General features: G+C 38.7%; 1 protein-coding gene across 3 annotated transcripts; it reads right to left on the bottom strand.

The window, feature by feature from the left end:
* Positions 1 to 46721: 46721 nt before the first annotated feature.
* Positions 46722 to 68465, bottom strand: LOC137290460 (transcription factor atf-2-like). Of its 3 annotated transcripts, none has more exons than XM_067821404.1 (2): positions 67969 to 68465; positions 46722 to 53065 (listed from the first exon to the last, which is right to left on the bottom strand). In XM_067821404.1, the coding sequence occupies exon 2, from the start codon at positions 53020 to 53022 to the stop codon at positions 51400 to 51402; it is 1623 nt and encodes a 540-aa protein (XP_067677505.1). In that variant the 5' UTR covers positions 53023 to 53065; positions 67969 to 68465; the 3' UTR covers positions 46722 to 51399. The 3 variants fall into 3 exon arrangements, with proteins under 3 accessions (XP_067677505.1, XP_067677504.1, XP_067677506.1); XM_067821403.1 differs by lacking the exon at positions 67969 to 68465 and adding an exon at positions 67421 to 67536; XM_067821405.1 differs by lacking the exon at positions 67969 to 68465 and adding an exon at positions 67277 to 67370.
* Positions 68466 to 72089: the final 3624 nt, after the last annotated feature.

The raw sequence follows: 72089 nt of genomic DNA, 5'->3' as shown, positions 1-72089 counted from the left end.
TGCCTGAATGAGATATTGTGTGGATGAGTGAGTTAGGTTTTTAGCCGCTTTTAGCAATACTCCAGCAATAGCAAAACCCCAGAAATGGTCGTCACACATTGCATCCCAGTTGGGAATCGAACCCGGTTCTTCGGCTACCCCAACGTCCCGTGTAGATGAGAGATGATTGATGTGAGGGTGATGGATGTGAAGAGGGTGTGATAGTATGGCAGTGTGATTCGATATTTGTGTCTGTATAACACTGAGTGAGTTTAGTTTTACGCCGCACTCGGCAATAGTCCAGCTATATGCCGACAGACTGTCAGAAACCGACTCTGGATCAGACAATCCTGTAATCAGGGCATCTGCCCAAGCAAATGGAATGCAATGAGCAAGTCTGAGCACCCAGTACGGCAGTCGCCTCTTACGACAACAATGGGTTACAAAAGACAGTTCTACCCTGGATCTTCACGTGTGTTTAGTTTGGGAGTGCACAGATTCCGTTACTAAATATGTGATAGAAAGCGTTTTAGTACTATAGCTGTTCCACAGAAAAGGCAGGAATATGCATGAAATGAAACATTTCTTTTGTAGTCCTTCTCTTCAAAACAACCACCACTATTAAGAAAAAACCCTCTGTGAACACCTCGTGTCATCAATAGCTGAAGGTGATTCATATACTCATGACTACTTTCAGCACACAGATATTCCCTGCAACTATGGAGCAAATTATGTCGTTATTATCAGTTCCCGATATAAACAGCATGAGCATCCTGAATATATTTATGACTCCAATCAGAAACATAACAAGAATTCCTTTAAAGATTCGTTTAATGTACCATGATAGTGACAACAATGACAAAAATTCACTTATGTAGCGCCTAGTATCCATCTGACTAGTTGCGCACTGGACGCTGTAATCAGAATCTGATTATCATTACCCCGTATAACCTAAGCTCCCTCTTAGGCACTAGAAGGTTATTGTCACAGGGCTTTATCTCACCGGGTACCCATTTCCTGCTGGGTGAACAGAGGCAAATTTGAACAAACTCACTTGCCTAAGGTGAGACCACATGTTTCTCATGTGCTTCGTTGTGGGGCACGACTGAAGTCCTAGAAACTCTCAGGATTCGAACTGCCAAACACGGTCATCCATCCAAGGACTGTCCGAGCTCGACGGTGCTTAACTTCAACAGTTACTGATGGTGACCTGAGCTCTACGCACAGGACCACTCGCCACCACCATTGCAGTTGAAGATATCAAATTTTGGAAACTTCCGTCTCTGGGGATGAGGGCAGCAGATGGCATTCTTGCTGTGCTAGCTGGATGACCTGGTCAAATGTTTTGGACAAGGCGTATAACTTCGAGCCCAAGATTCGAATCCAAAAACGCTATTCGTAGATTGTATGGCCGCTTCACTCACATTCCAGACGTGGGTCTACGTTGGACCATGTTATGTTTGAGCAAAACGTGTCTTTGTGCATAACCAGACCGTGCCTTCTATTGACGCAGGGGTTTGTTGAGGGACGTTTGGGGTCATCTTCGTTAGTCACGTGAACCATGTCTCGACGTGGATTGAGACAATATGTGGTTCGAACAGAATAAAGAAATTCTATGTCCGCTTCATATACAATAGAAAACATGCGCTCCATCAGCTAATTGGTGAGTGACTTTAGTTTTACGCCGCACTCAGCATTATTCCAGCTCTGTAGCGGCGAGTCTGGATCTGACAATCCAGTGATCAACAGCATGAGCATCTATCTACCATGATATGTAGTCAACCAAGTCAATGAGTCTGACTACCCGATCCCGTTAGTCCCCACTTACGACAGGCATGGGTTACGGAAGATCAGTTGTGAGCCGGATCTTCGCGGGTCGAGTGAATAGCAGTCGCAGTGTGAGTAGTATGACCGGCGCGCGAGGCCGTGAAACAGTGGTGTTCCATAAAGCGACAGTGGTGCTACTGCTATACGGTAGTCGGGCGTTCTGTCTGAAATGTTAAATAAGCGAAACTAGCTGAGAGATTGAGAAAATCCGACTGGACTGTGATGTTACAGTAAAAAGTGAAATTCTAATGTTCTCACAGAGAGAAAGCAGATCCTCAAGGATTATGTTACAGAAATGGATCTGTAAAGCTGCCACTGTGAGGCAGTCTGGCAGTGAAATTGGTGTTACAGAGACAGATCCGTGATGTTTTTCTGGCCGTGGTCTTACTACTGGCCGTGGTCTTACTACTGGTCATGGTCTTACTACTGACCGTGGTCTTACTACTGGCCACGTGGGACAGTCTGACCAAGAATGATGTTGTAGAAGCGAGTCTGTGATGTTCTCACTGTGAGATAGTCCTTGCCGCAAGATTGGTGTTACAGAGTGCATGTGGTTTGTCACTAAAATATGTAAGGGGTAAAAGTACACTCGATTCAAAAACATTTACAAGACAATATTCCAGTCCATCAACTGCAACTGTCTACACATTGATCAACGCGTCAAAAGTTCAAGTATAGATACATAGTAAGTGAGTGAGGTTAGGTTTATGCCGCGTTTACCAATATTACAGCCATATGACGACGTGGGGCACTAGAAATAGTCTTCGTACAATGAACTCATGTAAGGAATCGAAATGGGGTCCTTCGCGTAACGAGCGAACGTTCTAAGCACTAAAATACATAATAGTGGCATTATCTGGGGAGTACTATAAGGGCAAACTATATGAATTAACAACTTCTTTATTTTGATAATAAGCCAAAGCTTGTCCTTACATCACTAAAATGCATATATGTGAACTCATATCTGTATTGGGAACACAGTTACATATGTACTAAACGCTACCAATTGATAGTAATGAAGCGTGAGGTGATATTAATGATCAGTAAATTATTTGGTTACTGAGCCATGATATACCAGAAAAGCGTTTCATTTCATATGCTTAAGCTGCACCAAAACGCCCCTGGTAATAATTTTAGTGAACAGTTCCTACCCTTCCATTGTATGAATTTAATATACTGGCAATTATTATATTATTTAACAGTTTCTGCCTGTAACGTATGTGGCAACAGCTGTTCCATCTGCTCTAATAGATAACACAAGTCATGGTGCGATGTTACGAAGCTTTTAATTGTACAAAATATAGAGGTGGGGTTATCAACTGGTTACACGTCGGTGTTGCGTATTCCCCGTACATGACTCATAACGTGACGTACGACGATGTGGCGGTTTGTATTCCTTTTGAGCACATTACCACTGAGAGACATATACACTATACGCTCCTCGTTCCTTAATGACGGAGATACCTATCGTAGCAATTGTTGTGATGCGTGAACGTCCACTTTATGGTCTGTCCGTCTCTCTCTCTCTCTCTCTCTCTCTCTCTCTCTCTCTCTCTCTCTCTCTCTCTCTCTCTCTCTCTCTCTCTCTCTCATTATATAAACTTTGGCCTACAATGAAACTCCAGCTATGTCATTGAGCCATCGTTCAATTTTACTGGTGTGCTGACACATTACTGAAATCCTGTTCAAGACAGATATGACCCTCAGTCACATAGATGTGTGTCTAGTTCAGCGGAAACATCAACTTCTGAACTGATGAAACGTCACGTAAAATACCAGGAAGAAATGACGAATACATAAATACGATCTCGACACAGATGCCTTGTAGACACCTCTAACTTGTCCACTACTAGATGAAACTGTTATTGGATTTAATCAGTTGCTAGTCGTTGATTTCAGACCGACCGTAATCTTTGAGAGCGATACTAGTTCGACAAATTGGCCAGAAAAAGGTTAAATTCTTTCGTCTCGTTAGTGCCAATCCTTATGTAGTTGGTTAGACGTCTGTTCTCCGCGGTCACCGAAAGCTTCAGGGTCTGCGTTGTCCTCTCCTTTAATTAAGTCTATTTTCGTTTCTGGATTCCTATAAAAGTTTGACGGGCAGGCAAATCCGAGTAATACGGATGAGAGGTGACGCAAAACCGACCCTAATATGTCTGAGAAGCTGATTGGTCCCTCTGGACATATTGTTAACGCTGCCGGAATCTGTGTCCGTAACTCTATGGCAGCCGATTTGGATAATATTGCTTTATGTTATGTCTTTGATTCTATGTCAGTCAGTTTTCATTTTCATTTGATTCCCTAAAACTCTCCTTCCACCTCTTTTCGCCGCTTTAGGCGTGGATTTACTGTTTCATATCTTTAACACGAACCGTTTTAAATACCACTGGATAGGGAGTTCCCGGTTCCTTGAATGCTTGAGGTTTCAATATGTTTAGACTTAGTGGAACAGTTCTTGATGTCTTGTTGAAAGAAATATCAGTTGTATTGGTAAATGTCATTAACTGGTTCATTTCAACACAAACTCACAGACGGTCGTTGATATTTTTAAGGAATTTAAAATATCAAAACCGCTCATTGGCAGTGAACACTCAGTCAGACTGATAAAATTAATATTGTATTCACACAGATAAAGAAACGTGGGAAGAGAAGGGACTGAGGGGTGTATAGATAGTATGTAAATAATCAATTCATTTACAGGAAGGATATCTGTCAGAGCGTAAAATCAGCAAAAAGTGTGTCAAAGCAGATACACTCGGGCATTATAAAAACAAACTCTGTCATATCAAAACTTGATTAAAAAGTCAGGAAATTATGATGAATTTCAAAAGTCCTTTAAACGCCTAATTTGGATAAATCTGCTTGAATTATAACCCTACAATAGATTGACTTTCATTTATCTTTAATGCTAGCTAGCATTTTCAGTCACAATGTGGTGAAAGATTAGTGTACAGATGTAATGCTGCAGAATGATAAAATCACAATTGTCCAGATGAATTTTTCAATATTTGAAAGGGTTTGGGTGTCTCTATTGCCATAAAATCTTGTATCACCTGGAGGAAACAGGTATGTATACTACGTGCAGCCACTGTAATTGGCACTATAACCAGAGCGAAATGGCTTAGTTTAATTATATCCAATTTGGCATTATAACCAGGGTGTTATATAGGAAGTGCAAACACATGGCGGTATATACCCAGGGTGTCATTATAACCAGGGGCAATATTGCCAGGGTCACTGTGTACGTTGATGTACATCAGGGTGCGGTATAAGTGTAACAACAAAATGAACGAGTTAAGTTTTCAACTTAGCAATATTCCATCAAAATCACGGCCAACGACACCAGAAATGGGCTTCACACATTGTACCCACGTGGGGAATCGAACCCGGGTCTTCTGCGTGACGGGCGAACGCTTTAACTAAAATGCTATTCCACCTCCCAAATGCCTAAATAAAAACCAAATGGTACCATTGTTATAGTGAGTACTAGTATGGCTCTACGCCACCTTTATCACTATTCCTGCAGCATGTCTATGAGAGAATTTTTACATTTTACATTTCATTTGTCAATTTTACACATGTGGGAATCGAACGCGGGCCTCCTTACGGAAACACGCCTTCAGTGTTGACTTGATAGGAACAAACCAGGGAAAACAACACGAACACCAGAAAAACAGATTTCCACCAAAAATGACATAACCAACGCAACGCAAAGCAACGTCCACGGAATACGCTTGCTCCTGTCTGTCAGGTATAAAAGTCGCGTGGGCACAAGACCAGCTGTCAGGTGAGAAGGAGGGAACACCGAGGATGCGTTGTAAACCCAGACCGGAAATGAAAAGATTAAATGTATATGTTATAGAATATCGCCCGGTCGCCCGCCATTTGCTCAGATGACGGCTGCTCCCACCTCCAGTGTCACTCAGTGATGATTAGTCAGACAACATAATAATTGTGAGATGCTGGAGGCTCATCAACTCATTGCGTACATTTACATTATGCAGACTGGCCCCCGGTCAATCCTGTTCCCGTTGTCAGATCCTGGAACAGCTAGAGCAGCGTTTGACCAGGAAATGTCACAAAGTGACACTCACACCTATGTCTGTTTGATAGTGACTAAAATGGAATGGTAAACTCAATGGGATATCATGGGATATAATACAAAGGTGGCATTAATAAATATCTCACAACTTGGGTCTGATTTCAGCCCAGGCACGTATGTAATTATTTACAACGTCTAATTTTCTTAATTTCTTTCCATCGGCAGTTTTTATTCAATTTTAATGTGGTTGAATCCAGTTCCACTTCGTCATTTGCTCACGTCCATTATTTATATATTAATATATGAAAGGGTTTTTGTTTCCTTCATTTTAAAGCCGATCATGTAATTTATTTATGTTTCTACGATTCCGGTAAGTACGTGGGCCCTTTTATGACATGATGCCTTGTGACGAGAGAAATCTTCAACCACCACCGCCGCCATCACCACAACCACCACTACTACTGCTACTACTACTACCACTACTAATACTAATACTAATACTACACTCAGCCACACTCAGCAGTATTCCAGTTTCATTGCGGCATTCTGTAGATGCTCGAGTCTGAACCTGACAACCCAGTGATCAACATCATGAACATAGACATACGTTCCTAGAATACGATGTCACCTCTTAGGTTTTGGTAGTGGTAGTGGTGGTGGTGGTGGCATCGGTACACAAATAAATATGCAGCAGAACATATATAAATGACTATGTTTTCAAGTTATGAATAACAACAGCGGTGCTTTGGTGCAAAATTGTTAAAACGAGATTTGTGTAAATATCAAGAAAACGTAGCCAGACAATGTTATAGACAGCACGAACCTTTGATGGTCTTCACATGTCTAAAGAATCAAAATGTCATACAAGCAGTTCTCAGTTTTCAACGTAATATGTTAACCTTTCACTGTACTGCTTCTTTGTTTGTTATATCTCTTGCTTTACAGTAATCTCATTGTTTTCTTCGTTTTTTGCATTAGTATGTGAATGTTCAAGCTGTAACACATCATCAAGACTTTATGAAAGTATGTACGTTAGTAAACAAATCGAACTCCAGAGTCTGCAATGAAAAGATACAAATGGTGAAAAGCAGCAATTCGATTCCCAAACAGCAATGATGGGAATGTGTGTAGTATTTTTTCACAGTTTAGAGAGACGGTTGACGAGCACGTTGCTGGGGAATGGAAGGTGCTGAAATTAACACTGTCATCGGGTTGTATAACCAGTCATGTGAGCGCAATATCTCACTCTCCCGTACTTCTTCTGACGATCATCTTCACCTATTGTGTAGACATTCTATGCTGGAAATTTGGTAATTAACTCATAAACTCACACATAAAATTATTATTCTCTGGATGTATGTATCTGACGTGTTGTCTTATATCTTCCCGCTATCAAATACTGAACATATTTTATCAACATTTAAAGGAGTTAGCAAATTATGTGGTACGTGTAAATATTTCTCATTGTGGTCATTTTAGCGTACTCAATAACCGAACACAACTGAATGTTAATGGTTAGGCATACTGTGGATTACATTTTGTACAAAGGTTTATGTTGATTCTTGCATCTTCTATATTGGTAAAGTTGTTCGTTTGATGTTCGGAGTCTCGTAGGAAATAATATGGGCGATCCATTTCTTCTCAAGGGCGGTTGCAGATTCAATGTGCGCTGCGACAACTTGTTACATGTAAAGACAGAGCCCAGCTGACACATTTGTGCACGTTCACGTTCTCTTGGATGAAAACTATAACCGTAGTATTTGCGGTGAATTTTTGTTTATAAAAGTATCGTTTGTATCGAACTGACACGAAAGGAGATGGCGGGAAGGGGAAAATGCCATGAAAAATTTATATATTGTGACGGTATTTCCAAGGACATGACACGATACGGTGGGCCGGGTGCCATAGCAGTGATGAAATAATGAACACTCAGCGTATTCCTGTTTCTAACTGCTCATGGTCTTTCATACAGTAAATGCTTATGGTTCCTACGAGAATAACACATAATATCATATTCAAGGTACCCATGTTGGATAGATTATGTTTGGAACTGTCTGTCACGACAGCTGCTGTGGAATGCAGATGCATATGGTAATGTCGCATTTTGAGACTGTATAATGATGATAGTAATAAACATGGTATTCTTTATGGTGATTCACTAGACAAATTCTGGTTTCTAGGTAGCATTGTGCTGATGTTAACCCTTATCAATAATCTCCTATTTGAAAATTAACCTCATCAAAACTGCTTAAAAGCTTCCTATTAGTTTTATCTGTGACCCTGAGCCGCTGTAATCATACACAATTTTACATAATCAATATTTAGGAGCACATTAATGATTATGTGAATTTTCAAAAGGAACAAATGAATTTGATATTAGAAAATACCTTATTTATGCAATTGATGTCTTACTATATTTTTCTTTAGATCAACGGAACAGATGACTATTTGCCCTAACTAGTTTTTTTTTCACTGGTTTATTTTTCTTGCGAAAGTGCATAAAGTCAAAGCCGCGAGCAAAAATTTATGCCATTATCACAAGAGACAAAGGGACATCATGAGGTTAGATTTCAATTTCATTCCGACACAAACAATATGTTGATCGAAAGGGGTGGCTGTAGTAACTCCTGCACTGTTAAGATGGTTTTCATGGTGAGTCGTAAACTTCAGTGTAGCATTAACCCTACTCACATTGTAAGAAATATATGTCGCAAACAATGTCTTCGGAAAGTAAGCATATACAGGATCTAAAGGTGCATAGGGGTGTGAAAACCCTCAACAAAATACACACTTGGCGAATTCATTCTGAACCTACAAAGAACAAAAGCATTAAATGAGCTCTCGATTCACCGTCCCAAACCACACCATCACAACATCTTCACACACATGTTAAAATGGAAATATTCTTACAAAACAATGCGTTTTGTTTTGCATTTCACTTTGTATGATACAGAAAACAGAACCTAGTTATGAAAGCGATTTTGATGGCGACAGATTTTTAACTTTTTTCAGTTATTCACCTCAAATTTAATATATCATGCGCAAATGACCTTCATGATGTTTTTTATTAATATTTCATTCCTGAAGCCTTGGGGATTTTTTCATATATAACCTTTCTTGTGTCCGACGTAGTCCTCTGTTTCTCCTCGCACAATGTACAAACCTTTCTATTGTCTTGACTCAAGCACTACCCAAGATATATGAATGCATGTAAACACAACTAATATTTAAATTTTCCTCACGTAAGTACATGTACATATATACAGAGTATTATGTGGAAGAGAAGTAAGTGTGCATGTATATTTTTCTTACTCTCTGTTGTTCGCCTTCTTCATAAATAATCTTGAATTCTACTTAGTAAACAGTGGGTGTCGATGTAATGATCGAACCAATTCTGTTATATGGATGGGAAGTCTTGGGGGTTCGCAAACATCCACGTAATTGAAAGAAAGCATTTAAAATTTATGAAACTTGGTGCAGGTCTTCGAAATTGAACTCCAGATTAGATGATGTACGGAGCCTTTGGTCGATACCAGATGTATATTAAATCAAAAGATCCTCAAAGACCGATTTCTACAGACATGGCATACCTCCATGACACAGAGCTCCAAATCTTCTTAGTATCGTAACTTAAAAACAACAGAGAATTAGAAAGATATCACTTTGTGCCAAGACATATCTGTTTCCCGATTTTAAGATTCAGAGGTTGGTCGTTGGGAAAATGCTCCTTGAGAGTATCGTCTGTGTAATTTGTGTAATTCGCAAGAAAAAACTCTCATGCAGTGGGAGATGAATTGCATTATCTGTTCAAATGCGATGCTTTATAGACAAACATATTTACCGTCTTACATGAATTCAATTACCATTTACAAAGTCGTCAAACTGTTTTCGTATAAAACACACGCGTAATCCTAACTCTAGCTCTGAATATTAATGTCCACAAAGATACATTAACTTTTAGTTCTTTTTGGCTTCTATCTGACATGTTAATGTATATGAATAGTGTAATATTGTATACTAATATACCACCGTTGGTAGTGTTTTGAGTAATAAAATGTATTCCATGTATCTAGCAATTGCTTGAGGTACCCACAGACATGGAAGGAAAGCCTAGCACCTCGCCACTGGACGCTGTGAGTTTCTGTGCCAGTGTATCTGGGAGGATGTGGATTTGTGGGTCTATGAATCTGTGAGATTGTGTATCTATGTATCTGTGAATCTGTGAGTTTCTAGGTCTGCGTATATGGGATAATGTGGGTTTGTGGATCTGCGAGTCTATGAGATGGTGTATCTATGTATCCGTGTATCTGTGAGTTTTTTGGTCTGTGTATCTGTGAGGATGTGGGTTTGTGGATCTATGAGATTATGTATCTAAAGTATGTATCTGTGGGTTTGTGGGTCTGCGTATCTGAGAGGATGTGAGTTTGCGGAAGTGCGAGTCTCTGTGGGTCAGGTGCCGGATCTGCACTCCACTTAATGTGAAGGTGTCGGTTTGTGACATTCTAAAGGGATATATTATGTGTCTGTGAGACTGTCATGCTGATCGAGCCTGTGTCATCTCTCGTTGTACACCACTTATTTGTCTGGCCTCGACTTAGCTATTTAAAGCTACACAACTGCTAAATGTTGCTCAGTGTTACTTGATGGTGACTGCATGTGTTTTGTCACTAAAATATGTAAGGGGTAAAAGTACACTCAATTGAAAAACATTTACAAGACAATCCATCACCTATCTACAAATGCCATTGATCAACGCGTCAAAAGTTCAAGTATAGATACACAGTGAGTGAGTGAGGTTAGGTTTATGCCGCGTTTACCAATATTACGGCCATATGACGACGTGGGGCACTAGAAATAGGCTTCGCACAATGAACTCATGTAAGGAATCGAAATAGGGTCCTTCGCCTAACGAGCGAACGTTCTAAGCACTAAAATACATAATAGTGGCATTATCTGGGGAGTACTATAAGGGCAAACTATATGAATTAAAAACTTCTTTATTTTGATAATAAGTCAAAGCTTGTCATGGTGCGATGTTACGAAGCTTTTAATTGTACAAACTAAAGAGGTGGGGTTATCAACTGGTCACACGTCGGTGTTGCGTATTCCCCGTACATGACTCATAACGTGACGTACGACGATGTGGCGGTTTGTATTCCTTTTGAGCACATTACCACTGAGAGAGATATACACTATACGCCAAAAGAAACATTACCCTCGTTCCTTAATGACGGAGATACCTATCGTAGCAATCGTTGTGATGCTTGAACGTCCACTTTATGGTCTGTCCGACTCTACTGAATAAGTCTTAAAAACGTGAGACGGCAGCAACTGTGGGAATTGGCAACAAAATTGTACGTCAACCCCATCTGCACCATCCCAACGGCTCTCTCTCTCTCTCTCTCTCTCTCTCTCTCTCTCACTCTCTCTCTCACTCTCTCTCTCTCTCTCTCACTCTCTCTCTCTCTTTCTCTTTGAAAGGAAGTATATTTTTCAGAAAAAGAAAGCAGTTACGTTGTGTAGGGCCTGTTGTCCTATAAGTTGTGTTCGACCGATAGAGCATTACATTATCTTTAACGTGTAACTCCTACATATAGATTATGTTATAGGCACATCCAACCTGTGCAGTGTCGTTTCAGGATCTTTTGGCCTACAATGAAACTCCAGCTATGTCACTGAGCCATCGTTCAATTTTACTGGCGTGCTGACACATTACTGAAATCCTGTTCAAGACAGGTATGACCCTCAGTCACATAGATGTGTGTCTAGTTCAGCGGAAACATCAACTTCTGAACTGATGAAACGTCACGTAAAACACCAGGAAGAAATGACGAATACATAAATACGATCTCGACACAGATGCCTTGTAGACACCTCTGACTTGTCCACTACTAGATGAAACTGTTATTGGATTTAATCAGTTGCTAGTCGTTGATTTCAGACCGACCGTAATCTTTGAGAGCGATACTAGTTCGACAAATTGGCCAGAAAAGGTTAAATTCTTTCGTCTCGTTAGTGCCAATCCTTATGTAGTTGGTTAGACGTCTGTTCTCCGCGGTCACCGAAAGCTTCAGGGCCTGCGTTGTCCTCTCCTTTAATTAAGTCTATTTTCGTTTCTGGATTCCTATAAAAGTTTGACGGGCAGGCAAATCCGAGTAATACGGATGAGAAGTGACGCAAAACCGACCCTAATATGTCTGAGAAGCAGATTGGTCCCTCTGGACATATTCTTAACGCTGCCGGAATCTGTGTCCGTAACCCTATGGCAGCCGATTTGGATAATATTGCTTTATGTTATGTCTTTGATTCTATGTCAGTCAGTTTCATTTTCGATTGATTCCATAAAACTCTTCTTACATCTCTATTCGCCGCTTTAGGCGTGGATTTACTGTTTCATATCTTTAACACGAACCGTTTTAAATACCACTGGATAGGGAGTTCCCGGTTCCTTGAATGCTTGAGGTTTCAATATGTTTAGACTTAGTGGAACAGTTCTTGATGTCTTGTTGAAAGAAATATCAGTTGTATTGGTAAATGTCATTAACTGGTTCATTTCAACACAAACTCACAGACGGTCGTTGATGTTTTTAAGGAATTTTAAATATCAAAACCGCTCCTTGGCAGTGAACACTCAGTCAGACTGATAAAATTAATATTGTATTCACACAGATAAAGAAACGTGGAGGGACTGAGAGGTGTATAGATAGTATGTAAATAATCAATTCATTTACAGGAAGGATATCTGTCAGAGCGTAAAATCAGCAAAAAGTGTGTCAAAGCAGATACACTCGGGCATTATAAAAACAAACTCTGTCATATCAAAACTTGATTAAAAAGTCAGGAAATTATGATGAATTTCAAAAGTCCTTTAAACGCCTAATTTGGATAAATCTGCTTGAATTATAACCCTACAATAGATTGACTTTCATTTATCTTTAATGCTAGCTAGCATTTTCAGTCACAATGCGGTGAAAGATTAGTGTACAGATGTAATGCTGCAGAATGATAAAATCACAATTGTCCAGATGACTCATGAATTGAATTTTTCAATATTTGAAAGGGTTTGGGTGTCTCTATTGCCATAAAATCTTGTATCACCTGGAGGAAACAGGTATGTATACTACGTGCAGCCACTGTAATTGGCACTATAACCAGAGCGAAATGGCTTAGTTTAATTATATCCAATTTGGCATTATAACCAGGGTGTTATATAGGAAGTGCAAACACATGGCGGTATATACCCAGGGTGTCATTATAACCAGGGGCAATATTGCCAGGGTCACTGTGTACGTTGATGTACATCAGGGTGCGGTATAAGTGTAACAACAAAATGAACGAGTTAAGTTTTCAACTTAGCAATATTCCATCAAAATCACGGCCAACGACACCAGAAATGGGCTTCACACATTGTACCCACGTGGGGAATCGAACCCGGGTCTTCTGCGTGACGGGCGAACGCTTTAACTAAAATGCTATCCCACCTCCCAAATGCCTAAATAAAAACCAAATGGTACCATTGTTATAGTGAGTACTAGTATGGCTCTACGCCACCTTTATCACTATTCCTGCAGCATGTCTATGAGAGACTTTTTACATTTTACAATTCATTTGTCAATTTTACACATGTGGGAATCGAACGCGGGCCTCCTTACGGAAACACGCCTTCAGTGTTGACTAGATAGGAACAAAACCAGGGAAAACAACACGAACACCAGAAAAACAGATTTCCACCAAAAATGACATAACCAACGCAACGCAAAGCAACGTCCACGGAATACGCTTGCTCCTGTCTGTCAGGTATAAAAGTCGCGTGGGCACAAGACCAGCTGTCAGGTGAGAAGGAGGGAACACCGAGGATGCGTTGTAAACCCAGACCGGAAATGAAAAGATTAAATGTATATGTTATAGAATATCGCCCGGTCGCCCGCCATTTGCTCAGATGACGGCTGCTCCCACCTCCAGTGTCACTCAGTGATGATTAGTCAGACAACATAATAATTGTGAGATGCTGGAGGCTCATCAACTCATTGCGTACATTTACATTATGCAGACTGGCCCCCGGTCAATCCTGTTCCCGTTGTCAGATCCTGGAACAGCTAGAGCAGCGTTTGACCAGGAAATGTCACAAAGTGACACTCACACCTATGTCTGTTTGATAGTGACTAAAATGGAATGGTAAACTCAATGGGATATCATGGGATATAATACAAAGGTGGCATTAATAAATATCTCACAACTTGGGTCTGATTTCAGCCCAGGCACGTATGTAATTATTTACAACGTCTAATTTTCTTAATTTCTTTCCATCGGCAGTTTTTATTCAATTTTAATGTGGTTGAATCCAGTTCCACTTCGTCATTTGCTCACGTCCATTATTTATATATTAATATATGAAAGGGTTTTTGTTTCCTTCATTTTAAAGCCGATCATGTAATTTATTTATGTTTCTACGATTCCGGTAACTACGTGGGCCCTTTTATGACATGATGCCTTGTGACGAGAGAAATCTTCAACCACCACCGCCGCCATCACCACAACCACCACTACTACTGCTACTACTACTACCACTACTAATACTAATACTAATACTACACTCAGCCACACTCAGCAGTATTCCAGTTTCATTGCGGCATTCTGTAGATGCTCGAGTCTGAACCTGACAACCCAGTGATCAACATCATGAACATAGACATACGTTCCTAGAATACGATGTCACCTCTTAGGTTTTGGTAGTGGTAGTGGTGGTGGTGGTGGCATCGGTACACAAATAAATATGCAGCAGAACATATATAAATGACTATGTTTTCAAGTTATGAATAACAACAGCGGTGCTTTGGTGCAAAATTGTTAAAACGAGATTTGTGTAAATATCAAGAAAACGTAGCCAGACAATGTTATAGACAGCACGAACCTTTGATGGTCTTCACATGTCTAAAGAATCAAAATGTCATACAAGCAGTTCTCAGTTTTCAACGTAATATGTTAACCTTTCACTGTACTGCTTCTTTGTTTGTTATATCTCTTGCTTTACAGTAATCTCATTGTTTTCTTCGTTTTTTGCATTAGTATGTGAATGTTCAAGCTGTAACACATCATCAAGACTTTATGAAAGTATGTACGTTAGTAAACAAATCGAACTCCAGAGTCTGCAATGAAAAGATACAAATGGTGAAAAGCAGCAATTCGATTCCCAAACAGCAATGATGGGAATGTGTGTAGTATTTTTTCACAGTTTAGAGAGACGGTTGACGAGCACGTTGCTGGGGAATGGAAGGTGCTGAAATTAACACTGTCACCGGGTTGTATAACCAGTCATGTGAGCGCAATATCTCACTCTCCCGTACTTCTTCTGACGATCATCTTCACCTATTGTGTAGACATTCTATGCTGGAAATTTGGTAATTAACTCATAAACTCACACATAAAATTATTATTCTCTGGATGTATGTATCTGACGTGTTGTCTTATATCTTCCCGCTATCAAATACTGAACATATTTTATCAACATTTAAAGGAGTTAGCAAATTATGTGGTACGTGTAAATATTTCTCATTGTGGTCATTTTAGCGTACTCAATAACCGAACACAACTGAATGTTAATGGTTAGGCATACTGTGGATTACATTTTGTACAAAGGTTTATGTTGATTCTTGCATCTTCTATATTGGTAAAGTTGTTCGTTTGATGTTCGGAGTCTCGTAGGAAATAATATGGGCGATCCATTTCTTCTCAAGGGCGGTTGCAGATTCAATGTGCGCTGCGACAACTTGTTACATGTAAAGACAGAGCCCAGCTGACACATTTGTGCACGTTCACGTTCTCTTGGATGAAAACTATAACCGTAGTATTTGCGGTGAATTTTTGTTTATAAAAGTATCGTTTGTATCGAACTGACACGAAAGGAGATGGCGGGAAGGGGAAAATGCCATGAAAAATTTATATATTGTGACGGTATTTCCAAGGACATGACACGATACGGTGGGCCGGGTGCCATAGCAGTGATGAAATAATGAACACTCAGCGTATTCCTGTTTCTAACTGCTCATGGTCTTTCATACAGTAAATGCTTATGGTTCCTACGAGAATAACACATAATATCATATTCAAGGTACCCATGTTGGATAGATTATGTTTGGAACTGTCTGTCAAGACAGCTGCTGTGGAATGCAGATGCATATGGTAATGTCGCATTTTGAGACTGTATAATGATGATAGTAATAAACATGGTATTCTTTATGGTGATTCACTAGACAAATTCTGGTTTCTAGGTAGCATTGTGCTGATGTTAACCCTTATCAATAATCTCCTATTTGAAAATTAACCTCATCAAAACTGCTTAAAAGCTTCCTATTAGTTTTATCTGTGACCCTGAGCCGCTGTAATCATACACAATTTTACATAATCAATATTTAGGAGCCCATTAATGATTATGTGAATTTTCAAAAGGAACAAATGAATTTGACATTAGAAAATACCTTATTTAAGCAATTGATGTCTTACTATATTTTTCTTTAGATCAACGGAACAGATGACTATTTGCCCTAACTATTTTTTTTTCACTGGTTTATTTTTCTTGCGAAAGTGCATAAAGTCAAAGCCGCGAGCAAAAATTTATGCCATTATCACAAGAGACAAAGGGACATCATGAGGTTAGATTTCAATTTCATTCCGACACAAACAATATGTTGATCGAAAGGGGTGGCTGTAGTAACTCCTGCACTTTTAAGATGGTTTTCATGGTGAGTCGTAAACTTCAGTGTAGCATTAACCCTACTCACATTGTAAGAAATATATGTCGCAAACAATGTCTTCGGAAAGTAAGCATATACAGGATCTAAAGGTGCATAGGGGTGTGAAAACCCTCAACAAAATACACACTTGGCGAATTCATTCTGAACCTACAAAGAACAAAAGCATTAAATGAGCTCTCGATTCACCGTCCCAAAACACACCATCACAACATCTTCACACACATGTTAAAATGGAAATATTCTTACAAAACAATGCGTTTTGTTTTGCATTTCACTTTGTATGATACAGAAAACAGAACCTAGTTATGAAAGCGATTTTGATGCCGACAGATTTTTAACTTTTTTCAGTTATCCACCTCAAATTTAATATATCATGCGCAAATGACCTTCATGATGTTTTTTATTAATATTTCATTCCTGAAGCCTTGGGGATTTTTTCATATATAACCTTTCTTGTGTCCGACGTAGTCCTCTGTTTCTCCTCGCACAATGTACAAACATTTCTATTGTCTTGACTCAAGCACTACCCAAGATATATGAATGCATGTAAACACAACTAATATTTAAATTTTCCTCACGTAAGTACATGTACATATATACAGAGTATTATGTGGAAGAGAAGTAAATGTGCATGCATATTTTTCTTACTCTCTGTTGTTCGCCTTCTTCATAAATGATCTTGAATTCTACTTAGTAAACAGTGGGTGTCGATGTAATGATCGAACCAATTCTATTATATGGATGGGAAGTCTTGGGGGTTCGCAAACATCCACGTAATTGAAAGAAAGCATTTAAAATTTATGAAACTTGGTGCAGGTCTTCGAAATTGAACTCCAGATTAAATGATGTACGGAGACTTTGGTCGATACCAGATGTATATTAAATCAAAAGATCCTCAAAGACCGATTTCTACAGACATGGCATACCTCCATGACACAGAGCTCCAAATCTTCTTAGTATCGTAACTTAAAAACAACAGAGAATTAGAAAGATATCACTTTGTGCCAAGACATATCTGTTTCCCGATTTTAAGATTCAGAAGTTGGTCGTTGGGAAAATGCTCCTTGAGAGTATCGTCTGTGTAATTTGTGTAATTCGCAAGAAAAAACTCTCATGCAGTGGGAGATGAATTGCATTATCTGTTCAAATGCGATGCTTTATAGACAAACATATTTACCGTCTTACATGAATTCAATTACCATTTACAAAGTCGTCAAACTGTTTTCGTATAAAACACACGCGTAATCCTAACTCTAGCTCTGAATATTAATGTCCACAAAGATACATTAACTTTTAGTTCTTTTTGGCTTCTATCTGCCATCTTGACATGTTAATGTATATGAATAGTGTAATATTGTATACTAATATACCACCGTTGGTAGTGTTTTGAGTAATAAAATGTATTCCATGTATCTAGCAATTGCTTGAGGTACCCACAGACATGGAAGGAAAGCCTAGCACCTCGCCACTGGACGCTGTGAGTTTCTGTGCCAGTCTGGGAGGATGTGGATTTGTGGGTCTATGAATCTGTGAGATTGTGTATCTATGTATCTGTGAATCTGTGAGTTTCTAGGTCTGCGTATATGTGATAATGTGGGTTTGTGGATCTGCGAGTCTATGAGATGGTGTATCTATGTATCCGTGTATCTGTGAGTTTTTTGGTCTGTGTATCTGTGAGGATGTGGGTTTGTGGATCTATGAGATTATGTATCTAAAGTATGTATCTGTGGGTTTGTGGGTCTGCGTATCTGAGAGGATGTGAGTTTGCGGAAGTGCGAGTCTCTGTGGGTCAGGTGCCGGATCTGCACTCCACTTAATGTGAAGGTGTCGGTTTGTGACATTCTAAAGGGATATATTATGTGTCTGTGAGACTGTCATGCTGATCGAGCCTGTGTCATCTCTCGTTGTACACCACTTATTTGTCTGGCCTCGACTTAGCTATTTAAAGCTACACAACTGCTAAATGTTGCTCAGTGTTACTTGATGGTGACTGCATGTGTTTTGTCACTAAAATATGTAAGGGGTAAAAGTACACTCAATTGAAAAACATTTACAAGACAATCCATCACCTATCTACAAATGCCATTGATCAACGCGTCAAAAGTTCAAGTATAGATACACAGTGAGTGAGTGAGGTTAGGTTTATGCCGCGTTTACCAATATTACGGCCATATGACGACGTGGGGCACTAGAAATAGGCTTCGCACAATGAACTCATGTAAGGAATCGAAATAGGGTCCTTCGCGTAACGAGCGAACGTTCTAAGCACTAAAATACATAATAGTGGCATTATCTGGGGAGTACTATAAGGGCAAACTATATGAATTAAAAACTTCTTTATTTTGATAATAAGTCAAAGCTTGTCATGGTGCGATGTTACGAAGCTTTTAATTGTACAAACTAAAGAGGTGGGGTTATCAACTGGTCACACGTCGGTGTTGCGTATTCCCCGTACATGACTCATAACGTGACGTACGACGATGTGGCGGTTTGTATTCCTTTTGAGCACATTACCACTGAGAGAGATATACACTATACGCCAAAAGAAACATTACCCTCGTTCCTTAATGACGGAGATACCTATCGTAGCAATCGTTGTGATGCTTGAACGTCCACTTTATGGTCTGTCCGACTCTACTGAATAAGTCTTAAAAACGTGAGACGGCAACAACTGTGGGAATTGGCAACAAAATTGTACGTCAACCCCATCTGCACTATCCCAACGGCTCTCTCTCTCTCTCTCTCTCTCTCTCTCTCTCTCTCACTCTCTCTCTCTCACTCTCTCTCTCTCTCTCTCTCTCTCTCTTTCTCTTTGAAAGGAAGTATATTTTTCAGAAAAAGAAAGCAGTTACGTTGTGTAGGGCCTGTTGTCCTATAAGTTGTGTTCGACCGATAGAGCATTACATTATCTTTAACGTGTAACTCCTACATATAGATTATGTTATAGGCACATCCAACCTGTGCAGTGTCGTTTCAGGATCTTTTGGCCTACAATGAAACTCCAGCTATGTCATTGAGCCATCGTTCAATTTTACTGGTGTGCTGACACATTACTGAAATCCTGTTCAAGACAGGTATGACCCTCAGTCACATAGATGTGTGTCTAGTTCAGCGGAAACATCAACTTCTGAACTGATGAAACGTCACGTAAAACACCAGGAAGAAATGACGAATACATAAATACGATCTCGACACAGATGCCTTGTAGACACCTCTGACTTGTCCACTACTAGATGAAACTGTTATTGGATTTAATCAGTTGCTAGTCGTTGATTTCAGACCGACCGTAATCTTTGAGAGCGATACTAGTTCGACAAATTGGCCAGAAAAGGTTAAATTCTTTCGTCTCGTTAGTGCCAATCCTTATGTAGTTGGTTAGACGTCTGTTCTCCGCGGTCACCGAAAGCTTCAGGGCCTGCGTTGTCCTCTCCTTTAATTAAGTCTATTTTCGTTTCTGGATTCCTATAAAAGTTTGACGGGCAGGCAAATCCGAGTAATACGGATGAGAAGTGACGCAAAACCGACCCTAATATGTCTGAGAAGCAGATTGGTCCCTCTGGACATATTCTTAACGCTGCCGGAATCTGTGTCCGTAACCCTATGGCAGCCGATTTGGATAATATTGCTTTATGTTATGTCTTTGATTCTATGTCAGTCAGTTTTCATTTTCGATTGATTCCATAAAACTCTTCTTCCATCTCTATTCGCCGCTTTAGGCGTGGATTTACTGTTTCATATCTTTAACACGAACCTTTTTAAATACCACTGGATAGGGAGTTCCTGCTTCCTTGAATGCTTGAGGTTTCAATATGTTCAGACTTAGTGGAGCAGTTCTTGATGTCTTGTTGAAAGAAATATCAGTTGTATTGGTAAATGTCATTAACTGGTTCATTTCAACACAAACTCACAGACGGTCGTTGATGTTTTTAAGGAATTTTAAATATCAAAACCGCTCATTGGCAGTGAACACTCGGTCAGACTGATAAAATTAATATTGTATTCACACAGATAAAGAAACGTGGAGGGACTGAGAGGTGTATAGATAGTATGTAAATAATCAATTCATTTATAGGAAGGATATCTGTCAGAGCGTAAAATCAGCAAAAAGTGTGTCAAAGCAGATACACTCGGGCATTATAAAAACAAACTCTGTCATATCAAAACTTGATTAAAAAGTCAGGAAATTATGATGAATTTCAAAAGTCCTTTAAACGCCTAATTTGGATAAATCTGCTTGAATTATAACCCTGCAATAGATTGACTTTCATTTATCTTTAATGCTAGCTAGCATTTTCAGTCACAATGTGGTGAAAGATTAGTGTACAGATGTAATGCTGCAGAATGATAAAATCACAATTGTCCAGATGAATTTTTCAATATTTGAAAGGGTTTGGGTGTCTCTATTGCCATAAAATCTTGTATCACCTGGAAGAAACAGGTATGTATACTACATGCAGCCACTGTAATTGGCACTATAACCAGAGCGAAATGGCTTAGTTTAATTATATCCAATTTGGCATTATAACCAGGGTGTTATATAGGAAGTGCAAACACATGGCGGTATATACCCAGGGTGTCATTATAACCAGGGGCAATATTGCCAGGGTCACTGTGTACGTTGATGTACATCAGGGTGCGGTATAAGTGTAACAACAAAATGAACGAGTTAAGTTTTCAACTTAGCAATATTCCATCAAAATCACGGCCAACGACACCAGAAATGGGCTTCACACATTGTACCCACGTGGGGAATCGAACCCGGGTCTTCTGCGTGACGGGCGAACGCTTTAACTAAAATGCTATTCCACCTCCCAAATGCCTAAATAAAAACCAAATGGTACCATTGTTATAGTGAGTACTAGTATGGCTCTACGCCACCTTTATCACTATTCCTGCAGCATGTCTATGAGAGAATTTTTACATTTTACATTTCATTTGTCAATTTTACACATGTGGAAATCGAACGCGGGCCTCCTTACGGAAACACGCCTTCAGTGTTGACTTGATAGGAACAAACCAGGGAAAACAACACGAACACCAGAAAAACAGATTTCCACCAAAAATGACATAACCAACGCAACGCAAAGCAACGTCCACGGAATACGCTTGCTCCTGTCTGTCAGGTATAAAAGTCGCGTGGGCACAAGACCAGCTGTCAGGTGAGAAGGAGGGAACACCGAGGATGCGTTGTAAACCCAGACCGGAAATGAAAAGATTAAATGTATATGTTATAGAATATCGCCCGGTCGCCCGCCATTTGCTCAGATGACGGCTGCTCCCACCTCCAGTGTCACTCAGTGATGATTAGTCAGACAACATAATAATTGTGAGATGCTGGAGGCTCATCAACTCATTGCTACACTTACATTATGCAGACTGGCCCCCGGTCAATCCTGTTCCCGTTGTCAGATCCTGGAACATTTAGAGCAGCGTTTGACCAGGAAAGTGACACTCACACCTATGTCTGTTTGGTAGTGACTAAACGGAATGGTAAACTCAATGGGGTATCATGGGATATAATACAAAGGTGGTATTAATGAATATCTCACAACTTGGGTCTGATTTCAGCCCAGACACGTATGTAATTATTTACAACGTCTAATTTTCTTAATTTCTTTCCATCGGCAGTTTTTATTCAATTTTAATGTGGTTGAATCCAGTTCCACTTCGTCATTTGCTCACGTCCATTATTTATATATTAATATATGAAAGGGTTTTTGTTTCCTTCATTTTAAAGCCGATCATGTAATTTATTTATGTTTCTACGATTCCGGTAAGTACGTGGACCCTTTTATGACATGATTCCTTGTGACGAGAGAAATCTTCAACCACCACCGCCGCCATCACCACCACCACCACTACTGCTGCTGCTACTACTACTACCACTACTAATACTAATACTAATACTAATGCTAATGCTAGTACTAATACTAATACTAATACTAATACTAATACTAATACTAATACTAATACTAATACTACACTCAGCCACACTCAGCAGTATTCCAGTTTCATTGCGGCATTCTGTAGATGCTCGAGTCTGAACCTGACAACCCAGTGATCAACATCATGAACATAGACATACGTTGCTAGAATACGATGTCACCTCTTAGGTTTTGGTAGTGGTAGTGGTGGTGGTGGTGGTGGCATCGGTACACAAATAAATATGCAGCAGAACATATATAAATGACTATGTTTTCAAGTTATGAATAACAACAGCGGTGCTTTGGTGCAAAAATGTTGAAACGAGATTTGTGTAAATATCAAGAAAACGTAGCCAGACAATGTTATAGACAGCACGAACCTTTGATGGTCTTCACATGTCTAAAGAATCAAAATGTCATACAAGCAGTTCTCAGTTTTCAACGTAATATGTTAACCTTTCACTGTACTGCTTCTTTGTTTGTTATATCTCTTGCTTTACAGTAATCTCATTGTTTTCTTCTTTTTTTGCATTAGTATGTGAATGTTCAAGCTGTAACACATCATCAAGACTTTATGAAAGTATGTACGTTAGTAAACAAGTCGAACTCCAGGGTCTGCAATGAAAAGATACAAATGGTGAAAAGCAGCAATTCGATTCCCAAACAGCAGTGATGGGAATGTGTAGTATTTTTTCACAGTTTAGAGAGACGGTTGACGAGCACGTTGCTGGGGAATGGAAGGTGCTGAAATTAACACTGTCACCGGGTTGTATAACCAGTCTTGTAAGCGCACCATCTCACTCTCCCGTACTTCTTCTGACGATCATCTTCACCTATTGTGTAGACATTCTATGCTGGAAATTTGGTAATTAACTCATAAAATCACCATCTTAAAATTATTATTCTCTGGATGTATGTATCTGACGTGTTGTCTTATATCTTCCCGCTATCAAATACTGAACATGTTTTATCAACATTTAAAGCAGTTAGCGACTTATGTGGTACGTGTAAATATTTCTCATTGTGGTCATTTTAGCGTACTCAATAACCGAACACAACTGAATGTTAATGGTTAGGCATACTGTGGATTACATTTTGTACAAAGGTTTATGTTGATTCTTACATTTTCTATATTGGTAAAGTTATTCGTTTGATGTTCGGAGTCTCGTAGGAAATAATATGGGCGATCCATTTCTTCTCAAGGGCGGTTGCAGATTCAATGTGCGCTGCGACAACTTGTTACATGTAAAGACAGAGCCCAGCTGACACATTTGTGCTACTACACGTTCTCTTGGATGAAAACTATAACCGTAGTATTTGCGGTGAATTTTTGTTTACAAAAGTATCGTTTGTATCGAACTGACACGAAAGGAGATGGCGGGAAGGGGAAAATGCCATGAAAAATTTATATATTGTGACGGTATTTCCAAGGACATGACACGATACGGTGGGCCGGGTGCCATAGCAGCGGTGAAATAATGAACACTCAGCGTATTCCTGTTTCTAACTGCTCATGGTCTTTCATACAGTAAATGCTTATGGTTCCTACGAGAATAACACATAATATCATATTCAAGGTACCCATGTTGGATAGATTATGTTTGGAACTGTCTGTAATAAATATGGTATTCTTTATGGTGATTCACTAGACAAATACTGGTTTCTAGGTAGCATTGTGCTGATGTTAACCCTTATCAATAATCTCCTATTTGAAAATTAAACTCATCAAAACTGCTTAAAAGCTTCCTATTAGTTTTATCTGTGACCCTGAGCCGCTGTAATCATACACAATTTTACATAATCAATATTTAGGAGCACATTAATGATTGTGTGAATTTTCAAAAGGAACAAATGAATTTGACATTAGAAAATACCTTATTTAAGCAATTGATGTCTTACTATATTTTTCTTTAGATCAACGGAACAGATGACTATTTGCCCTAACTGTTTTTTTTTCACTGGTTTATTTTTCTTGCGAAAGTGCATAAAGTCAAAGCCGCGAGCAAAAATTTATGCCATTATCACAAGAGACAAAGCGACATCATGAGGTTAGATTTCAATTTCATTCCGACACAAACAATATGTTGATCGAAAGGGGTGGCTGTAGTAACACTTTTAAGATGGTTTTCATGGTGAGTCGTAAACTTCAGTGTAGCATTAACCCTACTCACATTGTAAGAAATATATGTCGCAAACAATGTCTTCGGAAAGTATGCATATACAGGATCTAAAGGTGCATAGGGGTGTGAAAACCCTCAACAAAATACACACTTGGCGAATTCATTCTGAACCTACAAAGAACAAAAGCATTAAATGAGCTCTCGATTCACCGTCCCAAACCACACCACCACAACATCTTCACACACATGTTAAAATGGAACTATTCTTACAAAACAATGCGTTTTGTTTTGCATTTCACTTTGTATGATACAGAAAACAGAACCTAGTTATGAAAGCGATTTTGATGGCGACAGATTTTTAACTTTTTTCAGTTATCCACCTCAAATTTAATATATCATGCGCAAATGACCTTCATGGTGCTTTTTTATTAATATTTCATTCCTGAAGCCTTGGGGATTTTTTCATATATAACCTTTCTTGTGTCCGACGTAGTCCTCTGTTTCTCCTCGCACAATGTACAAACCTTTCTATTGTCTTGACTCAAGCACTACCCAAGATATATGAATGCATGTAAACACAACTAATATTTAAATTTTCCTCACGTAAGTACATGTACATATATACAGAGTTGTATTATGTGGAAGAGAAGTAAATGTGCATGTATATTTTTCTTACTCTCTGTTGTTCGCCTTCTTCATAAATGATCTTGAATTCTACATAGTAAACAGTGGGTGTCGATGTAATGATCGAACCAATTCTATTATATGGATGGGAAGTCTTGGGGGTTCGCAAACATCCACGTAATTGAAAGAATGCATTAAAAATTTATGAAACTTGGTGCAGGTCTTCGAAATTGAATTCCAGATTAGATGATGTACGGAGCCTTTGGTCGATACCAGATGTATATTAAATTAAAAGATCTTCAAAGACCAATTTCTACAGACATCGCATACCTCCATGACACAGAGCTCCAAATCTTCTTAGTATCGTAACTTAAAAACAACAGAGAATTAGAAAGATATCACTTTGTGCCAAGACATATCTGTTTCCCGATTTTAAGATTCAGAAGTTGGTCGTTGGGAAAATGCTCCTTGAGAGTATCGTCTGTGTAATTTGTGTAATTCGCAAGAAAAAACTCTCATGCAGTGGGAGATGAACTCAGTCTGCATTATCTGTTCAAATGCGATGCTTTATAGACAAACATATTTACCGTCTTACATGAATTCAATTACCATTTACAAAGTCGTCAAACTGTTTTCGTATAAAACACACGCGTAATCCTAACTCTAGCTCTGAATATTAATGTCCACAAAGATACATTAACTTTTAGTTCTTTTTGGCTTCTATCTGCCATCTTGACATGTTAATGTATATGAATAGTGTAATATTGTATACTAATATACCACCGTTGGTAGTGTTTTGAGTAATAAAATGTATTCCATGTATCTAGCAATTGCTTGAGGTACCCACAGACATGGAAGCAAAGCCTAGCACCTCGCCACTGGACGCTGTGAGTTTCTGTGCCAGTGTATCTGGGAGGATGTGGATTTGTGGGTCTATGAATCTGTGAGATTGTGTATCTATGTATCTGTGAATCTGTGAGTTTCTAGGTCTGCGTATATGTGATAATGTGGGTTTGTGGATCTGCGAGTCTATGAGATGGTGTATCTATGTATCCGTGTATCTGTGAGTTTTTTTTGGTCTGTGTATCTGTGAGGATGTGGGTTTGTGGATCTATGAGATTATGTATCTAAAGTATGTATCTGTGGGTTTGTGGGTCTGCGTATCTGAGAGGATGTGAGTTTGCGGAAGTGCGAGTCTCTGTGGGTCAGGTGCCGGATCTGCACTCCACTTAATGTGAAGGTGTCGGTTTGTGACATTCTAAAGGGATATATTATGTGTCTGTGAGACTGTCATGCTGATCGAGCCTGTGTCATCTCTCGTTGTACACCACTTATTTGTCTGGCCTCGACTTAGCTATTTAAAGCTACACAACTGCTAAATGTTGCTCAGTGTTACTTGATGGTGACTGCATGTGTTTTGTCACTAAAATATGTAAGGGGTAAAAGTACACTCAATTGAAAAACATTTACAAGACAATCCATCACCTATCTACAAATGCCATTGATCAACGCGTCAAAAGTTCAAGTATAGATACACAGTGAGTGAGTGAGGTTAGGTTTATGCCGCGTTTACCAATATTACAGCCATATGACGACGTGGGGCACAAGAAATAGGCTTCGCACAATGAACTCATGTAAGGAATCGAAATAGGGTCCTTCGCCTAACGAGCGAACGTTCTAAGCACTAAAATACATAATAGTGGCATTATCTGGGGAGTACTATAAGGGCAAACTATATGAATTAAAAACTTCTTTATTTTGATAATAAGTCAAAGCTTGTCATGGTGCGATGTTACGAAGCTTTTAATTGTACAAACTAAAGAGGTGGGGTTATCAACTGGTCACACGTCGGTGTTGCGTATTCCCCGTACATGACTCATAACGTGACGTACGACGATGTGGCGGTTTGTATTCCTTTTGAGCACATTACCACTGAGAGAGATATACACTATACGCCAAAAGAAACATTACCCTCGTTCCTTAATGACGGAGATACCTATCGTAGCAATCGTTGTGATGCTTGAACGTCCACTTTATGGTCTGTCCGACTCTACTGAATAAGTCTTAAAAACGTGAGACGGCAGCAACTGTGGGAATTGGCAACAAAATTGTACGTCAACCCCCATCTGCACCATCCCAACGGCTCTCTCTCTCTCTCTCTCTCTCTCACTCTCTCTCTCTCTCACTCTCTCTCTCTCTCTCTCTCTCTCTCTCTCTTTCTCTTTGAAAGGAAGTATATTTTTCAGAAAAAGAAAGCAGTTACGTTGTGTAGGGCCTGTTGTCCTATAAGTTGTGTTCGACCGATAGAGCATTACATTATCTTTAACGTGTAACTCCTACATATAGATTATGTTATAGGCACATCCAACCTGTGCAGTGTCGTTTCAGGATCTTTTGGCCTACAATGAAACTCCAGCTATGTCACTGAGCCATCGTTCAATTTTACTGGCGTGCTGACACATTACTGAAATCCTGTTCAAGACAGGTATGACCCTCAGTCACATAGATGTGTGTCTAGTTCAGCGGAAACATCAACTTCTGAACTGATGAAACGTCACGTAAAACACCAGGAAGAAATGACGAATACATAAATACGATCTCGACACAGATGCCTTGTAGACACCTCTGACTTGTCCACTACTAGATGAAACTGTTATTGGATTTAATCAGTTGCTAGTCGTTGATTTCAGACCGACCGTAATCTTTGAGAGCGATACTAGTTCGACAAATTGGCCAGAAAAGGTTAAATTCTTTCGTCTCGTTAGTGCCAATCCTTATGTAGTTGGTTAGACGTCTGTTCTCCGCGGTCACCGAAAGCTTCAGGGCCTGCGTTGTCCTCTCCTTTAATTAAGTCTATTTTCGTTTCTGGATTCCTATAAAAGTTTGACGGGCAGGCAAATCCGAGTAATACGGATGAGAAGTGACGCAAAACCGACCCTAATATGTCTGAGAAGCAGATTGGTCCCTCTGGACATATTCTTAACGCTGCCGGAATCTGTGTCCGTAACCCTATGCCAGCCGATTTGGATAATATTGCTTTATGTTATGTCTTTGATTCTATGTCAGTCAGTTTCATTTTCGATTGATTCCATAAAACTCTTCTTACATCTCTATTCGCCGCTTTAGGCGTGGATTTACTGTTTCATATCTTTAACACGAACCGTTTTAAATACCACTGGATAGGGAGTTCCCGGTTCCTTGAATGCTTGAGGTTTCAATATGTTTAGACTTAGTGGAACAGTTCTTGATGTCTTGTTGAAAGAAATATCAGTTGTATTGGTAAATGTCATTAACTGGTTCATTTCAACACAAACTCACAGACGGTCGTTGATGTTTTTAAGGAATTTTAAATATCAAAACCGCTCCTTGGCAGTGAACACTCAGTCAGACTGATAAAATTAATATTGTAATCACACAGATAAAGAAACGTGGAGGGACTGAGAGGTGTATAGATAGTATGTAAATAATCAATTCATTTACAGGAAGGATATCTGTCAGAGCGTAAAATCAGCAAAAAGTGTGTCAAAGCAGATACACTCGGGCATTATAAAAACAAACTCTGTCATATCAAAACTTGATTAAAAAGTCAGGAAATTATGTTGAATTTCAAAAGTCCTTTAAACGCCTAATTTGGATAAATCTGCTTGAATTATAACCCTACAATAGATTGACTTTCATTTATCTTTAATGCTAGCTAGCATTTTCAGTCACAATGCGGTGAAAGATTAGTGTACAGATGTAATGCTGCAGAATGATAAAATCACAATTGTCCAGATGACTCATGAATTGAATTTTTCAATATTTGAAAGGGTTTGGGTGTCTCTATTGCCATAAAATCTTGTATCACCTGGAGGAAACAGGTATGTATACTACATGCAGCCACTGTAATTGGCACTATAACCAGAGCGAAATGGCTTAGTTTGAAAATGACATTATATCCAATTTGGCATTATAACCAGGGTGTTATATAGGAAGTGCAAACACATGGCGGTATATACCCAGGGTGTCATTATAACCAGGGGCAATATTGCCAGGGTCACTGTGTACGTCGAAGTACATCAGGGTGCGGTATAAGTGTAACAACAAAATGAACGAGTTAAGTTTTCAACTTAGCAATATTCCATCAAAGTCACGGCCAACGACACCAGAAATGGGCTTCACACATTGTACCCACGTGGGGAATCGAACCCGGGTCTTCTGCGTGACGGGCGAACGCTTTAACTAAAATGCTATTCCACCTCCCAAATGCCTAAATAAAAACCAAATGGTACCATTGTTATAGTGAGTACTAGTATGGCTCTACGCCACCTTTATCACTATTCCTGCAGCATGTCTATGAGAGAATTTTTACATTTTACATTTCATTTGTCAATTTTACACATGTGGGAATCGAACGCGGGCCTCCTTACGGAAACACGCCTTCAGTGTTGACTTGATAGGAGCAAACCAGGGAAAACAACACGAACACCAGAAAAACAGATTTCCACCAAAAATGACATAACCAACGCAACGCAAAGCAACGTCCACGGAATACGCTTGCTCCTGTCTGTCAGGTATAAAAGTCGCGTGGGCACAAGACCAGCTGTCAGGTGAGAAGGAGGGAACACCGAGGATGCGTTGTAAACCCAGACCGGAAATGAAAAGATTAAATGTATATGTTATAGAATATCGCCCGGTCGCCCGCCATTTGCTCAGATGACGGCTGCTCCCACCTCCAGTGTCACTCAGTGATGATTAGTCAGACAACATAATAATTGTGAGATGCTGGAGGCTCATCAACTCATTGCGTACATTTACATTATGCAGACTGGCCCCCGGTCAATCCTGTTCCCGTTGTCAGATCCTGGAACATTTAGAGCAGCGTTTGACCAGGAAATGTCACAAAGTGACACTCACACCTATGTCTGTTTGGTAGTGACTAAACGGAATGGTAAACTCAATGGGGTATCATAGGATATAATACAAAGGTGGTATTAATGAATATCTCACAACTTGGGTCTGATTTCAGCCCAGGCACGTATGTAATTATTTACGTCTAATTTTCTTAATTTCTTTCCATCGGCAGTTTTTATTCAATTTTAATGTGGTTGAATCCAGTTCCACTTCGTCATTTGCTCACGTCCATTATTTATATATTAATATATGAAAGGGTTTTTGTTTCCTTCATTTTAAAGCCGATCATGTAATTTATTTATGTTTCTACGATTCCGGTAAGTACGTGGGCCCTTTTATGACATGATTCCTTGTGACGAGAGAAATCTTCAACCACCACCGCCGCCACCACCACCACTAATACTGCTACTACTACTACTACTACCACTACTAATACTAATACTAATACTAATACTAATACTAATACTAATACTAATACTAATACTAATACTACACTCAGCCACACTCAGCAGTATTCCAGTTTTATTGCGGCATTCTGTAGATGCTCGAGTCTGAACCTGACAACCCAGTGATCAACATCATGAACATAGACATACGTTGCTAGAATACGATGTCACCTCTTAGGTTTTGGTAGTGGTAGTGGTGGTGGTGGTGGCATCGGTACACAAATAAATATGCAGCAGAACATATATAAATGACTATGTTTTCAAGTTATGAATAACAACAGCGGTGCTTTGGTGCAAAAATGGTCTTCACATGTCTAAAGAATCAAAATGTCATACAAGCAGTTCTCAGTTTTCAACGTAATATGTTAACCTTTCACTGTACTGCTTCTTTGTTTGTTATATCTTTGTTTGTTATATATAGCAGCAATTCGATTCCCAAACAGCAATGATGGGAATGTGTGTAGTATTTTTTCACAGTTTAGAGAGACGGTTGACGAGCACGTTGCTGGGGAATGGAAGGTGCTGAAATTAACACTGTCACCGGGTTGTATAACCAGTCTTGTAAGCGCACCATCTCACTCTCCCGTACTTCTTCTGACGATCATCTTCACCTATTGTGTAGACATTCTATGCTGGAAATTTGGTAATTAACTCCTAAAATCACCATCTTAAAATTATTATTCTCTGGATGTATGTATCTGACGTGTTGTCTTATATCTTCCCGCTATCAAATACTGAACATGTTTTATCAACATTTAAAGCAGTTAGCGACTTATGTGGTACGTGTAAATATTTCTCATTGTGGTCATTTTAGCGTACTCAATAACCGAACACAACTGAATGTTAATGGTTAGGCATACTGTGGATTACATTTTGTACAAAGGTTTATGTTGATTCTTACATTTTCTATATTGGTAAAGGGAATGTGTGTAGTATTTTTTCACAGTTTAGAGAGACGGTTGACGAGCACGTTGCTGGGGAATCGAAGGTGCTGAAATTAACACTGTCACCGGGTTGTATAACCAGTCTTGTGAGCGCACCATCTCACTCTCCCGTACTTCTTCTGACGATCATCTTCACTTACTGTGTAGACATTCTATGCTGGAAATTTGGTAATTAACTCATAAAATCACCATGACAACTTGTTACATGTAAAGACAGAGCCCAGCTGACACATTTGTGCTACTACACGTTCTCTTGGATGAAAACTATAACCGTAGTATTTGCGGTGAATTTTTGTTTACGAAAGTATCTTTTGTATCGAACTGACACGAAAGGAGATGGCGGGAAGGGGAAAAAAGTTATATATTGTGACGGTATTTCCAAGGACATGACACGATACGGTGGACCGGGTGCCATAGCAGCGATGAAATAATGAACACTCAGCGTATTCCTGTTTCTAACTGCTCATGGTCTTTCATGCAGTAAATGCTTATGTTTCCTACGAGAATAACACATAATATCATATTCAAGGTACCCATGTTGGATAGATTATGTTTGGAACTGTCTGTCACGACAGCTGCTGTGGAATACAGATGCATATGGTAATGTCGCATTTTGAGACTGTATACTGATGATAGTAATAAACATGGTATTCTTTATGGTGATTCACCAGACAAATACTGCTCATGTATCTTGATCATGATGCAATGGTTTTGCAATGCTGTAACCCGACCTTTCAGAGTGTATAATGCTCAAAGCATATGTGCACATATTGATGAACAATGAAATGACAAAAAGTATGTGACGAAACAAAGAATGTATGTTGTTTTGATGAAGTAAGAGTGGTTTAGATAGGAGCGTTTTGAAAAATGTCTGTGATAACATTGGGTGGTACTGCTACGGTTAACAATTTGCCGTGACAAACGATGTAAGAAATCCCCCGTGAACCAGCAAAACAGAAAAAAGACAAGTCTAAAACATTCAAATATTATTATTTAGCAAATAGAGAGCAAGATATACAAAGTCACGAGTCAATTTCACAATATCGATTTCAAATACAATACAAGTGAGACACAATCTAAGGCAATGGGTCACAAAATATAATATAGCAAACTCACCAAAGTCTTAGTGCGACAGAGAAACAGTCATGCAGAATGTAACACGGCGAGCGGTCTGACAGCGGTTAATGTAGATCAAACGATGGCAGCGATTGATGATGATACTGCAGTGAATATGAATGTATATATATTTTCAGTCATTTCCCGAAAGTTCGGGCACATACGACCATCGCCAACACTGTAGAAATCTCTAGCAGTCTCCCGGAAGTAATACATAGAAAAGCAAGGGCAGATAATTTCCGGACAGCCTGCTACCAAAATCTTAAAAATGCTGACCATGTATTATACGAAATGTGACCCATCATAATTATTATTCAAAACACTAAACGTTGTCACCCAATAATAATTATTACTTAATTAATATCAAAATATACAGGAAATACACATTCAAAACAGTACTTTACTTTACTTTACTTTACTTTACTTTACTTTACTTTACTTTACTTTACTTTACTTTACTTTACTTTACTTTACTTTACTTTGACATTTCAAGATTTGAGGACAGCATTGTGCTGATGTTAACCCTTATCAATAATCTCCTATTTGAAAATTAAACTCATCAAAACTGCTTAAAAGCTTCCTATTAGTTTAACTGTGGCCCTGAGTCGCTGTAATCATGCACAATTTTACATAATCAATATTTAGGAGCACATTAATGATTATGTGAATTTTCAAAAGGAACAAATGAATTTGACATTAGAAAATACCTTATTTATGCAATTGATGTCTTACTATATGTTTCTTTAGATCAACGGAACAGATTACTATTTGCCCTAACTGGTTTTTTTTCACTGGTTTATTTTTCTTTCGAAAGTGCATATGGTCAAAGCCGCAAGCAAAATTTGTTTTCATACATAGCCTTTGTTGTGCTCGACGTAGTCCTCTGTTTCTCCTCGCACAATGTACAAACCTTTCTATTGTCTTGACTCAAGCACTACCCAAGATATATGAATGCATGTAAACACAACTAATATTTAAATTTCCCTCACGTAAGTACATGTACATATATACAGAGTTGTATTATGTGGAAGAGAAGTAAATGTGCATGTATATTTTTCTTACTCTCTGTTGTTCGCCTTCTTCATAAATGATCTTGAATTCTACATAGTAAACAGTGGGTGTCGATGTAATGATCGAACCAATTCTATTACATGGATGGGAAGTCTTGGGGGCATGAAAACATCCACTTAATTGAAAGAATGCATTTAAAATTTATGAAACTTGGTGCAGGTCTTCGAAATTGAACTCCAGATTAGATGATGTACGGAGCCTTTGGTCGATACCAGATGTATATTGAATCAAAAGATCCTCAAAGACCGATTTCTACAGACATGGCATACCTCCGTGACACTGAGCTCCAAATCTTCTTAGTGTCGTAACTTAATAACAACAGAGAATGCGAGAGATATCACTTTGTGCCAAGACATATCTGTTTCCCGATTTTAAGATTCAGAAAATGTTCCTTGAGAGTATCGTCTGTGTAATTTGTGCAACTCTCATGCAGTGGGATGAACTGCATTATCTGTTCAAATGCGATGCTTTATAGACAAACATATTTACCGTCTTACATGAATTCAATTACCATTTACAAAGTCGTCAAACTGTTCTCGTATAAAACACAAGCGTAATCCTGAATATTAATGTCCACAAAGATACATTAACTTTTAGTTCTTTTTGGCTTCTATCTGCCATCTTGACATGTTAATGTATATGAATAGTGTAATAATGTATACTAACATACCACCGTTGGTAGTGTTTTGAGTAATAAAATTTATTCCATGTATCTAGCAATCTGTCCGTCTGTCTGAGGTACCCACAAACATGGAAGCAAAGCCTAGCACCTCGCCACTGGACGCTGTCGAACAGATGAGGTGCTCTAACAGCATGGGCCGAGGCCAGACCGATTTTCCAACTTGGTGACAGTGTAATGGCGGTATTGTACCTGTTGAAATAGTTGAAATAGCATTGTTTGAGTGAAAGTAAGTGAAAATATGTATATAATCCAAAGAACGAACAAAGTCACATGATGTTACGCTTTAGGGGTTATTGATGGATATGAAGACACGAGTATAATTCTGGATATGAGAGGTTCAATGTATGTCCCACTATTGGGAAATGGTATTCCATCATTATATGTAATAATGAATACACAATGACATATAGGAAGTGATTTGTTTGCGATTGCCCTTTCCCACTGAACTAAATATTCTAGTGTAGACTCAGCGGGGTGTGTCCATAAGACCAACAAGGAGTCGATCAATGTTTCTTTTTTTTTGTTTGAATGTGTCTGTACACAACACAAGACGTATTTTAAGCCAACAAAGTTATCTTTTTTGATAAAACCAATAGGACGGTGTGGTAGCATCACACCGAAGAACCGGGTTCGATTCCAAACCTTGGTACAATGTGTGAAGCCAATTTGCAGTGTTCCCACCCCCTGAGAGTGCAAGGATCACCCAAACCCTCTTCATTACATTTTATCTTAACGCTTGCATAATAGCAGATTTTCCCGTTTTCAATTCCATTTTGAAATTTGAAAGTGTGTCAAACCTTAACTTGGCGGAGAGAGCGTTACATTTACAAAATGGCCCCATGAAAATTCACTAGCCAGTCGGGCAAGTGGCTGTTTTGCACACTGCATCTGGATCTCAAGCACGCTGTCAGTATGCAATATAATACATACATATATTTTTTACACGATTATATTCTGGAAGCTATTTCACATTCCTCTGAAATCGATTCGTTTTTTCTAAAGATATGTCACGTAATTCTACGACGGCGCGTTGATGAAATGAGTTCCATCTTAAATTATAGGGCTTTTTTACATTTTTAAACGAAACTAGCATAAAGACTTGACAACCTTGCAGTGATCAAAAGATTTCAATGCCTCGTGTGTATAAGTTACGTGAACGTCATTGAACACTTATGTAAGTTTGTTACATATGTAAACCATTACTGACATCGTTAATGATAGTTGAGAAGACGTTTTGCAAGAAAAATACAGACTAACAAAGAGGTTTGTTTTGTGCTTTCTAACATTCTAAAACGTCACTCAAGTTATGTAAGTAATTCGTACGAAATATACATTAAATGTTAAGCAGTGAAGTGGAAAGTGCTAAGCGTTTATACATTTACGTTGTGATGTAGTTGTCATGCCCTTGTCATGACGCTGACGCTGGAAACATACATGCGGTTAAGACGAATAGCCAAAGCACCACTGATCAGTTTGACCGTAATTATTCAGTATTCGATATAAAGTACCTGTTATATGCAAGTCTGCCTTGACATACTGTGATCCCACATGGTATAATTATATCATGATGTAGTATTATCAATCACATATATTGTCACTACTCAGATCATGATCACTGTACACTTTCATAATAAACGTGATCAGAAGCTGGTTTGTATGTTACGGTTAAAAATTTGCCGTGACAAAAAGGTATGAGAAATCTCCTACATTAAAGCCTGCTGCCAAAGTACGAAGAGCACTGAACATTTATGATACGAAATGAGACCCATAATAACAATCACTCAAAACTCTAAACATTGTGACTCAACAATATTTATCACCTAATCAATAATAAAATTTGCAGAAACAATGCACATATGTATTCAGTACAATATAACTTGTCCGTTATATGTAAGTATACAAGGAATAATTATATGATGATTTACTCTTATTCATCGGATATTATCACTGCTCAGATAATGACTACTGTACAATTCCATGATGACTGTGACTTGAAAGCTGGTTTGTGTATGGGTAAGTATGTATTCAATACAAAGTACCTGTTGTATACAAGCCTACCTTGAACTAATGTGGTCCCACAAAGAATAATTATATGATTATGTACTATTAAATGCAAGTCTACCTAGACCTACTGAGGTCCCACATGATGTAGTAGTATTAATCAGATATTATCATTAATGTCATAACGATCACTGTAAATTTCCATGGTGATCGTGACGTTCGCATGTATACATGTATGTGCATGTATGTATTCAACACGTATGTAACATGTATCTCTTGGAAATAAAAACTTTTAAAATGTTTGACCGTAATCGATGAATATAGTGAGTGGGTTAACATGGTTTTATGCTGTTTTTAGGAACAATCCGGTGTGCGGCAGCAAATATGGGTTCCGTATTCTACCAAAGCAGGGATTCGAATCCGGAGTTTTTGCGACATGACGGAACGCTTTCACCACTAGGCTACCACACCGACTAATTTTGAACACGGGGCCCATCACGTTTTGAAAGCACTGGTAAAATATCGACAAACAGAACAAAAGAAGTATAAAAGTGTGTGTTAATGTCCAAAGGCATGTGGTGCTATTTTATCAGATCATTTTATTGTGAAATACAGAAATCTTAGGTTTTGACAATAAGTGTATGTAAATGAATAAATGTTTTCATAATAACGAAGTTGTTTTGATTTTCATAATGCGTGAGTGAGTGAGTTTTTACGCCGATTTTAGCAATATTCCAGCAATATTACGGCGGGGGACACCAAAAATGGGCTGTACACTTTGTGCCCATGTGGAGAATCGAACGCGGGTGTTCGGCGTGACTGGCGAACTCTTTAACCACTGGCCACCCCACCGCCCCGATTTTCTTAATAATAAACTTAAGTTAACTTCAGACAACTAAGTTGATGAAGTTATGGATGGTTACAGAATCTCTTTTCATGAAACAGACAAACATATCTACCTACCCCGATGTCAGTTTGACTATCAACATACACGTAGGTCCTCAGCAAACATATATGCCCGCAAAGAGTCGAGCTAGAACTGGTCTTCAGTAACCCATGCTTGTTGTGACTAACGGTATCGAGTGATCAGACGTACTGACTTGGTTGACTCATGTCATCGGTTTCCAGATGCGCAGATCGTTGCTCATGTAGTTGATCACTGGATTGTCTGGCTCAGTCGACTATTTACAGACTGCTGTTGTTTAGCAGGGATATTGCTGAGTGCAGAGTGAAACACTAACCGAACCAAAACATATGTGACTACCGTTCGTTCACAAAAAGACACATGGATGTACAGAATTAATGATTAATGCAGCTTTGACACAAAGATGCCATTCTCATCCAGACGCCATGTTGTCATGGAATTATTGTTCAAATGGGTCATACCTGCTGAATACTGAATCTCTCTGCACAACACATTCGATCAGTTTTTGTTATTAACTAACTTATCAATATGTGTACATGTTCTTGAAGCATCATACAACCTTCAAGGTCAGATTACAACATTGCGAAATCATTGTATCATATATTAATCAAATGTGAAACCCTGTATCATTTCTAGAAACATGAGCAGTCTTCGTCTGGTGAATCACCAGAGCACCATAATACATGTTCAGTGTGTATATCGGATGTGTTGGATGTAAATGTCACGATGCCTGCACTGCCGACAGGACTGTACCTGTCAAGGATAAATACACAGTTTTACAGGGACACATATATTACTGGTAAAGAAACATCGTTTGCATGGATGGTCATATGCATTTTGAAATGTGAAGACATTATTTGTGAAACATACTCTGCTATTTTTGTGATTATGACCATTGGCGGGGAAGATAAAGTAAGAACTTGAATATTGGATTTGGAAAATGCAAACGTCATCAATTTTTTTTTCAAAACGCAAATAAGTTTCCTAAACACTGAAAACTAAGGTATCAAAGCACAGGTATGAGATTTGTGCCAATGTATCCACAGTCAATCATAGGTTTGACCGATAGTTTAATACCATTATGGAGAGAGTGTACATTTAGTTGAGCTATTTATAGTTGAGGGCGGTGGGGCCGCGTAATGACTGAAGCGCTCGCCCGTGACGCCGAAGACACGGGTTCGATTTCCCACATGGGTACTAAGTGTGAAGCCCATTTCTGGTGTACCCCGCCGTCATAGTGTTTGAAAAGTGCCAAAAGCAAAATGACACACTCACTTATACTTGAAACATACATACTGCATCGATTCTCGCCTTAGGGCATGGAAGACGCGCAAACATAGAGTTTGTTGTATGAATTCTCTACCGTTATCTGTTAGAAAGGTGGTAATATGCAGACCAAGAAAAAACAGTATTCTCGGTGGAATTAATTTCGTATTTTGCACTATGCTGACAAGGTGCTCAAGGTGCACACGTGTTATCGTCATCATAGTTGATAGTGTATTTATTTGTTTATGGCGCATATCAAATGTTGTCTGCTTGACTATATTAATGAGGTGACAATAGCAAGCCATACCACACAGAACGGGTGCAAACATATGGTCATCAATCGCTTAACAAGTATCTGGTTGAGGGCTATCTGGTGCACAATAGTAATGAATATCTCTGCGGGATCTACAGAGGGTTGTGTCCTAGACCAAAGTAAAGGATTTCACTGTAGGATTTACAGTGGGTTGAATGATGGCTATTGATGCTCAATAGCCATGAATACCCTAGGAATTTCAGAGGGTGTGTGCGGTACACTATATTAATCAATATCAGTGCAGGAACTGCAGAGGGTTTTATGATGTCTATTGGAGCGCAATAGCAATGAATACCCTCGGACCTTCAGTGCATAATGTAAATGAATACCACTGCAGGAACTTCAGAGGCTTGTATGATAGCTATAGATGCTCAATAGTAATGAATACCCTAGGACCTACAAAGGGACCTATGAAGCACAATAGAAATGAATACCACTGTAGGACATACAGAGGATTGTTTACTGCACAATGGTAATGAGTGCAACTTTGTGACCTACAGAGGGTTGAAAGATGGCTATTGATGCGCAATAGTAGTGAATATTTAAGGAACTACAGAGGGTGTGAGTGGTACACAAAAGTAATGAATGCCACTGTAAGACCTGCAGAGGGTCATGTGCTGAATATAAGTGATGAATACCAGCATTGAAACCTTACAGCACTGACCATTGATAATCTACGGCATTATAGGGTGTGTACACTGCCCTGTACAGTGGTGATTTACACCCGTACAGAAACTGACAATAAGTAATCAACGCCGACACAGACAGCTGTCTGTAATGGTGGTTACTAATTAACACCAACATAGAGGCTACACACAGCCTGCACACAGTGCAAACTGTGAACCATGTACTGAGTGAATGAGTGAGATTAGGTTCAGCAATTTAGCCATACTCTAACAATATCTCGTAGGGGACACTCACGTTGTACCCGTGTGGGAAATCGAACCCGGTCGATGAGCGTGATGAGCGAATGCCTTAACCACTAGGTTACCGCATTGCTAAACTTGGGCGTTGGGTAGCAGAGCTAGCTGGCACAACCGGTGTGTAAATGTTGACCTTCAGCTGGCGTCTGACGTCTTGCAAGTGCGATTTTCCATGTATCTGACACCTTTGTTATAAATCTTCGCTTGCTTACAACACCCAACTTCGTGCAAGCCAACCGTCTCCCTAACAACCAGTCATGTATGACGTAAACCATATACCTACACTTGCCTCCATGACCAAGTAACACTTTCTAAAATGAATTGATTATTGGAAACGAACAAGACAAACTGACGAAACAGCAATAATTTGATGGTATTGACTTTATAATTTAGTGTATGAAAGAATCATAGGATTATCGTTTAGACGCGTATGTATTATTTCCTTTCAAATGTATAGATAGATATTTGAGTTAACTTGTATAATATCTGGTAGACGTTTATTATATTGTCTAAGTATTACATTACACTCATTCCCAGTGTAGGTGCTCAGTTGCAAATATGTATCCAGGGTTTAGACTCACTACAGTAAATGTAGCCCCCTACTTCAGTCTTTACTAATAAAGTGAAATCCCAAATATGACATATGTTAAATTTTGCAAAATATTCTATACCGTTTAAAGGTACTGTTTATATGTGAACTGATGCACTGTAAAGACAATTGCTAATGTTGAAAAGATTATTGTCATGAGTTTAATAAATGATTGAAAACTGGCTAATTCATAACAAAACTTTACACCATAATGCAGCTTTTCACATGTACGACATTCTTACATGTTTTTCAGCAATTTGATACACTTTGATGATATTCGTGCAATTCATCTGCATACAGTTGGCAGTTGGTCCCCCAGGTTAGTGTAGAAATCAGTCTTTGAAGTAACCATATGGGTGTTTTAAGTGATTCAAAACTTTTGATGGGAAGTATATTTCGTAAAAACTCGAAAGTAGGAATACGAGTCAAGTATTTATTAACTACATTTATGATTCTTTAACATCCAATTCAAGCCTAATTTCCTTCATCATTGTCCAAAATTTGTAGTATATGATTTTGTACATAATTAAGAGCTGCACTAAATGTATAAAACTCTTAGACTGCATTCAGTTAGAATCAAGAATATATATTCATAGACTCTTAGAAATAACTATCCCATAACATCTTCCGTGGTATAGTATCTAATAAGGATGGAACTAGATTTGAATATTATGTTCTGAATAAAGGAGTTTACTTTATAGACACATTTGGCCCTACGCGCGTATTACGTTATAACATTGATCATTACATGAGCTTCACATCGTGCTCTCGTATTGTCCAGTGCGCTACCTCATCTATTTATATTGCAGCTTATATTTGACAACTCATACCCCTCGATTTAATGTATATAGCTACACATGTGTGGACAATAAAATATAAGGTAGCATTCATCGTCTTGCAATGTTGTAGGAATTTTACAGGGCGATGGGGTAGCCTAGTGGTTAAGGTTTTCCCGAGTCAGGCCAAAGACCCGGGTTCGATTCCCTACTTGGATACAATGTGTGAAATAAATTTTGGGGGACGTGATATTGCTGGAATATTGTTAAATACGGAGTAAAACCATACCCACTCACTCTAAATGTCTTATATTGTTCCTGCTGACAGGGCTAGTTAATACTGGTCATGCACCAGTATTCCTTCGACAGCTGTCACACTTAGGCATTAATATTGTGAAACGTCATGCTTTTAAGAAACAGCGAACACCGTAACCACTGATACTAAACCAAGTTCATGTTGAAGCCTGAAGCAGTGTATAGAGATGAGTGAAGAGTTTTATAGAATCAAACGAAAATGAAAACTGACTGACACAGAATCAAAGACATAACATAAAGCAATATTATCCAAATCGGCTGCCATAGAGTTACGAACACGGATTCCGGCAGCGTTAACAATATGTCCAGAGGGACCAATCTGCTTCTCAGACATATTAGGGTCGGTTTTGCGTCACTTCTCATCCGTATTACTCGGATTTGCCTGCCCGTCAAACTTTTATAGGAATCCAGAAACGAAAATAGACTTAATTAAAGGAGAGGACAACGCAGGCCCTGAAGCTTTCGGTGACCGCGGAGAACAGACGTCTAACCAACTACATAAGGATTGGCACTAACGAGACGAAAGAATTTAACCTTTTCTGGCCAATTTGTCGAACTAGTATCGCTCTCAAAGATTACGGTCGGTCTGAAATCAACGACTAGCACCTCATTAAATCCAATAACAGTTTCATCTAACGGTTGAGAAGTGTCTACATGACATTTGTGTCTAGATCATATTTATATATTTGACATCTCTCCTTGATGAGTTACGGGGACTTTCATCAGTTCAGTCGTTGATGTTTTCGCTGAACTAGGCATACACTTCAGACATTTATGTGTCTAGGTGTCACACCTGCCTAGAACAATATTTCAGTTATTTGTCCTCACACCGGTAAAATTGAACGATGGCTCTGTGACACAGCTGACGTTTGCTCGCATATTAAACTTGAGGATCCAGCAGTATACATTCCAATTGAAAGAAGCGTTCCAAGTCACCTTCTTCACTGCAATGAGCGCGACGTTTCGGTGTAGATACTTACACCGCTATCAAGCTTGTGATAAGTGGGTTTCCTGTAGACTGTAGGCTGTATAGGTTGTTGTCTTCTTTCAGTAACAGGACGTCGAAGAAAGGACGTTTGTTGTCAGAATCTTCTTCCATTGTTAACAGCATTCGGGATGTTGTGAACTGTGGCGGTCGAGGAGGTGTTCAGGACTAAAATCACCCTACCATACTTCATCTCTTCCTTGATAACAGTATTAGTACGTACACCGAAACGCTGCATTCGTTGCAATAAAGAAGTTGAAAATCTACAAAACATCGCTTTCCTTCACCTATATAACTTAAAAAGTGTCTCTCAATGTAGTTACATTCCAGGTGCCTGTAGATCCTGACACGCGTAAGGGACGCGACTCTGCTTAGTTTATTGCAGTGCTTTGGTGCAAAACAACGTACTTCTATTTCTGACGACGTATTATCAGTGATATGAGCTATTTATATAGCTTGACCTTGAATCTTACGCCAAGCGACCCTACCATATCGTTTCTTTATTTTCAAAACAGACCCCAAAATATCTTCATGTTTGGAAAAGCACACAGTTGCCTACTAAGGCACACAATTGACATTCGTTTGTCCGAATACTTTTCTGCCAGAATTCCCCACCTCTACTGGGTTCATCCAATACGTGTGGAATTATTTACAGATTCAGGATCACCTAGTAACCGTTATAGAAGGAACAAGTTCCAGGTATGTCAGCACAAATATGCATTGTGATGTTGTATAAGACACATGCTTTTTCATTTGTAAATATTATAAGTGAGAATCGTTTCCACCCAGACGCAATGATTATATAATGAGACATATTTCCATTCACCGGCGCATTTTGTCATAGCTGACATATCGTTACAGGTCGCAGGTTGTCATCGTTATCGTTGTAGTGTACGCTTGACAGAACATCGGTGATGCAGGAAGAGCTCATGGAGTTGAGCTCGTTCCCTAAGCCCCAACCCCGCCTTTCTGTACACTTCAGGTTGTAAAGGCGACATGTGACAATCATTGTAAGATGTCTGAAACGTTCTGTATACTCATGATCACAAAAGCTATACGTGACAGTCCTTGTGATATGTCGTGCATACGTCTGTATACCCATGATCATAAAAGCGAAATGTGACAATCACTGCAAGGTGTCTGCATACGTCTGTTTATCGATGATAATAAAAGCGATATGTGACAATCACTGCAAAACGTCTGCACAGTTCTGTTCATTCATGATTATAAAAGCGATATCTGACAATCATTGTAAAACGTCTGCACAGTTCTGTTCATTCATGATCATAAAAGCGATATGTGACATTCATTGCAAGATGTCTGCATAGGTGTATAGACTGATGGTTCATGGCCTAATGTAACAACGATATATAACGGTAATGGTTGCATAAGCAAATATGCTAGGACTCCGACATCTGACGACAATGGGAATTCGTTCACGGATATTTTATGCCAAAGACGCGACATGTGATGTAATTTGTTACTTTGCTTCTATACACATGACACATCCGCAACATGTACTAGTATCTGTTTGGTGTTAAACATGGTTGTTTGGTACTGAACGTGGTTGTTTGGTATTGAACATGGTTGTATAACACTGAACATGGTTGTAATTGCAGACTGCTTTGGGAACCCTGCCAGTTAACACTTATCAGAGAGGTACACAAAGTAGCCTAGACTATCAGTTGTCCGACTTTCATGTTGTGGAAGTCGCGGTGGCTGAGCGGGTTAGACGGCTGACTTTCTGTGCTGGCGATTAGGTGCCTGACTCTGAGGGTGTGGGTTCGAATCTCGAATGGAACTCAACTCGAAAGGTACTAGAGTTTGTACCTTATTAAAGAAGTGTAATCCCAGATATAACATATGTTACATTGAATATGTCTGGTTGGTATTGAACGTGACTGCTTGGTATTGAACATGGCTGTTTGGTATTGATCATTGGTGTGTGGTATTGAAAATGGTTGTTTTGTATTGAACGTTTTTGTTTAGGATTGAACGTGGTTGTTAAGATTTCACATTACCAAAGCATGTCGGTATATTTTCGGTGGCTGCATAGACCGGTACCTCCACTCACTCACGGTATAAGTGTTCATTCCCTTGTAAGTTATTCTTTCATAATGCTAAAATGAATGCGTTGGACAGTTGGCAATCCATATATTTGAAACCCATACATGTATCCCTGTGAAAAACACCACGAGAAGTCTATTAAGTGGTTACACAACACCAACATACATTTCTATAATAACGTTACATTTTTAACAAAAATCACCCGGACTGGCAACAGCCATTTTATGTACACATGGCGACAGTCTGGCCTTTAAACCACAATACAGAACACAAATTCTGGCTAACTTAATCCTGCCAATTTTCCGTGCACAGGACGGTGAGCACATCACCCCCAGTTTCGCACCAAATATCACCTACTTAAAAATATATGTACACACATTAAGCATAAAACATGGTGATATAAATGACAGCACTAAATATTTAAAATCGTGGTCAGTTTTAATTACTGGACGGATGTACTTGTAAAAACAAATTTTTCATTTAAAACACAGCTGCCTCATGTCTGTGTCTGTCAGGTGTTTACACCTGGTACTCGCCTAGGGAGGATGTAATTCTGATTAAGTGTAGTGTAACCAACAGATACACTAGCGGGATGCAACTCTGCAAATCGGTTCCTTTGAGCACTTCTTTGTGAGACCTTGTCCGAATAAACGATAACCTATTAGTAATATACCCGGAGAAGTAAACCGCACAGTGTCATGTATTTCCCTAATCGTGTTTCTGGGAAAATGGACATTCACATACCAATAGTATTTGTCACAGTTCTGACAAACCCGTTGGGACAAATATATGCCTTCCTCTACTCAAAACATCTTCATAGAATGGAATATACACTTGATAAAATAATTAGCCTGGTAAAACAGTACCGTCTTGAGTTCTTTGCTATTGGAGACGTCTTATGTTTCAGCTCCTCGATGTATTTTTATTGGACAGACGCGTTCACAACCACTACCACAACCCTAATAGACGCTCATGCCATCGCCCCTTTGTTATGTGCTTTATGCATAATGTCCTTGTAAATATGTGAAAGAAAGGATGTTTACATTTCACTCACTCACTCGACCCACACGGTCAGTGTGGCGAATCTGTTACAAGTAATAATAAGTACATGTGGTTGTAGCTTCAGAATCAATATTACTCATCGCAGTGTACATTTCAAATGGAAGACTATCCATAATGCAAACAAAAAGCTTTGGTTTTGCTCCGCTATAATATTAATGTCTAAAATATACACTGACGATTCTCTTTATGGTCTGTCCGACTCTACTGAATAAGTCTTAAAAACGTGAGACGGCAGCAACTGTGGGAATTGGCAACAAAATTGTACGTCCACCCCTGCCAACGCTACCCCATATGTACGTCCATGACAAAACAACCGCGACGTAAAAGTGGGTGTTGATTCCCAATGAATTATATGTGTACACAGTTATGAGAAATATGAGTAGGGTTTCATAACCACAGGTACATCTGTCGCTCAGCGTAGGACGTTAGCTTTACGCTGCTGTCAAACCAGGCTGTTGTCCTTCCTCCACCATATTCGCTCAGCGGTGGCGTCATTTCACGCCTACAGCCGTCAATTTACGATATTTGCAATACCACGTAAGCAATCATTCAATTTGATAGCTTGTGGTTTCCGCAATGTACACACCGGTGAAGGGAACATAAATGGCAACATCTTGATATTAAAACACCTCAGCTTCGTCTCCGTGTTCATGTGTTACCTCAGTTCCACAACTATGTGTAAAATGCATTTGCATATTATAATGTTGAACTGAGAATTAGTGTTTTGCGGTTATATGCTATTTTTAAGTATAAATCTGTGATAGACCGGTTATTGTCCTGTCCTTCACGTGTAGGTAAATATACTGAACAACAAAAGAAACTCAACTGTTTACTTTTTTGGTCAAGTTTTTAGATTATTATGGAAGACATAAACATGAAGGCGAACTTTGAAGCGATTTCAGTTCTTCCAGATTTGCATTTCTTTTTTTTGTTCAGTATATGTGTTTGTTTTCTATTTCGTGTTTACATTTATACATTTACAACTTTCAAAGTCACAATATGATTGAAATACTGCCGGTATGGCTTAAAATTTTAACCCATTCACTCACTTGCTCTAGAAATGACAACAGAGCAGATACGTGGACGACAAAAATATTTTATTTGCGCGACCAAATGATGAGATGGGTAAACGCATGTGAAGTGTATTTGTACTCGAGGTAGATAGAAGACATAGCTCCCTGAAAGGGAGGGGCTTAGACAGGCAAACCCCATGTGCTCAATACACACCAGGATAAACTTACATTTTTGGACTACCTACATAAAGGTAAAGTTATATACAAACATAAAGGTAGGAATTATCTAACATAATTGGTACACTGCTGTGAAAGGTCATCCCTGACATCAGCTGGTCACCAACACTACTTTTTTAAAATGTCCAAGATAACGTTGTTCGCTAACTTTGGAATGAAATCATTCTTCTTTAATAAATTAGACCGATTTGCAGAAACAAACCAATGAGGTGATTTGTGTTACACAATGTCAATAATATCAATATTTAACAAATATTTTAGTTAATAGCAAGATTACCCGTCTCACAAATATATAATATTGATAACACAGCATGAAAATATGAATTTCCAATGAAATGAAAACAGTTGGAAATAGGCGGCAACCTGAAACGTTGTATGATTCCAGAATTTTTCCACTCGATTTCCTTATAGGAAAATCCACCTCTTCTGTGAATCCATGTAATATACCTATCAAAATATGGCAAATTCTGAACAGAGAGCACGTCTTATTCATATATGAACCCGTTTTGTAGATGATTATACATATTTACTCTACTTTGACATTAAAGAAATAAACAATCAATACAGAAACTACAATCTACTGGAGATGTAATAATTCACACACGTCTAGCTGAAGCTAATTACACAAACCACGACATACATGCATATGAAATATGATTGTAAATTAGGCAAACACATGTGATCAATTATATGACGAAACACTACAACTATGCAAGCAAGTTTTTCAAAGCTGATTGATATATTACGACCATGAGAAGCTACAGTTTCTATCATACATTGTCGTAGTACTTGTCCAGCATTTGTATTGTAAGAATTCCATGACTGATTTTGTCAAATAGGAATGAACAAAAACAGAGATGGCAATTAAAACATGATATTATTTGTGGTATATTTATGAAATATAACAGAATTAGTTTAGAGCTTTTGTAAAACGAACACCCGAGCAGCACTATAGCTAAGCTAAGAACATTAACAATCAGTATGTTTCACAAATACAGAACTATTACCATTTACTTAACAATCAATTGACAAAAATCCATCAGGAAATAGTTACTTTAACAACCTTTATAGTCACGGAGCAAAATGTCCTGAAACAATGTATTTTCACTCACAATAATCCAGAAGAATGCATGACCACAATTCCATATCATAATTCGAACGAATGTTTACGTATATAGCACTTTCTAAAATGGAAACGATAAATTTGTAAAATAGAAACCGCAATCGATACATACCACACGCAACATGATGGTAACATCCACATTATATCACTACCATACATTTCCAATCATGGTAGACAATGATAAATCTCACTAATTAAGACATCATATGGAAGAAAATAATATGACACTTTGAATTTAAACTAGGAGGACGATGCACGCTCCCATCCAGGCACTAAGAGATGACACGATCTATGGCACCAGAGTAAAAACGAAACAGCACTTAAAATGCAAAGTAAGGCAATGAGAACCCAAAACATTACAGATGGAACGTATGTATATGCTAAAAAGAACAAAACCTGATTTGAGGTCGTCTACCACATCAAAAACGGCACATTGAAACCCACAAGGCATCTAGTATTGAGTCGCTCATATAAAGGCATGTATGTGGACATACCCAAACCATGTACGTGTATACCGGAAAACAGAGAAAAAACGTCTATTGTTAAACGGAACACACAATTCAAATTAACAGGAACCAAATATCTTGAACAAAATGTGATACCACTTTCCTGGTCAGGAATTATCTAATGCACTGATATGGAAGCTGAATAAATGTTCTGGATAGCATACAATCCTGTTTCCTTATTTGCTTATTTGAGAGAAAACAAACAGAGCTGTCTCCTCAAAATAACGGTCGAAGGGAATAAAATCAGACTAATATTTAAGCATGGGTAGTGAATGTATATAAAACAAGCTTTCTTAAATATCAAATTCAACAATATCTGTAAAAGGAGACATTACAAAAAAAAACAAAAAAACATTTGCTTTAAGAGGGCATAACTATGTATAAACTTGCACCACAGTTGCCAGGAGTCCTTCCTACTGGACTAAGTAAGAGGTAAAACATAATTAAGAGGGATATTGTGCTTGCTATGTACAAATTGGCCTTCCTTGGCTCTCAGCCACTCTATGTTCAGCATGGCATGACACCGCTTTATTTCAAATGTTTGTTTGAGTCAATATGTTTTGAAATGTCCAGATCGTGATAAGTAAGAATACAGTCCTTGGAACTGACAGCGACTGAGAACCATGAATATCCGACCTGAACAGTGAAAAACATACAGTGAAGAAGCACTTGAAACACAAATATGTTTTGGGCTATGAAATACGCAAGGGAGATGTTGAGAAATCAATATTTCAGCTTGTTAACACTTAATAACTACGTGGGATACCTGGGATCATACTTGAAGAATCTTACTATATATTAGTGCAAAACTAACATTGTACATACATATTGATCGGATAGACAATGGTTTATCTTTCGTAAATAATATGATTGTAAGTTTCATTTATGATGAAACTGAAATGAGAACAGCTAGTTCCACATACTGTGATTTAGAAAAAAAGTTTCCATTACAACTCTTCTTTAATCGTTACCTTCAGACACTTTACCAAATACTACCTCACATATGATGTTACGCAATTGTGGACTGATTTAATGTCCGTTGATATAAGGTATATCTATATCTATCCGGGACATCATTGTGTTCATAGGAACACATATTTATGACACAATCGCAACTATTAACAGCATCTCACTAATTATGAAAGATGCCTTAAACTACTGACAACTTGAGAGATCATCCCCGATATTTGCTACTGCTGTTGCCGCTGCAGCTGCAGAACAATAATCTGAACCAGAACAGGTGTTTTTGGTTGGCATTGACCATAGGCTGTCCATCAGGCATGCCCAGTACAACCGCAAACAGTTCCGTATATTAAATGAGGTAGTTTTTAATATGAAAACAATAACAACATATGAAAGTATCTTTAAAACAAAACAAAATGTTCATCTGGGCTAGCCCTGCATACTTTTGAATCTTGGGGATGGGAATGAACATATTTTTCAAGTTTCACTGAAACTGAAACATTATTCCTTTGTTGGTTTGTTTCTAAGATGAAACAAATGTCACTAGTAGATTATTAAATATGCTGAAGTATGCTCCCTGTGTACTGACGCCTCACATTCATGCCCAACGACTAAACCTTCCACAGAAAACGTGATGCATTCGATACACATATAATTGCCCCATCATTATCAGACTATCCGATAAACACAAGTTACATCAAACAGGAAACAAAAATAACCCATGGTTGTGGATTGGTCAAAACATGACACACGATACAGATATGAAACCTGAGTTATCCATACGCGAGAAATATTGTACAAAGGTCTATGTAATTGTTGCACAGACGCCACCCGTGTTTGGTAAAGAATGCCTGCTGTGAAAGAGGTAGCAAAATAAGTTTTAAAATGCTTTCATCTGAGAGGTCTTGAGATTAATCCCGTGTGTTGTTTTCTGTTCACAGATATTTTTCTGTCCGTAACACAAATTATATAATGTCTTTTTCATTATGAATCCAATGTTGATATTGTATAGTACCACTTGGGAGGGTTCGTCTTTGATCAATAAATAACCGCCATGGCAGGACCATTACCTGATTAATTACATATAAATCGACAACCTTAAACAACGATTTCAAATGGTTATTTTGGCGATGAACCATCTACCTGAATATGATTAATTATGGCATATGAACATAAACGTCTATGTATATATTTGTGCATTACCAGTTGCCATATCCCATGGACATATTTGCCAAGACACACTCAACGATGAAGGGGCAATACATAATGTATTGTTTCAAGTGACTACTTTCCTAGAACAAATACAGAAAAGATGTTAAAGAATCCAGTGATCCAACCCACCAATAATGCAGTCATGTGAAAACTATTACTATCGATAAATATATTTCTAATAACCTGATTTAGTCCAACATAATGTCAGTCAACATTTGGATTACCCCTTCATCAAATACCGTTATTATCGCAGTGCAACATGCAGGTGAATACACTACAAAGTACAATGTAGATGTAACACTTTTTCCTGAGAAATCGGGGACCTGATTTGTGGAGCCCTGTTTTCAGGAACAGAGGACACCATAAGTTCACAAGCTTCTTCACAGCTTCGCAGTTCATAACAATGTCACTGAAGTTGAGCATAACGGCCCTGGGAGTGAAGACAGGGATATTTTCAGCTCCTGAGCACAGCTGAATTGACAGGTACTTCCAAACGGAATTTGAAGTTCGCAACTGGTGCCTTCTGCTTTCTATGGAACAGAATGTAAGTCATGTCCAAGTTCAAAATACACAGACACGTTCACATACCAGAAACGGCGTGCATACAAGAGTTGCCGGTTACAACGGCTCGTGGTGCTCGGGTAGAACTGTCACAACGATCTTGAAGCGCAAGAAATACTCAATGTTGATGAAATATAAGTTATTTAAGAATTTGATGAAGTGTCCGGTGGATCAGTTGGGTGTTGTTGTTGTTTAATTTCCTGTTCCACCTGTTTCTTTTCAATAAGATCCCTGAGCTGTTTCACTTCTTCTGTCAATCCTTCCATTTCATCCCTGAGCTTGTTGTTTTCTCCTTCGAGGTAATCTGATTTGGCTTCACGAAGTCTTGTTAGAGCCTTTCGGTTTTCACGACATTTTCGTGCAGCTTCGTTGTTGCGGCGTCTTCTCTCCAGATATTTTGGATCAAGCATTTTCGGATCGACGTCTCCGGAAACCGATGTTCTTCGTGATATTCTAGAGCTGTAGTCGCGAGCTTTCTTAACAAGAGGTAGCGGGTTTGCTTGAGCCAGAGCTATTTCCGAAAGTTGAGCGAGGCCATCCATGTACGGATGCGTGGAATATGGTGAAGAATTGCTAGATGGCGTATAGAATTCTTTGTGTCTAAGCTTTAAAGGTAATGTTGTCGGGGGGCTTCTGGAATCAGCAGAGTAATGCATGCGGTTGGGTAACATCATATCTTTGCCAGTCGTGTTAACTGTGAGTTGGAGAGGTTCGTCTATGGCATCATCACTTGTGTAGCTGTTGCTGTTGGAGTCCATCCATGCATCAGCCTGAGAATCCTGATCATGCAAATGATGTTGATATTCCCCTCTAATCGGCATCTCTGGAGAATGTGGAGGAGCAGTGGCAGATGGACCGCCTATACAGGCATTCATGGGCCTGTCTCTTTCTTCCCCGGGCTCCTTCTTCACAGCAACCTGGTGATACAGAGAAGCTGATCGCGATGCTACTGTCGATGCTGGGACAGGATCTTGAGGCTCGGAATTCATTCGTTCATCTGACCTAGCTCTATACGGGTTCATTTCATGATTCATTCTACTGTGAGCTTCAGACGATGACATGAGGTAGTAAGGGAACGCTGCACCATTTGTGTATGGTATGCCCTGTACAGGAACAGACATGGGAACTGCACCAGCCACTGCAAGCAAAGGCGGGGGCGAGGTATATATGGTTGCTTGACTCAGAGCGTCGGGGTGGGGAGCATGAGGTTTTGTTGTCACATTTTCTCCTGGTCGTGCAAGAGGAACCATTCCTGGTTGTGGAGCAGACGTTGCCGAGGTATCGGATTGTTCGTCATCCGAGAGGGTAAAACATTTGTCCAGTGGAACTCCGAACTTCTTTTTTACTGCAATCAGTTCCTTCCTGAGTAAACGGTTCTCATCATTGAGGTCACAAATCTTGTTCTCCAGTGCAAAATCGTGCAAACGGCGTTTCTCTCGAGACCGGCGAGCAGCCTCGTTGTTTTTCCGACGTTTCTCCCAATAGCAATTGTCTTTTCTACTTTCTGGAATGAACTCTCTCTGTTTCCTTGAAGGTATATAGGATTTGTCTGTGTTAGGGCTCCCAGGTGAACTCGACATGTAATCTTCAGTCCTGTTTGGGAAATCGTTATGGCGCATGCTTGACATATGAGGTAAACTTTGACCGTTGTATTGTGAGGTAGCCGTGTCGTCCGCATTCGTGTTATTACCACTGAAATCTTGTTCTGAAGGTGAGGTAGACATTCTTGGCTGCTTGTCACGGACTCCACCCTCCGTGTACATCATCAACCCCAGTTCAACCAGCTTTCTTTCACGAAAAGGCCCAAACCTGAAAAAAATGAAAAATGCCTCGTTAAGAAATAATTCTACAGAGGAAAAATATGAACGCATACATCATTAACCAGAGTATATATTTGGCATTCGACATATACAGACCCTCCCAAACGATAGTGAAGGCATAATACGTGTGGGTATGTGGGGGAGGGGTTTAATAGAGGGGCGATCCTTCTCTGGGGGTGGGGGAATTGAGGAGCGAGGTGGTTTTGTGGGGACTTTGTGATTCTTTTCTTCTAAACAAATAAGATGACAGAGTCAGTGAAAGAATGAATGCGGTCAAAGAATATGGGACGCCCACTGCATGGTTCTTACAACGATATAATTGTCTTTTGTTTCTCAGAGCCATATATTCCACTTCTAATAAAATGGAGCCATTTGTTTCACTTACAATAAAATAAAAAGTGTTGAATGAATGTTGACTGCGGCGGGCAGAGACACCGTCAATGTGCCACTGCAATATGATGCTATGCAAAAAGAAATATAGCATAAAGCGAACTTCAACAGATGTTGCCAAAAATCGGTATATCAGATTGTTATTGTGATTTTCACACATATAATCCTTAAAATACCACGCGCAAACATACCTATTATTCGCCTGCTGTGTGCGTGTTGGGTAGCGACTGTGGGGAGCTCGGCATATCAAAATAAGCCTATATTCTACCTTTCAAAATTCAGACAACTGCTCTTGTTGTTAAAATGCTATATTTTTAAATAGGTTGCTTTTCAAAGCCCCGTTACACTCACCCATTCTAAAAATGTAAATTAAGTCTTTTCATTAAAACCCCAGTGCACAAAGATGATAGTGATTTGATTTCATGTGTTCTCCGTTTTCTTGATGATGACACTGAAATGAAACTTGGACCAGTTTGGCTGTTCAACACCACCGCATTGAAACGCCATTTCAACATCCAGAAAATACACCTGCAGAGTTAACTGGGTGTTTATATAACGATGTTTCGTCACTGTAGTTACATAAATTGATACGGACTCGGAACTACATAGGAATTGATAGGAGCACAATTTGCACTTACTCACAATACCAATGGCTTTCTTTCCATACGACTATCCGTTGATTCACCTGAAGGTGTGTAAATAATGTAAGCCTATGTCAAAAAGCTTTAGAACTACTGAAACCATTTACATCAAACCACTAGTGATCAGAGCAGCGATCCCTAACTGACGTTTGTTATTGTTCTTCAAATTCTATTCCCTGTTTCCTTGCTCGCTGGGCAGCGCGGCTATCTCACACTACCATCGATCGACCTAGCAGAGCTACCAAGGTGAAGGACATCCTGCTGTTACTCCGTTCCATAATGCCACACTGAGGGCCTCCACCGGTCAAAAAAAAGTGCATGAAGAAGGCCCCCGTAAGCTCATTAAAATGCCAGGAACCAAAAGCTGACGCTTCGCGGTGATAGTAAAAACCCTCAAAATGTAATTACTATGCAAGCAGCAATATGAGAAAGGTCTGAAGACTAACTGGTATAAATGTCAGTTTAGGCTTTTCCCCCTCATTTTGACCCCGCTCTTATGCGCTGTGACTCAAACTGTTTACGTCAAAAGCGGTCACGGCGACCTGTTCTGGGTTTTTATGTCACAGAGGGTAAGCGTTGCGAAGTACTTGGCAACATATCAAGTCCCCGTATGGGACGATACTGAGTAATTCACCATTACATAATTCCATTCCGCTGTGGATATTTTGGCAGTGTCTATATATAAAAACGTCTTATCAACATGGTATATTCAGCTTCAATAAATTTGCAGATTTGTGGATCATTAAATATGACTTTGGGAAGGCGTAAAAATAAATTACAAGTTTCCCTGGGATCGAGAGATTAGTTGCACACAACCGGGAACTCGTCTCAAGCGAGCTCGAGACACTGTGGTTGGATCGTGTATACAAAAATAAAGTATAGTTATACATGAAAATAAGACATAGTTATATATAAAAATAAAACAATATGTTTATCAACAAAACAAGCCTACGTGAAGTCCAGAACAGTGCTTTATTTCTGGGGTTAAAATAACTGGTCTTGCCAAATTATTCCAGACCTTTCTATTCAGTATCTAGGGTCAGGAAGACAGACCAATAGAGAATGAGATCTTTTTAATGCATATGCAACTTCATGTTTTCAGCATAGGCGACGTTTCGACATAGATTCCGGTGCTTGACAACGACATTAGGAGCTATGTAGAAACGCCGCGTACACAGAATAAAGAAGGTGTATATCCAAAAGCATTGCCCTCATTTTTCATCTTCTCAACTTCTAGATGTCAATCAAAAAGCAATACTGACCAACAAACATACCACAGAAATAGACATTTTTTCTCGAATCAAACATATAGTTTCAAACAAATCGAAGAAGTAATGTATTAAGCGATAACACTGACATATATATATATATATATATATATATATATATATATATATATATATATATATATATATATATATATATATATATATATATATATATATATATATATATATATATATATATATATCGCCTGACATGCGTGGACACTGTGCATGGAATATAATGCAAGACAGAGCTGATTTGAATGGAGATCTATCTTGTGGTAACCACATGGACCAGATTCGAGAATACACTTGGATCAACGAGGATGAACGTGATGCAGCGAGCATGTCATGAATCAGGTGAAACCGTGCGGTGTTTTGATCAGTAGGGTTTGGAACACTCCTACACTGAGCAATTTGTCCGAAATAACTTTAGTTCACCCAATACAGACTGGCTGCCCGTGAAGATGAGATATGACTAGTAACTATCTTGTTCGTTAGTCAGACTGAATGGAATACTCCTTATTAAGTTGAGAATGAAAACCGAATATAAGTTGATCTATCGACCATGTAATAATACTACTGATTATGCTTTAGTGTGTGGATTTGGCGTATAATGATTATGTACATTATTATCCGCGCCCATCTTGAAGCAGGTGTGACATTGCGTCATTTATTCAATAACGTAAATAGTATCCTAAGTTGTTATGTTTACGACATAGCACCGGAAACTAGGATATGCGCATATCAACAACTTGTTTACAACCCCATCTGGCCTGCATTTCACATGCCAAATACGTGTGAATGCCCCTCAGTGAGTAGTGTGTACTTGCCTTGGATGAGATATTCAACAATGAATAACAACAGACCACAAAAAGCTGAGACTTGAACTTTTCAAAGCTTCAACATCATAAACAATTCAGAGATTTCGTCTTACGTAAAGGTTGTTTACACAAATTTTCCCAAAGAGGTATATCTGCAGGGTAGATCTACCAGATCTATAGCTTCACGCCTTATCAGTGGGCTGTACACCTGTATAAGTCAATAATTTCCAAACAATGGTTACAGCACCACTAGGTTTACGGGTCTGCATCGACATACAAATTAACATTAAGTGAAGTTTTACGTTTATTTGGCAATATTTCACAAATACCATGGTTCGGGCACCAGAAAGTTTCTTCACACATTATACCCATAGTTGGGAATTGATCCCAGGACTTCAACGTGATGAACCACTAAGCTACCTCAAAGAGGCTAACGTTAAAGAATTGTTTAATCATGAGTAATACATAAATACTAACACACGCCTACCTTGCTGCATGTTCACAGAAAACGGTATTAATTATGCCATGCATCAACTGCATGGCCGTTATTGAACCACCATCAGCGCCCGGTGACAGTTTGGTGCATTAGAAATAACCAGTCGTCATTTCACAATCGGGTGTCTTAATGCAGGAACCAAATTGTACTTTATTGGTTGATATGTTCATTACAAGCGACTATGAAAGATGACATAGCATGCACATAACCTCTCAATTTCAGTTTGACACTAATTCAGCTGATGTTATTCCAACACATTCTCGGGCTTCTCAAAGCATCATAACTACCAGTGCCAAAATGTAATGATACTTAGGAGATTGTTAACGTTAGGCTTAGTTCAGCGTTGTGTGAAATCGCCTGCTTCTTGTTCGGATATGAATGGCGATTATTTTCGGGGTCTGACCGATTAAATGTTCCTCAATAATCTGCCCCATCCAACAGTAGCCAATACGGTCATACATAACACCTGATCGCAAGACCATATGATTGGGAGTGCTTATTGTGAGGGTTTTTCTCTATTTCTCCCATTATATTTTGTAACATAAGCACTTCCTTTTAACCAGGAACGTAGTTTGTATTTAATAATACGTTAATGTCTCATTTGTCATTCAGACTGACATTGTACACGCCTGTCATGTACATTTTATCCTGTTAAAAACATTTTCTCTACAGGTTTCCACCAAGCATGATTTGTCTTAATTTTATGAACCAACTTCTTTACTCATGATATCCTCGATATACCTATACCATACATCCACTTTTCATGCTGAACATTGTCTTAACGTAAATATAAATATTCGTCGTGAGTTTTTATCTTTCTTCTTTCAAGGAGGGATATTTTGAGGACAAATATTCAGACACAAGAGCTTAAGTTTGATGCTCCATGATCTTGTCCTTTAGCTCACCTTGAACAAATTCAACCTGTGATACTGCACTTTTAGATTTCAAAACATGACATCACATACCATTTGCCATGATATGGAACATGTGATATTAAATAACGATAACAATAACAAATAATAATCGCGTTAGCAAAACTTAGCATTATGGAATGTGAAGGTTAATGAAGAGTGGACTTTAAGACACCATATGACAATAATTTAATTTTGTTTCAATTTGGTCGGAAGCTGATGCACGTATAAAGGATAAATGACGGATAAAGAAATCTTAATGTTAATGATTGATTTCTTTCTTAACATTAAGAATAACCACCGAAAACATTAAAAAGATTTTACACTAATTCCACGCACACATTTGCCGCAAAAACAAAACGGATGAACCTGTCATCTGCATAAGAATTGTTCAATGATAAGATGACAGCACATACCTGGATCAACAAAGACATTACAACGCACGCCTGAACACGGTATTGTCAATGGAAGCAGACAAAATTATCTACACAAGGATCGATCTGTTATCCAACAATAATAGCAATGTCTGCTTAAAACGATACAGAGAGTAAGGAAGACAGCCCTAAGAGCAATTCACTTGGGTTTGAGAATTTCATAAAACACGAACGCAATTTCCATGGTAACAAGCATTCATCCAAACACTGGTTGAAAACATATATATGATTCACCCTTTTCACGTGTGAGGCAAACAGGTATTACCTTGTCGGTTCGATTACTAAAGCTGGAATTTCCAATTTTCATCAGAAACAGGATGGGTTAAATATGTTAAAGAAGTTTGGGTACTTCCCAAAGCAACAGGAAGCACGAGTTTGTTCGTGATACTAACGCTTTGTACTTACAATTATATTAATTACAAATACGTTTTCAACAATAACACACATTTTCTCACATATAAATACTTCAACAGACAAAGCGGTAATAATATTCATTAAACATGCTCAGTACTTATCATGCCTGATCAAGTCTTAGTTTAATTAATATCTAAAGGAAAATATTACAGAAAGTTCACCGAAGCGGAATAATACGTACGAGAGGCATGAGTCACCAATATGCAAATGTTGATGCTGATCACACACATTTGGAAGTGTTCACAATGTTCGGTTGCTGAGAGTACATGTTTCCAGAATACTAATTGTGTAACAAGGAAACACTTGCCACCTACTGGCGGAGTAAACTTGCATTGTCATTTGGCCAGCACATCACGTCCAGGTATCGTGGATGATCATGATATATACCTATAGAAGATTATCACTCCAGGGTTGTATTTATTGTAGTGTCTCCTACCTGATGATGCCAAGTGTGAGCACGTGTTTAGTCGGCGATTTTACAGTGACATCACGTTCTGCATCTAAATGGAAAATATCTCCCAAATGAATATATGCCCCATGTTAGTTTGGCATCATATGTACGTACGTTCGCCCAGTCAGCCTTATTCTGGCGTGTCTTAAATCATTCTCATCACTTTACGCTGTAATTAGACAACGTATACAATAGGTTACCAGGTTACGAGTATATATCTAATTAAAACACTATTAGAATGAAATTAATTACTTATTTTTAAAAAATGAATAAATGCAGCAAAAAGAGTTCAGATGACACTGGACCCCTGAAGATCCGGGTTAGAATTGATCTTTACTAACATTGCGCAGATCGATGTTCATGCGGTTGATCACTGGATTGTCTGGTCTAGACTCGATTATTTGCAGGCCGCCTCCATATCGCTGGAATATTGCTGAGTGCGGCGTGAAGCTAAACTAACTCACTCAGATGACCCTGGCAGTGTTAGGTTGGTAAAGTTCATGATCCCCACATGATACCTTTTCCTCTACACGCGTTTTCAAATATCACTATTATTGTCATGATATTATTCACTATTGTGCCCACAATCTTACCACAGGTGTTTCATCATCAGGTTATAGCTTTCAATATCTGTTTTGCAACAACATCTATTGGGTGCATATTTGTTCACAATAAAGCAATTTATAACAATTATCAAATATGCAGTTATCAAATAATATACACATTTGCAGAACCTATTACACCCAATAAAACCGTACACATATATCGATCGATGTGCGCATATAGTGGACCGAGATGATGGTGATTTATCAATGGCACGATCTAAACACAGAGATCTGGAAGGTTAATTTACAAGTTCTCCGTAATGTTCAGCAAATAATCGAATAACAGTAACAGGTGGGTAATCAATTAGATGGCGAAGCTGTTGTCATTCATTCACCTCACAAGTTTCACCGTTTCAGTCGTGACGCATCACATAAAACCAGTTTTATATTCTAGAGTGTTGTTGTTGTTGTAACTTGGTTGTAATAACTGACGGGGCATGGGCTGAATGGTGAGTGAGTGAGTTTAGTGTTACGCTGCTTTTGGCAATATCAAAGCAATATCACGGCGGGGTACAAAAACAAACGGGCTTCAGACATTGAGCTCATGTGGGGAATCAAACCCGGGTCTTCAACGTGTCTTGCGAGCGCTTTAACCAATAGGCTATCCCACCGCCCCTGGGCTGAATGGGATGTGATATATCAGCATTTAATGTTTGAACCCCGTTTTAATGTCAACAAGCATTTGTTAAATATCAATAAATTGTCAGTGACAGTATTTTGTTGAGCAATCTTGTGTAGATACCAGGCAGATGGACCTCGTAACCTTTGGCCCCATCGTAAGGTCAAGTTTGGTTGATCGAAACTGCGTAGATCGATATCCATGATACTAATCACTATGCTGCTTGGTCAGTCATACATAGTAAATGTTAATCAGTTGTAAATGTCAATGTACGTGCGCACCCATACACACGTACGTACATTGACTTATCTGGAATAACGCGGAGTGCCAACTTATTAACATATAGCCATGCACTAAATAATGGTGGTTTTGTTTTTTGTTAAGTTCTTAGTTTTGCAAACTATAACATATAGCCATGCACTAAATAATGGTGATTTTGTTTTTTGTTAAGTTCTTAGTTTTGCAAACTATAACATATAGCCATGCACTAAATAATGGTGATTTTGTTTTTTGTTAAGTTCTTAGTTTTGCAAACTATAACATATAGCCATGCACTAAATAATGGTGACTTTGTTTTTTGTTAAGTTCTTAGTTTTGCAAACTATAACATATAGCCATGCACTAAATAATGGTGGTTTTGTTTTTTGTTAAGTTCTCAGTTTTGCAAACTAACACTGACCTAAAGCGCAACAATGATTCTGAGTTGTAAGCTTAGTATTTGTAGGAAACAAAATTTTCTCGCCCGATCGATAATTGAAATTTGGAAAATCTCTTTGAAAAATGCATTCGTTTAAGATGGCCGCCCGCGTTGTCACATCCAGGTACCTGGTATATTATTGAGTACCTACGCTCAGACATTAGGTGAAGTCAATAATATTCCATGATGCTAATATTCGGTAACAGCTGGGCGAAAAATACAACATCTGTGCATTGTGTGTGGCACTCGTTCATATCCAACATAATAAAAGTACGCAAAAACTAAATGGTAAAATACTCACAACGCAAAAGGGAAACTGTTGATATCTCCCCAAGTAAATATTTCCGTAAGAGGTACAAATTCTACACTAGCTATAGTTCCGATGATATTCTTTAAAGAGAGTGATACAACCGATCGTGGGCCCGTTCGGCGAAAATACGACTGTGTTCAGCTCTTGGGAATGAGAGAGAAGGAGGTTGGGGGAGGGGGGTGTTCAGGGGTGTCTTAATGTTAAAGTCACTTTGAGGAATATAGTCGCCCCACCTGTTTCACAATGTTAACGCCACGGCTATCTGGAAAAGAAAAACTGTTCTCGAAGCGTTCGTAGCCCTAAGAATGCTTAACTTTGATCGTACCCCATGTGTTAAGAATCTGCTTATGAAGTTCGTAGCGCTACGAACGTTTCGAGAATAGCTAGCCTGAACTACATTCATCTTACTTCTAAGCTATCTTTGTGGGACACAAAGTATTCAATATTTATACCACTGTGATGAAATACACCAGCACTTGAGGGGCGGTGGGTAGCCTAGTGATTTCAGCTTTCGCTCGTCACACCGAACACGCGGGTTCGATCCCTTACGTTGAATTGGGACCTGTGTGAAGCCCATTTCTGATGTGCCCAGTCGTGATACTACTGGAATATTGCTAAATGTGGGCAAACCCCAACTCACTCCCAAGAACATTATAGTGCTGACAAACAAAGGGTCCAAACCAGGAATCATATCAGATTCGACTTCGCCGTCGATCGTAAGATCTTAGTACGCCAAAGGGACGCTATTCTCTTGCACTCGACAGTCTTTTTTCAAAAGCATGCATATGAAGGAAACAGATTGTGGTCGATATAGTTCGGTCTGGGTTGTGTTTAAATGTGGGCTTCGGTGGTGTCAATGCAGTGTTACACAACACCTGTTATCACAAATCGATATCCGAGGACAAGAGGCAGTGAACCGCCATCACCAATGTGAATTTCATTCAGTGAAATTAATACACTAACGGTTACTCAACTCCGATAAACATTTTTGTTCCTTATTCCTCGTGGCTTATGGAAACAGCGACTGTATCGAAGCCTCCATTTTAATCGTTTGAACTTGAATAAGAGATGAATTGAATTTAACTTTGAAAAGAGCATACATAATATATTCAAACTGATTCGATCCTGAAAGCACGCATTATTATGCATTCGCCCCATGTGTAGGCATGTCAACAGCTTAGGAGGCCATGAAGTGATGAGGACTTCATGCATAACCTATGTTCTACGCAATTGAAACGCGTAGGACATTAAATGATTAGTTCGTTTGTATGTGGTATTGGTTTCATTCTACCATTTTCTGCAACATAAAACGTCTTCATCTCCATTTACTGATGCAGTCAGAAAAGCCAGTTCATTCCGCATGAAAGCCCTCGTTTCTTTAGAAATGTAAAGAAGAACACTCACAACAAGAATTATACAATACTTTACTTTACAAAATCAGCGTGCGTTACGGTGGGAGAGATTAGCTGTACTTGATACGCTGCGGGGTCACTAGGGCACGCATACGTATGTTACAGACACAAATCTGCTGATATTTTATGTATTTTGTCACTAAGTAATTTCCAGTTGTTTGTGTACTGTTGTTGTTTTTAAGAAGAAAACATGAAATATTTATTTACACAAAGTCTGAAGACCTCAAAGACCTTTTAAATCTACATATTCCATCACGACCAGGAATATAATGGGTGATACAGTTGTGAAATAAACACACTCAAAAACGTTTCCATAGGTACTCATTCTAGTACTGGAAGGATAACGTTGATCATCGGATTTGGCTCTCATAAGAGGATCTGTCGGCGTAATCAATACTCGTGTAGAGGGAGTAAACGCAAATCAAATGGCACTTATTGATTTTTTTTTGCGAACCCCATGACTCTGTGACAATATGTGTATGACGGTTTATTTATTTGAGCTTATTTTACAGTCATGCATGATAGAGAACCAAAACTTGATTTATGATATATTCCCCAATTAATGCTTCATGACGTTTCGCTTATCCACCAACAAGTAGTCCTAATGATCTGGTCATATACTGCTTGTTGTGGGATCGGTATTGAACAATCAGTGTAATATTAAAATGGTAGGTAGGTTCTAAGTGTACGTACTCTTTGAACTCCAATACTCTTTTGTACCTCATAATTCTATCATGACCCATCCTACCATTACATCACTGTACAAATCACACCAACAGTACACTGGGTGAACCTGCCTCAACACTACATACAGTCCATATCTAAGTACATTTCTAGGCGATTCATAAGTTTTTTATCATTATTATTTCATGAGTACTTTAGTATTCATTACATTGTAACTAAAACATTGTGACTTCAACGTGATCAGTATTCATTTATTACCCCATACGAAACGATAGAATGAAAACAAGAGTGTTGATAATTGATGACAATGCCTCTCGTATATGTAAGTTTAATCCAAAATCAAGAGCGGATGGCTTCGTATTTAAACGTCTCCATAGCCTACATTGACGACCTTGAAACTAAACAGTGCAAAAATGCACAATAAATTAATGAGAATTAGTATCTAAAAGTGTCATTACATTTTTTATGTAGGGACCTTAGTTTTAAAGTTTGCATTCATGACAGATGTAGAATGTTCGCGAAATGTATAATATGTATCTTACTTTGGGGTAAAATTCCACATTCTAACACTGGAATAACTGGAATGTTTGATCTTAAGAGATGCATTCATGCCATAATGTAACCGTGTCGTTTACCATCGTTCTGATGATACCATACATATTAATGAGGAAACTGTAAAAATTGTTCAAAGCTTCGGGATGGTTCTATTTAACAATTTCAAACATGCGGAGATCGGATATTATGCGGACTGACTTGTGATATTGTTAACTGAATAATTCAACCAATACTGAGACAATCGGCACTCAATCAAGCGTACCCAGTTTTCGTGACTAGGACAGGCATGTGTTTCAGAAGAATATGTTGTGTAAACACCACATAAATAAAGATAATAAAGACAAAACGATGGATCAGCCACGCTGGGACATGTGCACCGCCACTGCAACGTCTTGTGAAGTGATTGGGACATTTAAGTATAAACTTAACAAATAACTGTCAAGAATCCATGGCGATAGTGATTCGACTTTTCTTCACACGTCACGACATGGCGCGTTTTGTGAGTGTGTGACATTCTTTTGACTAACAAATAATCTCTGAAATGAACATATTTTACAGAAAAAAATAGTTCGTAGTTTAAAAGATGCATGGTAATGTAAAGAAACCCTGAGGCTAGGCTTTCTTTTCTAGACTTGCGTGGGCTTTCTTGGATATATTTGCTTCCTGCGCCCGAGTTATGAGACAATGGCTACCTGTTCAAACTTCAACACGTGCTTCATTAAACATACACGTTTACTTCCACATCAAAATACATTGTAAATGTACCTAGCACGCGTGAAATGGTTTATTCATAGGGGTAATGCTTTATGTAACATGTGTAACATATACTGAGCTATTGATTATGTTGTACAAAAGTAGGATACTTATATTTCATGATACACGAGCGTGGAAGTAATGTATTAAAGACATTTATCACATGCTCATTTATTTCCCCATCCGTTCATTATTTGTAGGAGTAAAGTCATCTGTGAATTATATGTTTGATTCCGTAAATTACACTCAGTTATAATTCATATATACCACGTACAATGACAACGAAAACATCGGTGGCCAAATGACAAGCTCAATAATGTATTAGACAGTGAACGCATATCGTCATGAAACAGCTATCGTCTGTGTTGCGATTGTCTAGCTTACATGCACGTGAAACCTAAAAAAATAAATAATGATAGTGGGGTTTTTTTTGTGTGTGGAAGTCACAATATGGTATCATGTCAGTCGTGGTTATAGTTTATCAAAGTCGTCTTACTGTGAACCAGAAAACCGAGTTCCATGAACGCTTGATAACATAGAACCCACGTCTTGTTACAAACGTATAAAGAGCATCAATGATCCTGATATGAGTCTGCTCATATAATTGTGTCCTTACTCGCTGCGCACGGCATATTGACAAGAGATTGCATATGAAGATAACTTCTCTCATGTGGGATTCACACATCACATGAATATGATGAGACATCCCTTATGTCTTCAGAACAACATCATCAATGGATGACAATGGTGCTCTATTACGACATTCTTTCAGTTGTGAATATTAATAGACATGTTTATTACTGACTGCTTATCTTACGAAGAACATCATCAATGGATGAAAATGGTGCTCTATTACGACATTCTTTCAGTTGTGAATATTAATAGACAAGTTTATTACTGTCTGTTTCCTACAATCCAAACAGAATTCACATGTTTCATGAAATTCCAAAGTCAATCACTTCACATATGTTCACAACGGATGTGTCCATGGTATTCATGACATTTATGACATTACATATGAAACTGAACTGAAAGTTGGCAGAGAACACATGACCTTGCTTTATATGGACAAGTATGACAACACTGGTTACACATTGTTCAACTAACACATACAGGTAAACGCGCGTGATCATTATTATAGCCAGTGTCCTTTGCATGTCCCTTTTCGTAATAAGCAAATATCAGCTTTCATGTTGTGACCAGCATATCACGCTAACCGTGGTTATTGCATTTGAGAGCGCCCTATCAACAAGTCATGGCATGTTCCTTAATGTTTAACTTGAGATTTACTGCGTCCGATTAAATAACACGCATAAGTTCGACGGCTAGATTGAATAGGTGTTTTCAGGTTACCTGAATTACGGCGAACGAAGTTCCACCCAACCATGAAGTTGAAAAACGTGTGCACACATTTAAATTGCTAAATGTTAGATCATTGTCCTCTTCCACTGACCCATGTCATACGAGTACAGGGCAACATCCGACAAGCATATATGATGGTTGCAGCTTCCTATAGTTCACTGCACATATGTATTACATAAACTGGAAATTACTATCCTGTGATGAGCTTTGAACTTGGAAAATCATTTCTTAGGGTATAATTATACATTTCACAACGATCTAACGAAAATGTTTTATAAAACATTTCAACAGCTCACATGTCGATCTCATTGTTCATATGAGAGAGGATGACATTTTGCAAGCCACTACTGCGGTAGCACTGGATGTGGCACAATACTTTAAACGCCATATACTTGAACTACAACACAACCGGGACATTAGCCGAATAGTAATAACAGTTGTAAGGTTCGGAAGGACATTGACTTCAAGTGAGTAAGTTCGGATCCAGGTTAAGGCGAACGCGGGAGAGCTGACCATGATAAAGGGGTTCCATCAATTTCCTCTTGACTGATGCTACACGGGGTCATTGATAGGTCACAACACGTTTTTTACAAGGATCACTTACATTTGACAAGTGTGTCTTATCTTTGCACGAGGTCACATGTTTAAGTTGGTCCAAAACAATATTCGCTGAAACAATCACTAATGTTTATAGAAGTAGACAGAAAGTAAACATCACATGTTACATTATAAATTTCGCAGGGTTTGAGTTTTATTTTACAATACTACCAGACAGCATAATTTCGTATAAAAATCGCTGAAGAAGAAATGGCACTGAAAAATTGTTAATTCGTAAATGACATCAGTTACGTCTACTCGGTTGTCTGTTTCTTGACTGCACGTGGTCATATAATAAACCATTGAAGGAAACTATCCAGTCTATGTTAGTGTCCGTCAAAATATCACGTATCCTGTCTGCAAAAATTGCGACATGTGGTCCATAGCAGTTACATGAGCGCACCACTGACAGCAACCAATAGGTGTTTCAACCAAAGCCAACTTCTTCGTGAAATACCCCTTTCAATAATTTCCCTGGACCTGTGTGTAACGTGTTTTTTTTTCGTTTTCTTTCTCTTAGGGTTCGTTATCTTTATAAGTGTTCATATGAACAACTCAGAGAAATATGTCATCAGTTATTACAAATGCAATATGCGAATACCTCTTTATATCATCCATAGTACATGAGTCCATATAAGTCTAAATGTTCAACAACTAAAGACCAAAAACCGATTATGAAGAAAATGTTCAAAAACACGAGTGAAATATACAAATAAAGGAAAGACGTGTGCAATCATCAACAAAACAAAATCGAATCAACTGAGGATAATGTATACATACCCCACATCAGCAGGAACCAGTTTGCGTGGTTTCGCGTTTTTCCGCTTTAAAACGGGCATTTCAATCAAAATTTTCAGTAAGGAAACTGGTCAACGTTCTCGAAAACAACCATTCACAAGGCGACGGTACCACTAACTGACTTACCGATGGTGTTGCGTAAGACGGAGACACCCCCAGTCCAGCATACTTGAGTGGTTGCGTAATTCTAAGCCAAGCCTTATGTAAGGGCGATGATAAACAAACTAAATATGTGGCCCTGCACCTATGCAAAAAAGTGCATGAGCGCTGCCTTCTGAGTGTAATCACATCAACAAGACGAAGAGATGTCCACTAAGCTTCAGCAACAGTCACTTTATGTTCAATGTCCAAGCACTACTGCCAGCACTGGTTGGCGTGAGCCTCGCACGCTAATGTCTATCACAAGCTCTCAAGCTTGTGTGACCCCGATATGCGGCCATACTAAAAATAGGCCATGAGCGGGTTACGGTTAATACATGCAATCGCAGCCAATAGACACATACTGAATCCAATAAACGCTTAGAAAGACTAAACAGACTATGTGAATAACATACCGAATGAAACTGGGGTTGATTTTGGTCAGAAACAGGCATTAGCCGTCATCACAGCCTATCGCGGAGGTCGATCGTGCCAGTGGACACAAAGGATATCTCTGTGAAAAAAACTCTACTCACGTTTATCTGTGCCACAAGCTTGTGCCGGCTGATGGACATTGTCTTGTGCATACCGAGCCTCGACAAGGGCTTCAGTTACATCATTTTGACTTCATTTTGTGTCGGCCACTCGAGGTCATGCTGGAAATAGTGAGTTATGTAACATGTCCGCACATATAGGCCTCGGTATACTTCAAGCCTGGTCACGTGGTACCATGAACTCACATGACCTGAAAGTGCTGTATGGTGGCAACACCGCGACTGTTCAGAGAGCAACTGTATTCAAATTACCCTAGGTAATGTCCAAGGCAGCTGTGGTCAGTGATTCTCACGCTTAGATGGTCATCCGTGAGGGCTTTGTGGTAAAAATAGCCCTTGACCTGAGCGTGTCCTCAGAATACCAGGTGCTTTCGGCCACCGGTGGCTATTATTTGCTTGGTCGTTCCATGTTATATAACTCGTAGTAATACTACACATGAAGCCGTGATAACAAGGTTACCGGGGCTAAATAGGGTCAGCTCTTGCAAGTAGCTGATCAATCATTAGTCCTTGCAGAGCTTGTTATACGGCATGTAGTAATACAGATTAGTTACTTAAATAAACGGAAACCAAATTACGTAGGGTGAGAACTGTGATGATGTGCACAGATAATTTACAATAGCTTATGCCTTTTTTATGGAAGATTATCTCTTGTTTGCAAAGATGTTTTGCAACGATAATATATATGCAAAACAAAATAAATATTTATGTATATCTTGTAAAAGAAACGTGCATGCCAGCTGTCACCTCAACCAAATGCATGTATTGTTGTACTTTAGTCAACTTGCTGGGGCTTTGTTAATGCACAATAATAGAGTGAATGTGTTCGAAAAAATATTGTTTTGGTGATGCAATCATTTACTTTTTCCTCTATATCTCAATATATGACGAAACTATATACCATGTGACATGCTACTATCACAAATGACAAAAGAATCAGCGAAATACGCCCACACCAGTCTCAAGACTCTTTGTTTTTCTTCTCAGCTTAGATACATAGTGCACGTTGCGATAGCACTGTAACAATTCGGTCAACAGAGGTCGTGGTGGATTTTACCATTGACCTCGTGACGTCATCACTCGTGTGAGCATGCGTGAAACAGCCGCATTGAACTGCCATCTTGTGTCCAACTACATTGATCGAGGTTGAGTCACGAGAGCTTCACAAGCGGTGGAAAGCTCGACTGCTTCCAGAAGACTCAATGTTTGGTTCAGTCGTATTTCCTTTTAAACCAATTTCATGCGAGCGCTGTACTTCTCTTATCCGGGCATATTTTGTTTACGCTCTAAAGCTCATTGAGTTTACTGGCTTAGAGGCAAATGGCCTGTTACTATGGGTAACGTACCGCAGATACGGATGAGTGAGGGAGGATATCGACCTAAAAGAAATATCACAGTTAAATACATAAGTCAGAATACTGCGCCTGAATGGAAACAGTGTGTTTACTTGTCACAGCCGGAGACAGATAGGTCAACGACATTACGCATTCAGCTTCTTGTTACTCCCGGATGTTTTAAGGTGTGTTACTCTAGAATATTTACTCTCTCCGGCTGTTTGGATTTTCATATCCTATGACAAGTTTGTTACAGCATGACTATCAGCAAGTGAAGTATCACTGCAACAATCTCCAAGTTGCATCATATAAAAATACAATCTTTGTTGCAGATTAATGTTTAACAATCACAATAATAGTCTGTATGTCCAAACGCTATATTGTTCGTGCAGATTAAGTACTCTATTTCTTAGTCCCAATATTTCCTAGCTTAAACAACAAGGACAAAGCAAAAATGAAGCATACAACTGTATGGATGGCAACTTGTTATTTATTGAATATGCTAATACATGATGAAATGCTATATGGTGGCATTTTCTTGTATGTTACATATACTCGATGCAATAATCAAGAAGTTGTCATTATAAAGTTGTATCCATCATTATTCACGCACCGACATGTAGAATCCCGATCAAACAATTAAGAGAAATTCAACCGAACTGTGAAATGACATACCATGAACACATTACTAAGGTGAATTTGCATTTGCGCAACAGTGTTGATAAAATTACCCACACTGGATAATGATATGGGATTATTTACTTATCTGATACTAAATGCGACCATAGTATTGACGAATCGGATCACGTAATATGACAGTCATAATAAACATACCGGCATGCTTGTTTAATTTCTTGCTTATAGGCGTGATAATCTCCACAAGTGATGACACCGATGCCAGGAAGCACGTTATATCTGATGCAAGTGCAAGTCATGTATTGTTACATGACAAAATCAATTTCAGTTTATGCAATACACCTTTTAGCAATATTCCAGCAACAGCACAGTGGCAGATACCAATAATGGACTTCACACACTGTAACTATATGGGGATTCGAACCCGGGTTTTCAGCGTAACAAGCGGACACTTGAACCACTAGCTTACACTACGGCCACTCCATAACAATATGACTCGCAGTAATAAACTAAACCTATTTACTGCCAACATAAATCTGTTCGTAATTACCTAGGCCTCGTAATGAATGTTTGTCCTGTATAAATACATGTATTCTCAGATGATGTAATTAACAGTTTAACAAAGATCACTAAATGTACAAATAGTATTCATTTCTCAATACATGTTAGTGGTGCACATTTACTTTTACTGCATGATTGAAGAAAAGAGATATGTAATTATACCTATACTACATGAATTAAATATTTTGAACAATGTTGACATGAGCTTAGATTAATTCTGTTTCCTTAACGTGCTGATTCAAAGTTTTCAAAATAAACGTACTTTGAAAAATATTTCTTGTGAGAGCGATAAAATATATTTTCACTTTAGATACTGCTATGTTGCACATTATCGGTGTTTGAGTCTCGTGACTTCTTGTTTTTAAGAGTTGTTTTGGGCTGATAAAGTTAATTGCTTTATCGTATAGACGGAATATGATTATGTCACCAAATTATTTATTCGTGATGACACGAATAACCCCACTGAACGACAGAAGAACTGCCGACTACAGTGACAGAAAACGAATAATTATATGTCTGAAATAGGTTTTGACCAACATTTGACGAAGAAGATAATAAATCATATTGACAGTTATTTATCCTTAAAAACGTCACATGTATTGAATCTGACATATCGTGATACTATTATCCCCATTCGAAATAACCCCACATGTAACTAACTGAGTAAAATTCACAGCTTTGACATCAGTGGAACTTTTCTGTTGTAAATCATAATATCTTCTTTGTATCAGAATGACTCGAATGTGCCACACTTTATAGGACTAGACGCATATACATTTTTGATATAGCGACAGTTTATCTACGGAGTCAAATGTATGTAATCCACTAAATGCATGACCGTGAAAGAAGTCAGTTTAGCTTCTAGTAATACAATCCTCCAATAAAACAAAATAGTTGATGTAACTTACTTCCGCTTTCCCAGAAGGGACCTGTTGCTTGCAGTGAAATGCTGTGACATGATTCTGTAATCATTCAGTGCTGAGTGAAGAGTTTTCATCATGTCTCAGTTCATAAAATGCCGACCAGAACTACCGACATTGACGCAGTTACGTGTTAACAATAGCTACGTATGATTAAATGTCAAAGCGTGGATAGTTTCTAGGTTTTCTTTGTTATTCACATCTTGAGACGTGAAACACTGTAGAAAAACTATTGGAAAGTTTTAAAAATCATAACGAAAGCTGCGTTAGTCAAAAGGCTTTGGTCCTAAGACGTTTGGGGTATCTTGTAATCATTTGATAACAGCGAAAACCAGCTGTATGACTCTCAAACCAACGCAATATTTTAAACATTTCAGAAACCTGAATCCTGAGAGTGAGATTAGTTTTATGATGCACTCAGCAAATAGTAAAAAATCAAAGGTAGCCAAGTCGACCCCGATAATTACAAATACCCATTATCTTGATGCTTCGATAAACTGTTCACAGCAATCCCATCCAAGCGCTTACAAACGTTTTCAGATTATACGAATCTGATAAGTGACTCACACGTGGCTTTCGGAAACTGTATTCCACAGTAGATAATGTAAAACATTTTATACTGTTCAGCGTAATGGCATTTGGCAAATATGAA

Source organism: Haliotis asinina, chromosome 7, assembly GCF_037392515.1.
Source record: "Haliotis asinina isolate JCU_RB_2024 chromosome 7, JCU_Hal_asi_v2, whole genome shotgun sequence".
In the NCBI taxonomy this organism is placed as follows: domain Eukaryota; kingdom Metazoa; phylum Mollusca; class Gastropoda; order Lepetellida; family Haliotidae; genus Haliotis; species Haliotis asinina.
This window is presented reverse-complemented; position numbering and strand designations above follow the sequence as displayed.

Excerpts from the sequence above, each read along its gene's own strand:
- LOC137290460 (XM_067821405.1), bottom strand. The coding sequence starts at position 67,335 with ATGCCCGTTTTAAAGCGGAAAAACGCGAAACCACGCAAACTGGTTCCT. Across the intron at positions 53,066-67,276 it reads CTGGTTCCTGCTGATGTGGG|GTTTGGGCCTTTTCGTGAAA; the intron begins GTATGTATACAT and ends CATTTTTTTCAG.